Source organism: Calidris pugnax, unplaced genomic scaffold (genome assembly GCF_001431845.1).
Source record: "Calidris pugnax isolate Ruff unplaced genomic scaffold, ASM143184v1 scaffold21, whole genome shotgun sequence".
NCBI classification, from domain to species: Eukaryota; Metazoa; Chordata; class Aves; order Charadriiformes; family Scolopacidae; genus Calidris; species Calidris pugnax.
Window position 1 is genome coordinate 4056180 of NW_015090770.1, and position 65517 is coordinate 4121696.

Below are 65517 nucleotides of genomic sequence, written 5' to 3' on the forward strand. Positions count from 1 at the left end.
CCCCGGGCCCGCCGCGCTGCGGCCTAGCGCGGCCCGGAGGGCGGCGAGGCCCGGGCCTGGGCCCGGCAGCGCGGTTTGCCTCCCTCCGGGCGGGATCGGGGCGGGGGGCGAAGTGGGGGCGTGAGCGGGGCCTCCATGCCTCTCCTTCGGCTCCTCCTCCGAAACGTCCCCCTCCGGCGTGGGCCTGTCGCCGCCGCGGAGCCGGGCTGGCCCTGCGGCAGGCGTGGAGGGAAACGGTCACGGAGGGAAGCGCTGCAGCCGGGCTTCTCCGGGGGGGTCCGGCCTTCTAAAGGGAGAAGAAAATAGTTTTGTGCTGAGGTGGTCACAAGCCATGGTCCGAATTGGGAGGGAGGGGGGGAAGGAAGGTAGGGTTCAGTTACAGCCTGCACTGAAATGCATTTTAAAATAATTGGGGTGAATATACCATCACGTGGGCTACCCTAAGCTCATTAGAAACTATTATCATTTAAATAGATTGAAGATGGAGCACCTCTTCTATGAGGACAAGCTGAGAGAGCTGGGGTTGTTCAGCCTGGAGAAGAGAAGGCTCCAGGGAGACCTTATAGCGGCCTTTCAATGTCTGAAGGGAGCTACAGGAGAGATGGGGAGGGACTCTTTGTCAGGAAGTGTAGTGATAGGACAAGGGGTAACGGTTTTAAACTGGAAGAGGGGAGATTTAGATTAGATACCGGAAAGAAGTTCTTTACTATGAGGGTGGTGAGACACTGGAACAGGTTGCCCAGGGAAGTTGTGGATGCCCCATCCCCGGAGGTGTTCAAGGCCAGGCTGGATGAGGCTTGGAGCAACCTGGTCTGGTGGGAGGTGTCCCTGCCCATGGCAGGGGGGTTGGAACTCAATGATCTTTAATGTCCCTTCCAAACCAAACCATTCTATGATTCTAAGTATATATTCATTCCATTAGGTTACGTATTTATCTGTATATCTACCATCTGCCCTTGTCGTACAATCAATGGTTCATACACAGCATAATGCTTCATCTTCCCTGCAAGAAAAAAAAATGAGGTGTTTCATTTTGGCTCGCTCAGGCATTCTGTCACAAAGCCTGGAAGTTGGCTTGGTAAATGCCTGTGTGCTTAATTGGGTGAGAGCTGAGCTGCAGGACCCAGGGGGGCTGGTTTTAGACCCTGCACCCATGGTGAAACTGGTGATGTGCTGGGCAGCAGACAGCTGAACTTCACATGTGGTGCCCGTCCCACGGTTTTGCAGCCAAAACCACGCACTCCCATGAAATCTTCACAAAACATACGGGCATTGCATTTTGTTTAGCCCACACAGCTCTGTTTGCTAGACTGAGGTTCAAATTAGAAGTTGGACTGAAGGTGGAAAAAGGAAGTTTATACCAACTGAAATCAGCAGAACTGTGATCGAAAAGAAAATGAGACTTTGTCTAGAAAAGTTCAGGAAATTCCCCCAGAATAAAATAAAATAAAATTCATGCACAATTACAAAAATGGGGAGACATAGGGATGGTAACAAACTAAAATTTAAGCTTGCTGTGTACAACTGTAGGGACAAAAATAAAATACGGTTAAAAATATTGGACAAGATTCAGATTTTATCGTGACCAGTGCATATTCCAGTAGTGCTTTGGGGCTCCAAGTAAGATTAATTCCCTGTTTTACTATGTCTTTTTCCATACATTACCAGCTCAGCATAGTTTAGCTTATGCCAAAATGTTCTTTCAATTTACAATGGCTATGTTACTTCTATAATATAATTGATTTGGTGGCATTGTGCCAAAGACGAAGTGCTGTCATTTGCAGAAGTAAACAAAGTGAAAAAATATTTCTCTCTGTGAACATTTTTCAATTAACTGTAGCAATTGTGTGGGTTTCTTGGTTTTGTGGCAGGAAGCCCATCCAGAGATAAGGCAAGCAGGGCTTTGCAGTGTCCTTTAACTGCGAATCTTGCCTCTTACTACCTGCATAGTAAAATAAAAAACTTGACTATAAGCAGGATAACGCTTTGATAATTTATCCAAGCCACCTCATCTTATGATGGGCTAAAAGATATTTTGTCTTTTGCGTGGGTCAGCAAGAAAGAGAAATTTCTGAGAAACAGCAACAAAAGAAAGGAGCTGTCAACATAGGCTCAGAAAACCCGGGGTTATTTGCTATGACTTAATCATGATTTAAATAATTTATTTTAATTGCTTGATTTGAAATCGCTCCGTCTTTTCATAGCTTCACAACCCATATGCGCATCTTTCAGTCATGGCCTGACCTTTTCTATTCCAGCTATTTAATTAACACACTGTAATATTCTGTGTGAATTATTCTTGTTTGCAGGATATGGTACCATTTAAATTTGTTAATGTAAAGGAGCAGTGCATTGTTGATAAACTGTTGGAAACCAAATTAGCTTTATCTTGCAGCTAGCTGATTGTATTATTTCACTCATGGGTATAATACTTCCCTAAATATGCTAATTTCACTCTTTTCTCCGTGTGGTGACATTTTTACTGTTCTCATTACTGACATTTGTAATATTTGGGGTGGGGAAATCTTTTCTTGCTTTAACCTCATTATAATGTGGCTAAAGAGATTTGAATAATATCAGATGAAGTGCACATACATTCAGCCAAATGGAAAGGTTATTTTGTCTCCTGGCCCAGAACTTTCATGCCTATAGCAGCACTTGCATGGACTTAATGGTGCCTAGAACCAAAATTGTGATACAGAAGCCCATCCAATTACTAATTGCCCAACCATGATAGTATATCTAATGGTAGGTGGCTCCATTTCAATCCTAAAAGCTCTCAAGGTGGTTGCTTCTCCATATCCATGCCTATCTGCCTGTTTCCGGCCTAAAACCTTCTGGAATTCATCTTAGGAGTTGCCGGCCTCGAGCTCTGATAGACTAGAGGTGATGGATAAAAATTACATGGCTGAAGCTGTTCTTGCTGCCAGATGCTCGTCCCATCCCTGAGGCAGGCCTCACTGATCCGCTTATGGGTTGGCACCGAGACTCTGCTGATTTAAGCCTGGCTTATTAAAATAAACTGGGGGCCTTGACAGGTTTGTTACAACCTCGAGGCATCTGGAGAGTCCAATTCAGCTTAAACACACCTATCATGTAATAGCTGAGCTGAGCAGTCCAGGAGACTGTCCCCTTCAATGTGCAGCCCCCGGTTCCTAGTGCATTAGGAAGTGCCATTTGCCCCCTCCAGTCATCAGGGTTTTGACACATTTGCTTTCCATGTGACTTTCTTCAGAGAGATTTGATGAACTTCAGCATCCCCTTGTTTCTGATACCTCTCTCCCAACAACTCCTAACATTGTGTGGACAATCTTGTACTTCTTTGTGTCAACTCGTATGTCACAACCTGTCCAGTAGCAATTGATTGCATACCCTACAAAGGCTACAAGCATTTTGGCACAAAAAGGGCAGGACCCGAAATTCAATCAAAGATTCAAAAGTGGTGTTTACTGGCATTCCTTCCAGCATCCAAAAAGAGGCCTGTTTTCCAGGGATTTCCCTCAACTTCCAGACTTCAGCTGGAGTTGTGACAATGTGGTTTCAGAGCTGCTGTGAACAGCACTAATGCAGCAGGGAACTGTGATGATTTTCTTCTTTACAGCCCCCATCTTGAGCAACACCCTTGAAGTTGGGCCTGTGAGGTGTGAGCAAATCCCATTCTTCCCTCATCAACTTTTGACATTCCTTTCCTTTTAGTTACTTAAAAACTGATTGTTTGGGATCTGCTCAGTTTTGGGCTTGGTTTGGGCACCTTCCAATCTGTGTACTCTGTACCTTTCAGCATCTTTTCTTGCCTTACATTTTTATCAAGATAGGTAGACTTCCAGCTGCAACGTCATACAATGATTTCCTTGTCCTTCATGAGAATAAAGGTTTTACAGTGTTTCCTTTTTTCTAGTATCAACAAGAAATGAAAATACAGACACATCTTCAGCTTATGAAAGCTGAACAGTTTTATTAAATTCAAATATCAATGTTATCCAGTGGGCACTTAGTTATGCCTTTTGATTGGAGGCTGTGTATATCCACATTGCAAAGTGATTGCTGTGGTGGAGATGATTCCAAGGTTTGTGGTGAGCCAGAGCCCATTGCAAGGTCCTTCAGGGAGATGGGGTGGCTCCTTTTTCTTGTGGAGTACTATTGTGGTTGGCCAGTGAAAGACATCTCACCAGATTCCCTGTAGACTACACTGTAGGTTCTTTACTATAGCTGTCAAAAGGAATATGCAGAAGGCACGCTTGACTTGAGCTTTGAGTGCATTAATAGTATTTTGTATTCCATTTCTGCGTGTTCTGCCATTCATCATTAACAATGAACGTATAGATGATGATTGTATCTTCTTTGAGGGGAAGATGGAAGCTGCATGATGTCTTTAATCCAAGCTCATTTTGATGGATACTTCCCTGCCTCACTTAGACAGCTCAGGGTCTTAAGTATTTTAGGGAGGTTATGTTGGAGCTCCAACTTCAGCAGACTGTGGCCCCCGTGTTCTTTCTTTCATTTTATTTAGGGCAACCATATGCAAGTAACTGCAAACATCAACAGAGTATTCTGCATCCCATTATGTTAGGGAGATTCAAAGACTGATGGTTTCCTGTTTTGAAAACCTGAAAATGATGGAAATGAACCAAGTCACACAAGGAAGTTAGGCTTGAGTTGGGAATACAGAATAAAAATCTCCACCTGTCTCCTTGGACTAAGACTGCCTCAGAGTGGATCTCATTGTCTCAGAAGAGCTAGTCATATTGTGCTGGTACTGGACTGTCCATTGTGTCTCTGGTGAATACGTCTCGTTTCTGATCAGACTTTGGCATTGTTCTCCTGCTGTCTTTCATCGAAGCATCAAGCAGTAGCTGTGTTGCTCTGATATAATTAATGATGTAGGCGTTAGGGAGTTTGTCATGGTTGGCTGTCGTATGATAGGTATGCCATCTGCTCACCAAGTGAGTCTTCTGAAGACCTTGTTCTGAAGGTGTTTGGGATCAGATCCGTTTGAAGACAGAATGCTCACAAAATGTTTGTTTGGAAATGGGACTCTATCATGTAATTCTGTATAGAAAGAAGAGGCTAACTGATTATTTCAATGTCTGAGCTTTTCTGAACGGGGGCATATATTATTTAAGATTAAATTAATCCATGCTTTGTGATCACAGGAACAATGAGATTCTTAGGAGCAGATACGGTAGCAAGAGATTTTAATTTCTATTAGAGTATTTCAATAAAAGCGATGGTAAGGCACTTTGGATGCCTTGGTATAAAAGTGCAACTTTAAACTTTTGCAGTTTTATTGTTTTGCTAATGCTCAGGGAGTGATCTTAAATATCTAAATACCATTTACTTTTGAAGACTGGATATAGAAGACATTATTGTTTCTAATACTAATATTGAATTAGTCGATGGTTGACATAGTGACATTACTGTTTAAATGGAATCTGAAAATACTGAAACTCCTCTACTGAAAGGACTTTTCCAGATATACTAATAGGTTAACAAATACTAAGTTTTGGTAAATTTTGCATATCACAAGAAGCTTCCAAAATGCAAAGCAGCAGCACTGTCATGGTTTCTTCTAAAATTAAAGGTCACCTTCAGTCTCCAGAAAAGCAGGTGCAGCTGATTAGAACAAGAGTTCATGCACATCTGAGTGGAGATTTGGGCCTGCAGAGTCCTTGATCTTCGCTGATATTTAGCTCTTGGTGTTTACAGATAAAGAAACTTTGCAGGCAGTTGTTATTTGAAAAAGAAAAGAGAAAGAAAATCTCTGGAGGGAAGATGGTAAAGATATGATGACACCACTATCAGCAGCTTGTTGTATTATAAAGTTGTGAAAAATAAGCTCCTGTGTAACAAGGCTGTGCTTTTTTGGTAAAAGCAGTTTCTTTTATGTTTGATATTTATATTTAAAAAGAGAACTAATACTAATGAAGTGCTAAGTTTGAAAATTAAATTAGAAGAGCTTGGTAGCTCACATTTTGGTGAGCTGTATTAGGTCAAATCTATCTTTAGCTCTACATTATGTCAAAGCAAGATTTTGCATTCTTTATATGAACCCCAAGATTCAAAACATACATTGTTAACAGTTTTTCAGGCAAATTTCATGTTCCATGAGAACCTTTCTAAAGAGAAATAGCAACTTGAAATAAAGGTTAAGCTCACTTCTGCTTGTTTTACCCTTGCTGAAAGAAATGGAACGATGTAAACAGATGGAATAATAGCCATGCTTTTTGTTTAGTGTTCCAATAGTAATGATATTCCTGAATCTAACACCCTGATTGTGCACATTGTGGTTATTGTGCACTTCAGAAACTGTTCTTGAGGTTCACATGGTGGGTCTCTCAGGTTTCTTTCAGTTCAATAATTTATGTAATTCAAAAACACTTCTTTTACTCTTTTAAAGTATAATTTCATTCCGACAATAAGGCCTGTAATTGACTCAGTCATTAATCACAATTTGTATCCTCTGTAGTATAATAGTGAACAAAGTCATGTATACTTCCATCATAACCCCTTTGTGGATCAAATTCAAAATGCTCAGTTGTTTTATTGACTATTTATTACAATGTCTTATGGGGAAAACATATTTTTTAGAATACTGTTGACTATTATTGACTATTTACTGCAATATCTTATGGGAAAAGGGTGTATTTTAGAAGATTTAGATACTCTTGTTGCTGTCATTGTAAAGTTCTTGTCAGTCAAGTTTGCAGGACAGGACAACAATAAAGTCATAAATGGTTACAGTTTCTGACAGCAAATTTTATATAGTGCATTCATCAGTTTTAGGACTAGAAATAGAAATAAACTTTACTTACAACATGAATAAATTATTTTTTTCTTAGAAATATAGATGCTAGTTCCCCGATGTGCCAGTTCCCTTACTTGCAATCATAATGTTATGTTAGCATTAAGTTTGTATTAAATTTCCCATCTATTAGGAAATGTTGTGAGAAATGTGTATCAGTGCCAGTGGGGTGTTGGGAAGGAATGGCTTTGCTACTGAATTTCCTTGGCAGCAGGTGGGTGTAATTTACACCCAAACCAGACAGAAAGGTGGAATTGTAGCAGCCTAACTTAAGGAAGCACAGTCTCTCCTGGTGGGAGGTTTTGGTCAAAGACTTCACAAGAAAGCGAAATGCCATTGATCTGACAAATGCTGCAGTTTGGTTATGTTTCACTTTGCTTTTCGCAATTTTCAGCAGTAAGTTTCCCAAGGTCGTTGGAAAAACGTTTAGTGTGACTTCTGTCAGTTGTGCATATCCTAATTTTCCTGGGTTGGAGGGGCTGAGAGGGAAAGGGGATATTTCAAGTGGCAGAGATGCAGGTAGGAGCTGTAAAGACAATGAGGGAAAGGAAAGCATTTCTTCTACTACAGGAGAGCAGAGGAGCTGGGGTCATTCAACGTTTGGTTAGTCAGCTGGAGATCAACACCACTGCTTTCTAAGAGTGCACTACAGGATGGGAGGGGAAGAGACAACAGGCAGGAGCTGGCCAGGGGTTCAGGAAGAGCTTTCTAGGAAGAGTCCTAGGGAATTTAGGAAGGCAATTCATTGCTGTATGCTTGAGATGATACACTGTCATTTAGCAGTGCTGTATTCTGGGAACAACCTCTTACTCCACCCCTAAGAAGCCCAGTAGCTATTTCCTTTTTTTTATTGGAAGGACAGTTTGAGGTTTGAGGGCATAACCCACACTCTTATCTTACTTCATTATTTTGAGTGGCTCAGACCTACTGTAAGAAAAACCATACAGTGCTCAGCCACAGCAGGACTGGAAAGTGGGCACAAATTCCTGTTTTGCCCTCTTTTCTGTTGTTCCCATCCCTTGGCAGCAGCAGACACGGAGGGCAAGGAAGGGTGTGTTGGCTTCAGGCTCCCAGAATAAGCTTCAGGTACCAGTCTCACCAGTGCAGAGATGCGTTTGACCGGTCTATCCTGAGAGGCTCCGTGCTGCTGCTAACTATCCTTCAGCAGCCAAAATACCTATGGAAATCTAGGTTAGATGCCCCCCAGCTATGCTGCGTCTGCAGTACTGACATACCCGGAGCCAAAAATAATAGTAACAGCAATAACTGGTCAGGAAGTAATACCTAGATGTTCACGCGGTATATCCTGAAAACTACTGGTGTATATTTAGGTGCATTCTGTTTGCCCAGAGCAGGCTGATTACAGTGCATAACGTTGTAATCACATGCAGATGATTTAAAGTTGTTTTTTCATTTACAGAGCTAATGTACTGTGGAATCATTAAGTCTGACCTCCAAGCCAAGTCACTTCTCTTTGGTTTGGGGAATTTCCCCATCCTCCCCCATACCTTCTCTTTTCCTAGTCCTAGTTGTTGGATAGTTAAGATTTGGGAGGTTAGTTGATCTTTTGAGTGACCTGGATGCTTTGTATTAATGTACTGAGAATACCGTTTTTTTCTTTTAACTTTTTGTACATTTTTTTAAAAAAGAAGTAAGAATGATGAAGCATTACAGATTTGCAAGAAAAACAATTTGGTGATGCTTATAACAAATACGTTGTCAGGATTTCCTTCTACTCCCTCGTTTAGAAAATAATTTTAATACCTCTCAATTAAATCTCATATTTAAGCAGCAGGGTGTTTTGGCAGAAGCCAACTACCACGCACTAATGAACTCTTCTAATTTGCTAAATTATTTCAAATGAATGATAGTACATTTAGCTTTTTAATGGCAGTACATTTAACTTCTGAACAACTTTGATCAAGTCCACTTTTTGTCAGACTGCCTGCTATGCTAAACTCTTTGTTCCCAAACCCCGCTCAGTTGCTCGGAAAAATCGTTAATCAGAAACATTAAATTATTTTCTCTCTTAGAAGCACAAAAATCTACTGGAAAGTACTTAGCCAATTCATCGCTTTTATTTTACCTGCCCTCACTACTGAGGTCTGGGTAAGGCTTCATATTTGACAAGACTTCATGTAAAGATGACTGGAGAGCCTTGTTTTATCAGTTGGAAGATCTCTATTTCGCAATGTGTTACCTTTCTAAAGAACACCTACGTTTTTCGCCAATTATATAAGCTGTCACAGTTACAAAACTCGAGCAAAAACTTTGTTTGGTTTTTCAGTTCCTGGCTGGATTCTTTACATGCCTTGTGTAAAGGCAAAACATGAGACAAATTATTCCTGCTTCCTTTTGTACTGTGCAGCCACATCATTTGTTGAGCCTGATGGAAAGAACTAATTTAACAGTATTCCTTTTCTCTTTTGGATCAGAGTACAACTGAGAAAATGAAGACTCCAACAGAGCTTTTCTTTTCAAAGGGAATATGCATTTCTATTCTCTCCTGCTACCAGATCTCCTGTAGGAATTTGATATCTAGTGCCCAGGATTTGCCACAGGCATTTTGTTTCTTTGCAACATGTTTTATTTATACACCTTTTACTTAGAGACGTCTGTGTCCAAATTGTTTTGCCTAGGAAATAATTACCATCAATTTCAGGTTAGGAAATACTAGGAAGCAAGAGCCCAGCTTATGAGGTCTTTGTGAAGTTATGATAACAGTAAGTAAGGAAAAGATTATATTATTTTAAATTACAAATTTTTCTTCAAATCTCTCTTTCAAGGAATACCTTCAGATATATCTTTTAATTACCTTTTACCACCCTTACAGTATATAGTTCCACCAGAAATCTCTGTTGGTCATGAGCAGAGTTGTCCAAATTATCATAATATCTATTTGATGGAGTATATTATATTTACATTTTATTGCGTGCCTTTTCTCTAACAGGCATTTAGATATGCATGACAAATATTATGGGGAAAGAATTATGTTTAGCTGACTGCTGTTCTCACCAAGGAATACATAAAACTGAATCAAGACACTTAAAAAGAGTCTTTGCACAAAATTAGCAAGAATCCCCATTTGTCTTTGCAAGAGGACTAATGTTGATTTATCTAATGCTTTAAATTTTCTAAAGCATTTCAGACTTCACTGCTGATTATATCATATGTATTGTACGTGGTTATTTTATCTATATCAGGAAAAGATACATACTCATTAAAGAATGATTTCAATACTGTTTGAAGAGAGGAATGATTAGCATCTTGTTGAGACACACTGTCCTCTTTCATTGTTTCTAAATATTATAGGGAAATAGGTTTATAACTGAATAAAGCATGGTGACATGAAGAAAACTCCTCCAGTTAATGTTCAGTAGAGGAGAGGCTATTTAGTCTAATTGTGGGGGTTTTTTTGTTTGGCATTGAGACAAAGGATCCCAGTAGCTTGGGCTCTGAGCTTCCCGCTGTATATTCACTGCGGTTAAAACCACACCTTTCAAAAGCACAATGTGCGTGTGGAAATCACATTAGAAAGCCACACAGAATCAACAGTTGGCTTCACTGAGCCTTCCTGCCTCTCCCAGTAAAATTTCTGCTTTTGTAGCACATCCCAACTGTTGGCTGAAGTTACAGGGTAAACAGGAGCTTTTGCAATAAAACTCAGCTTCACAAAATCCTCCAAAAATGTGCCACCAATTTCTTGCAGTTCTTTGGATTTACATCCTCTAAAATAATTAAATGCACTGCCATTAAAACAAAAACAATTCAGCAGTCAAAAAGACAACCATGCGGTGATAAACTTAGCCTGAGCAGGAATAATTTCAGTTTTATGAGTTGGAAAACCTGAAAGGTACCTAAGGCCAGCCAGCTCCCGCATCATGAAAGCCACCTCTTTATGACATTATAATTGCACCAGTTAAAGAGAGAAGAAGTTTTATAAACCCCTCTGGGAGTGTTCAGATCTGGACTGAGTCTCGCCTTTAGCCTTTGAACGACATCACTGAGAGAAAACATGCTGAGCTTTAACCTCTTACCACGCCGACAGCCAGCTCCTGGTGGCTGCACCAGCACACGCCCTTGTGTCTCCATATGGTCTTTTTGCCTTCTCTGGACTCACTCCCTCAAGGTATACGAACCTATTGCTCAGAAACCCCCAGAGCCTCCTTCCGGGGGTAGTGAAGACCATATGGTAAGGCATACGGTCCCTGTGAGACCTCCTTATGTCCTGGTTGTGCAAGTTGCTGGAGCGCGAGACTGAAGGCCAAGTGTCGTAGACATCTCTGTGTCACAGCAACACCATCCTGTCAAGTGTTGCTCTGCGTATGGGAGGAAACATGGAAAACAAACCAAACCCCAAACTCCTTCCTGTCATCTGCCTGAAGAAGGGGAAGCCATTTAAAAATTTTATGTTCCATGAAGATAAAATATTGGAGGTCTTTTGTTTGAAGCTTCAAGCTGGACTTCCCATGAGAAGTGGAAGGAGAGAGCAATTCAGTTTCCCTGGAAATTGGTGTGAGAAGGGACTCCTTCACCGTAGGAGAGCCCAACCCTGCTACCTTCCACCGCTTTTCTGCATGAAGACAGCAGTTTAGTTTAGAAAACTAGAAAGTACAGCTATGCTGGAGCATTACCCCTGCTGAAAGAAGGAGGACTCAAAAAAGTTTCCAAAGAGATTTGGCATATAGCATGCACAGGGCTCCTCTTATTCCTGCCATTCACATTTCAGCATTCATACATTTATTTTAAACTGTTATGTTTGCAACAATCCTGAGGAACCTTCCTTGATAGCTTTGCTCCTGGTGGGTCATCTTCTGCATTTCTCCCAGCTGCCACCTCTGTGCTGTCCTAAGTGGGAGATCCTGGTTCTCCACTACCTGTCCCACCACCCATGCATGGGGAGGAGCGAGCGGCAAAATTAGCACCCAGCAGTAAAGGGAATTTTCTTGTCCTGTGCTTATTTATCCCTTCATGCATGCCAGGCCATAATCTGACCCCTAAATAGAGTGATTGAATTGGTTGGTTTGTTTTAAATGAGCTGCAAAGAGTCATGGGGAACCATATGTATTGATTTGGTGTGTTAAATCTTATACAGATACAAATTCTGGATGAGTTAACTTCAATAGAGGTTAAAACAATGAATGGATTTTATTTTTTTTTTATGATCTGGAGTTGTAGTCCACTGCTTCAGCTCTATGGAGCTGTTACATTATTTTTTTAAAAAGATCAGGTTTTCCTTCTCAATATGTCCCTAAAGAAAAGTTGTTCTGAAAGTGCTGAGATTATTCAAGGTTGCCAGCATTACAGCTTGACAGTTTCAGTGGGGCATATAAATCTCTAAACAGCAAAGGAGTAAGTGGGTATCTCGCGTTAGTTTAGTTCTTGGATTGGCACAATTTCCTTTTTCTAAAATTTTGTAGATGAAAAAGAATTTTAAAACACTTTAAAAATACCTGCTGGTTTGGTTACAGTGTTTTTTCTTGGTTTAAATCAAATGCGTAGGAACCTGGTTTACCATCTCTGACAATGCTCTACACTTCTTGGAAAGAATCCCATGCAGAAAGAGTGTTACTCATAAAATTTATGTGCTCTAAACTCTGGACATTATTCATAAGGGGTTTTTTTATTGTTAGCCTAATTCTAAACAGTTTGGCTACAGTGCTTTATTGCCTAAGCTACAAGTGAAAACTCTAAGCACATGTCTTTTTTAATAAGTTCTTTTTTTTTTGCATTTTGTGTGCTAATACACCGCTTTAAACTTTAATTTAGTGTATGAATCTTCTTTCAGTGTTTGCAGTAGAAATTTGACTTCACAAAAATCTAGAATATCAACCAAAAAAATCAACCATAAACAAAAGAGGTGTTAGTTCTTAATGTTTCTTATGCTGTGGGATATAATAGGTAACACTTCATGTATCCTAAATCATCTCTCTACAGCTGGTTGTTTGGGGTTTTTTGTTGGTTTTTTTTTACATAGGTGAAGATGTCAAACCATTTACTCCTGGGAAGGCCAAGGAAATTGTGATGTCTCTGCAGCAACCTGCAGTCTTCTGTAACATGGTTGGCGACTGGCCAGCCCTACGCTGGAATACGAAATACCTTTCTGCGGTGTTGGATGGGAAGACAATCCAGTTCAGGCTAGGTCTGAAGACCATGGATTTAGGTGAGACTGAGGTGGACCGGTGTTACATGTCATAACTCTCTTTTCTAAGGTTCTGCAATCCTCTGTCTCTCCGTTATCACTGTCCACTCGCTAGTGTACTACTTTTCACCACTGGCTTGGCTTTTAGGGCACCGGGTTTGGCCAACAGTGCAAACTCTCCTTTCTCTTTTTTGTGTGTTTATTCTTAGTAGGAAGCCTGGTGAGTAACACTAACATAAGAGAATCCAGCATCTCCGTTTTCTTTCCTGACTTTGTAGTATGTGTGCTTGGTCCTGGTCTTTTACATGATTCAGATGTTTATGTGAGCTGAGCTTCCATATCCACAAACCTCAGTGCATTAAAAAATTAGCCAATTAACTATTTTCTCTTGGTTTTTTGTTTTTTTTTTTAATCTGGGTAAGGGTGATAATTTTCACCTTCCTTTCGGAGGTTTTATAAGACTGTGGTTATTTTCAATACTTTAAAGTCCTGGGATGGAAGATGCTATAGAAGTATAAAGCAATGATTAAGAAAATCATTTGACACCAGCACAATAATTTCACCTCTACCCCTCCAGCTTCTTTCAGACATCTAGGAACACGCCATAGGAGAAAGACAATTTTTGCACTTGATTTTAAATATTACATTTCTGTCTGTAGCCACACAATACTAGTCACAGTCTCTCCAGGGTGAGAGTTTAATAGCAGGGAGGGAAGACACAGGAAGCATGCTCCAAGGCGGCAATCTGCTGGCCACTTTAGAGTTTACACATTGCTTTATTCCTGCCCTGTACATCCTTTTCCCTCTCAGCCACATACCAAATATATTTTGCCATATACTTTCTCCCTTTTGCCTAAAGTACCTTGTCTACATTCAATCTTTTTTTTTGCTAGGCCAGACAAATCCAGTTTTTAAAGAATGTTAAATGTAAGCCGTGTTTTTTTAGATCCCACCTAGCTATTCTTTCTGCACTCCTCTAACCTTCTTCAGTTGAACCACCTCTTTCTTGGAATGTAGGGTCTGCACAAAGGCTACAGATGAGGGTCTGCCAGTTCCTGTAGAAGTTGTAGGATTACATCACATTATCTTACTTAACAACACTGTGTGAAATTTTCTTTCTTCACAGCATCATGACCATATTATTTCATGTTCAATTTTTGCAAGAGAAGTGATGAAACAGAAAGAAGTGTTAAGGGGAAAATGCTTGGCATTTTAGGATTTCAGAGCATTTTACCAACATGGATTAATGATTCCTGTGCCATTCTTGGGAAAGCAGATGTTATTTTTCACTTCCTACAGATGGGTTAACTGAGGTGTAGAATTAATACATTGGTACACATCTTCACAGCAATATCTCTGGAGTTTGATGAGGGATCAGCCAGTTCTTGCACTACAAGTAAAAGGCATCCCATTGCCAACAGGAAAGAAATTGCATGTATATGACATTTCCCTTGATACCTTGTTAATATATCTTAGTTGTAATATGCAAGGCTTACCAGGTATAAGGATGATTTTGGTCCTAGTCTCCTTAATTAGTAGACACTTTATGAGAGCCAAATGGGTATTCCAACTGGGGAAGCTTCTAATGGGATTGACAGAGTGTTATGTAGCTAAGTGATGGATTGATACTACCAACTAAGCAGATAAGAGTCACCTTTTAACAGTAACTTGTAGTTACTAGGAATATAGAGTGAATTTAAATTGGAATTTGTATCTTGAAGTTGCATCTCTCTGTATTTAGGTTTTTCCTAAAGGCATCGATCCCTAGGCAGCAATTGGTTTGTCTCCAGGAACTTCCATTATATGCTAATGTGAGCTAGAAATGTCTTCAAGAAAATGGGTAGAGTCTTCAGGGATTGTAACCGAATGAGATTTGCATTGTAAGGATGTATTAGTGAAGCCATTAGCCAAGCCACCTCAGAATCTGAAATAATGTAATGCATTTCATGTGCCACTGTCATTTTGAAGATGGTTAGTCTCACTCTTGTGTGCTTAACATTGTTTTTCAGCAAGGACCTCTCTTCCTTATAATTGTTCACACTAACTTTCCCAGATGAAACAGAGGCAGTGATGTGGTTAGAAAAAGCAACAGGAGAATACAACTAAAATTGTCTCTGAATATTCCTCATTTTTACAGTAGATTAATTTCCTTAAGACTAGATGGGACCATTCCTGCCACGGAGTCTGAAACTTGTGAAAGAAAGAAACTGTTCTCCTGCTGTAGGTATATTTTGTTGTCACTCTGAAATGGCTGCTTTGAGGTTTCTGAGATTATTTAAGCCACGAGGTTCATCCGGAAGAACTCTTACTTTGACAACTTCTCATATTTCTTTAGTGCCACATCTGCAGCCTGGGTGAGGATTCCCAAACTGAAGATTCCTTAGTGTAAAATAGTGAGAACTGCAGATGGGGCAACTTGGCGGTAATTGCTTGGATTTTATATTTGCTTTTCTTGCTAGTTTGGAACTTCCTGAGGCATAAGGATGTAGAAGGCACATTTGAAACGTGGGAGCTAGCAGTATTGTTTGTGTGTATTATTTGTACCTACCTACGTTTGTGTGTTTGATAGTGTTCTGTGTGATTACACAAGTTAAACTATGTGTCCATAAGAGGGAAAAAGTACAGTCAGAGGATTAAGCATTGACAGAGATAAGATACCTCCAGAGAGAGTACCAGCGTTCATTACAAGAACAATGAAGGTACTGTTAATCAGGAAATCCCTATTCATCTTGTTCCAGCTGTGCTAAAGGATTTATTTTTCTGAGGTGGGATAAAAGGTGTGGAGCAACTACAGAAGTTGAGTTTCTGGCAGAGAAAATGTAGTATCATAACTCATGTACCTGGAGCACACCAGCAATTACGGGGGAAGAAGAAAGCTTACACATAACTGACGTCTGTACACAGGCGTTTCTTATTTTGACCATTTTCTCGGGTTGTGTAGCAAAATGAATAAACAATGAGTTTACTGTGAAGAAGCTGGAGAGAGCAAGAGTTTGTCATGCTGATCAGTTATGAGTCACAAGATCTCTGGAGGAAATTACTCTTAGAGATGTTGGAGAGAACTGGTGTTGTCAGATGTACAGTTGGATAGAAAAGGGCTGCAACGTCTGCCCAAGAGGTTTTACCACTGAGGATGGCAAAAGAATTCAAGCCTCTGAGGTTTAATATAGAGAGGGGCTGCAGTCGCTGAATAGGAGACTGAAAATATATTATGAATACCGTAGGTTAAATAAATGTTGCATAAAGCTGAGATTTGAGGTGGTTATTGAAGTTGGATGTGGACAGTCAGTTTTTTGGTTTGTGAGTGTGCCTGTGCTTTTTTTTATAGTATTAAATGGTTATTCCTTGCTTGGGTTGTTCATTTAAATAATTTTATTTCCCCAGCAGCTGAGAAAAGACATTTGGTTTTCTTTTACATTTAAAGAAATGGAGGAGGCATTTCATTTAATTCATTTCTGGAACTTTAGGGTATTTTCTAAGGCTGTTATTTTTTCTACATTTCCCTTAGCATACATTACTAACACTGTCTTTAGAGTAGAGCAATATTTGGCGTCTGTCAGGACCAGAACTTAACTAAGGAGGAGAGCTGTTTTCCCCAAAAAGCACTTCTTCCCTCTCTCCCTCCCTCCAGCTTCAACCTGTGGCATTAGGTGGGATATCGAAGGACTATTGGGATATCATGCCTCCAGATACTGGGTCATCAGACAGCACTGGTAGCTTACTTTAAACTTATGTGGCTAAATCTACAATTTATCAATTACAAAACACCTTCAGCTTTTAGTCATTAAGCAAATTGGTTAATAATAATCTTGCTTTCAGCTGCCCATTGCTAACACTTTCACCTTAGTTGCAGTCTACAAATCCATCTAAGCAATCTAGGTTACCCAAATACATTTCTTATTACTATTTATTTTTCCATAAGCACCCACACCTTGGTACTGAACGAGTTATAAATTAAACCAAGAACCGTGCCCTGAGGAGACTGTATCCTAGAAGATAGTTTTGCTTTTCACAGTTGGGATTTTTCAAATCAAACTCAGAGCGAAATACGCTGTGTGGTAGAAAGAGCATATTTCTTGCCTTTGAAACACTTGCTCCCGAGTTGTCTTGAAAAATAGGCAGTGTCCTGAGCGCTCTTTGTTCTCATCAAAATAATAGAGATATTGAGCCACCTTCAGTGGTGCTTGAATCTTTTATCTAATTTTTCCATCAGACCATCTTTTAGTAAAATGGTGTGCATTGCACTAATGATTGGGTATCAGGAGGGAGCACTGGACCGCAACGTAGGCAGGGAATCACATATAGGGGGTTTTGGTTATTGAAGGTGATTTATATGTCTTATGTGCAGTTCTGGGGTAGGAAGCCCTTCTACTGCACAAACCCGGGTTACAGATTGCTGAATAGTGGGGCTTATCGGACATTTTTAGTTAATGAATTTGATAGTGAGGGGAAGGAGAACCACTACCTAGGCTACTACAATGCAAAACAGCAAAATGATAGCGATAAAGGTTTCTAAAAGCTGTTCTCCCGCCCAAAGGGAGTAGGAACAAATGTATGAGACTCTATGGGGATTGCTGAGATAACAAAATGAGAGCAGTAAAGAACGAGGAGCTGCTGCTGCACAACAGTGAAAGGGTCCCATTTCTGAGCAGCTCTCTGCAAGTTACACAAGGTTAAATTGCAGCTCTGTCATTGTCATTCATGCAGGCTGCAGTAATTTTTCCCAGTAGTAGTTATAGTAAAGTGAGTGATTATGTATTTTTTTTTAACATTGGATAAGTCTCTTTGAAGCTGGCACAATTAGCGGCTGTGAGAAATGAAGGTTTCTGATTGACCAGAAGGAAAGTATGCTGTGATGTGGGCTATCTTGTGGGCCTTCCAAGTGACCTGACCTTGAGCTGAAAGGCTGCATCAGTCAGCCTGACCAAAGCATGACGGGAGCAAAACACTGCTGGTAAATACTTTTATGTCTGCCAAGGAACGCCGCAATATGCTTTTGTCAGTCCCAAATGAAAAATAAGGACACACAGCATTTGAGATGGATCATTGGCACCGTGTGTAGCTCCATAATTTGCTTCTTACGCATTACTGTGCTGATTTGGTTATTGCTTTAGGTGGGAAAGATGAACATGTCCATCTGCATAAATCCATGGAGACAAAATGAAGGGTACACAAATACTTGTGGGCACATTTGCAGCTCACACGTAAGAAGGGAGATGAAGTGAAGGACAGGCTCTCAGTTGTTTAGGGGACTGGGGGGTATTATTGAGTTACTGTGCTTAAGGGTGCCTTGCGCATGAACAATACGGACTATAGGTGTGCTTTTACCTCACAGCAAATTCAAAGTAACAGCCATTCACTTAAAGCGTAATGAAAAAGCAATAGTCTCAGACTTAAATTGTAAGCCGGGTGATTATTGACCAGAGTCAAGCCACCTAGTCTCACTTCATATCTCTGGTTGTGTTTAACCAGAGCTGAGAGAGAAACTATGTATTATTTGTACTGTTTCTGTGCTTATGTAATATTTAGCTTTTGTTTTGTTGCTCTAGTTCCCCAGTTTGAAACCAGGTGTAGCTATGTGGAGGCTACACTTGAAGAGTTCTTGGCTTGGAGTTGTGGGGAGCCTTCTTGCCCCTCTGGACCATTCAGCTGTTACGAGTTCTCCAAATATTGGGCTTACGCTGACTACAAATACATTGCCAGGATATTTGAAGACAAGCCAGAAATTTTCCAGGTAAAGCAATAATATTATCTCATTCTAGTTTAATCATTGCACATTATCTACTGTAGCTTCTGCAACCCCTACGGTACATCCTCTCTGCTCCTTTGGCCATTTAAAATTTTGAAATAAAAGCTCTGGGCTCTCAGGCTAATGCAGAACTAGTACCAAGTGGCAGCCATCTAAAATTCTGGATCTCCATATGTACTTAAAAAAACCCCACAAGTAAGGAAAATGCCAGGTTGGCAGCTCTCCCCTTCCCATTTAGCCCAGCATCATCCCGTGACTGGGCAGGCTCGGGGAGCACCCAGCCCTGTGTGTGACCTCTGCAGCTCTGCCAAAGGTATGGAAGTGAGGTGGGAATAGGATCTGGAGATGACAAACAGCCAGCAGGCCTGGGGTGTTGCAGACTCCAGACCCTGCTGTCCCCGATCCAGCTTGTACCCCAATGGTACCCCAATTAACAGCTCCACGCAGGAGAGAGGATTTGATGACTTGGATTCACTTGTGGCAACACGGCTGTAACACGGTTTCGCTCCATGTTTTGCTTTGTGGCTCATTTTCTCCAGTAGCACAGTCCCTTCCCTTCATATATTCAGGTTAACTGTTTGCAAGGTGGAGAGATTCTGAGTCTGAGAAACTATTATACCTTGATTGCCTGTGAAGGCAGTAAAACACATGAAGTAACCTCTCCACGGAAGTACATAATCTATAGCAATTCCCAAATGCAGGTATTAGACACATATCTGGGGGATTCTCTTTTCTTCATGTCTGTCTGCTATTTCAATGTATTGGTTCATCTGCCTTCTTGCTACTTCTCCTTGCAAATTGTAAGAGGGCAAAATTAAGGATAGCTGTACAAAAGGTGTGTTTTTTCAAAAGATACAAAGAAAGAATAGTAAATGAAGCCTTATTCATTTCTCCAGTTTGAAATGTGAAGGTGGAATCATAATTCCCTGCAAACACTATATCAGCAGGATGACAGGGAATATGAACTGATAAGCCCCTTCAAATTAATTATTTCCTCAGAAACCATTTCCTGTGCTCCTTATATGTATTTTATTCTTTTATAGCAGTATTTCAATGCTCAGTCTTTTTTTTCAGACTGTCTCCTTTGCTGTGGTTAATGGGAAGGTAAGGTTTGGGCATGGAGAGGCTCTTGCCTTTCTCCCCTCCCTTCCTTGGCAGGCTGAAACACAGCCAGGGGCACATAACTTGGGCTGCACAACTAGGATGAGTTGTTTGAACTAAGGTGGGAGCTCCAGGGGTGTTTCAGGCTTCCCCGTATCTTTGTGTGACTTCCTCTCTCTGTGGTCATGCCTCGGTCTTCTTTCTTTCTGCCTCAAGAGACATCATTTTCCTGTGTTTCATGGCACAAGATAATAGCAGCTCAGAAGACCTGAATAGCCTGCTGCTTCGTTTGGTCAGTAGAAACACGCTTGAAGGAAACAACTGTTTTCCCACCTCCTTCTCCCCCCCTCGCCCCCATTCAAGAACAAAATTGAGGCTTCAGGAATCGCACTGGTGTCACACCACAGCCTCGTCACCTGACCTGTAACAAGCAACAGATTGTACTGCAATTTTAGAATAGACACACGTAATGGTTATGCCGGGGATTTTTTTAAAAGCAGAATCTGGGAAGGAAAAAAAAATCGATGGTGTTATGCAAGCAAATATGGTGTGTGTCATCTGCCAGTTTCACAGGCCTGGGAGTGAAATGCATCCGTCAGTTCCAGACTCGTATGGCTTTTGAAACACTGCTACACAATTGATACCAGCCAAAAGAGTTCTTCATAGAAATTATCTCCCATTCTTGTGTGAATTTAATGATAACACCTTTTTTCTTTTTAGATTTTATTTAGATTTACGTAAGGTGACTTGAAGGGGAAAAGAAGGCCAACTGCACTGTTATTTATAGTGATTAATAGGGCCATTTAGAAGTTGTTTGAAATTTAGATTGCACTGTTTATCATTTACAGTTGTGTGGGCTAAGGTAATGATTCCATTATTCTAATCTATGAGCAGTATCTAGCATCTTACATTTTTTGTTCAGTTGATATTTCATTACAGAATTTGAGATATAAATCAGAAGCAAGATATATGCGTGAAGTTTAAATAGAAATGAGACCTTTTAAAGTGACATACGGGTACAGATTAACTTCATTATAAGAAGCAAATGAAATAAATATAATTCACAAGTAATGTGCCATCTGTTATGGTTGGAACACCTTTTACTGCATTTCATCTTGCTGTGGCTTTTTATTGTAGAAAAGGAACCCACTGTGACAAGATTTCAGTAATCCTACCAGTTCCTTTTCAGTTCATTGGTTAAAAACTATTTTACCCATAATCGCTTCAACTATTTACTACAGCTGCAGCATTTTCAAAAAGTTCTTTTAAATCTAATATTGATTATGTGTGCTTTCTTTCCACTTAAATTGTAACAAAATACAAAAACTATTTAGGTGTGAGATTAAAGTGTAGAGATGGTGTTACGTTTAACTTTATCACTGAGATAGTTGTATTGGATTTTAAATTTTATGGCTGCTGAAATCTATAGGAGCAACTTTTTCTTTTTGATTTTTTTGCTGCCTTTGACAAATGTTTATATTAAACGTCTGCATTTTTTTTTCCAAATGATATCCTTAAAATCAATAACGCTGCAATTCAAAATCTTCAGCAACACCTAATTTTTGGGAAGGCTATCGCTCATTTTGAGGGTTTCCTGATAGAGAGTCATGGTGAAGTCATCCTTACAATAATGTCTAGCTGTAGTTTTGCTCACCCATAGATCTTAAAAAGGGATAGTCATCCACCTGTCTGCAAGCAGCTAGCTTACATACTTAAATTAGGAGGCTAGACTCCTATTTGCTCTTTATAGACAGTGGGAAGAGAGAGGCTTTTCCGAGGGGTGATTGAGAGCGCTCTGACAAGAGCTGGAGCCAGGCTTAAATTAGGTTCCTGAAGTCAGGTGATGTGAATAACCGAAAGTGCTTTACTGAAATGGAACAAATACTGTTATCTTTCTTTTCAAGATGGGAAAAATAAAGCTCAGCGATGAAGTGATTTGCCCGAGACCATCAGGAAGCCAGGAATTGGATCTCTGTTTCCTAAGGCTCAGTCTGGGGCTCCAGCCAGAAGGCACCAGTAGCTCTGGCCAGTAGACTTCAAACGCTTTCCAATAAACAAATGATCAGGCCCTGCAGGTGGCAGGGTCGGCTATAGAAAGATGGGAAAGCTTTATCCAAGCTCTACTGAGCCATCCTGCAAAACCCTTGAACTATGTGAAAAATACCTCACTGTCCCTTGTTCCAGCTGTCATCCCCAAGGGATTACTTGTGGGAGGATCAATGGACTAGGAAGCTCCAGGATCATGTTCATAGCAGATGCATGCCTGGGCTGCCCTTTCTTGACCTATAATTGAGTTGGTTTAAGTTCACTCTCTCCTCAGTTGCAAAGGCAGGAGGGGAATGTGTCTGTTAAATAATAAGGAACATAGAAAACCCAGCATACCAGGGGGGTAAAGTCTGTATTTCCATAATACATGGAGAACCCTGAGACGGGAGCAAAGAGACAACAAACGTGCCACATGGATTATCAAATTGGTTTGAAAAGAGAATAGGGGATTTTTCCTTCCTTCCAGTCTTCTTTTTTTAAATGCCATATATCAGAATTTTTCAAAAAGCAATCCTGTGCTGAGGTGGGTGGTGGGTGGTGCTGTGGCCACAAGCAGCTGGGCAGTCCTACTTGAGTAATATGAACGACTGGGATGAGAACTGGAGACAGAGACCATGGGGGCTGTGTAGTTGGACAGAAAAAGAAGGAAGTCAGCAGAAGAAACACTACTAGAGAGGAGAGTTTTGGAGGAAGGAGCACAGGCCATGCATGCAGGAACCCCACCAAGGAGTAAGAGCTGCAGTGGATAAAGAGTGACTGAGCGATGGAGGGAGAAGGCAAGAAACTCAGAGAACTGAAGATGGGATGTGAATCAGGTCAGATGCTTACTTAAATAACTTTTCATTGCTGCAGGATGTAAGATGGTCTGACTTTGGTTTTCCTGGAAGAAGTGGGAAAGAGAGCACGCTGTGGATTGGTTCTGAAGGAGCAAACACCCCCTGTCACTTGGACTCCTACGGCTGCAACCTAGTGTTGCAAGTACAAGGAAGGTAACAAGTGCATATACGTACAACAAATACAGGGGAAAGTTATACTGTGCTAGAAAGTTAGTTTTGGACTCTTAAGTATTAATTCTAGGTCGAGATTGTTTTAGTTTTCTAAGCTTCCAATGACTGAAGAGCATCGGAACTGTTCTAGAAGAAATGACAGAACTTCAGGCAGGCTGGAGTTTGACTCAGTCACAGAGAGAACACAATTTTATTTTCTTCTGTTTGAGGAAGATCTTTTCTGATCTGTGTGCTATGTGATCTAATAATAAACATTTAAATGTTACTAGTAGTTATGAATTCAGGAATTTGGAAATAGGAGGTAAAGAGTTAAAAATAAAAAGCCCAGAAACAAAACAGAAATAAACTACTTTAGACTTTTACAATATTCTCTGTGCAAGAGCCTCTAATAGCCTGCTAGAATTAATTTAAAGGGGGAACATCAGAATGGGAGCAGCCAGCTGTGAGCAAAGTTGAAAGGGACACTTGAGGGTCCAAACTAATTTTGGAGCCTGTGGCTTTGTTGCTGTTCTTTCTGCCTGTTTGCATACTGTCTTGTCTTTTTTTTTTTCCCCTCATTTTTTTTCTCTCTTTTCCTTGTGTATTGGCTTCAGGCGTTTTTTTTGTTTTCTATTATTGCTAAAGTAATGCTAGAGTAACAAAACAAGTTACATGTATTTTTTTGGTTTGATAGTGTAGAGCGGTAGGAATAATTTGCCAGTGGGATTTTAATACGATTAATTATTCTGACTTTTTATGCAACAGTAAAATCTTGGCGGTCTTGTGATTGGGAATCAGGCACGCTGGCGTCTATGCTGGGCAGTGCCACAGCTTGACTGGCTTTAAGGCCTGAGGCAAGTGAGTTTGTCATCATTTTACCTGTAAGAAGGGTAACTCTGTTTAGCTCTCAGACAGACTTTCATTCATGATTATAAACAGCTTTGGGATCCTTGGGAGAACGTGCAGCAGAGACACTCTGGAAGCCCCCCCCCCTAGCACCACGCTTTGCTGCAGCCGCTCCTGTAGACTTCAGATCGCATCAGTAAGCAGCATACGTTGAAGTCCAGACTCTTAAGTGTGTTTAGGAGCCAGACATCTCACTGAAAACCATGAGACTTACATGCCTAAATATCCTCTAAAGGATCCACCAAAATGCTGGCAGACCTGATACCTGCCCTGCCTCTTTGATCTCTACCTCCAGGTGTTGAACTCGAGCCAGAGTTCCAGCATCACGGAGCAATTTTGCCTGCCTTCCCAAGGTACTTCCTTCCCCCCAGGTAGAACAAAATCCTTGTTCCTCTCAGGGAAAAAAGCCTTTGCATGGCCTGCAAAAACAAAGTTGTTTTCAGAGCAAAGCCTATAAATAGATTGCAAACTTCCACAAGCTTGTGAATCCTGTATTTCTTCAGAGCAGAAAGATTCCCTTTTGAGACTCACAAACAAGACAGGCTTTGTAACAGAATATAAGCTTATGCTAAACTTAAATAGATTTGCCTTTGCAGGAAAGCCAGGGACGACTCCTTAGCCCTTTATTGCTATCTTGAATTTCCTCCTTGCATCCCTCGGGCTTCTTAATTTTTTGCTTGGTGATACTGTTTTGTCATGAGCCTGCAGGATTAACCCATGAGCCTCCTAAACCTGGTTATTCTTTGCCCCTTCAGAGGATCTAGCTTGGAGGGCAAAATAAAGTTGCAGTAGGGCTTGGGTTTCAGGAGAACTATTTTTTGTACTTGCACCCAGCAGTAGCTTTGGTAATTACCAAGAAATGTCAGCGGCCTATGGCACTTCCATCTGTGCCGATCTCTGCAGCTCTGGCTATCCTGCTATTCCTGTCTCTTCTGGTTTTCTGCCATTTGGCTGCTTTTCTCCCATTTTCAGATCTGTGACTTAGAACTGACAACCAGAAGCAGTAGGCAAAAAAGCAAGTAGTGAGTACCAAGGAAAGGGACAAAAAGATCTCGCTGGAGTCTGAAACAAAGAGGCGAGCTGTGCAAATTGCCCAACTGTGCTGTAAAGTGCTGCCTTTGCTTTTCCGTTGCTTAGTGCATGGGTCACTGGAGTACTGATTGTCTGGCACCTTTTAATGTAATAAATTCTCCCTTTGTGTATTCCTTTCTGGTTATTTCCATCACCTAAAGTACCGCCATATAAAACTCTTATTTCTAAATAACATATGTACCTGCTAAGATATTTCATTTATAGTACCCATAAAACAGGCACCACCAGTTCTGGCATATTCTTTTTTTCTGACTTTGATCTAGTCTATGTAAGGGAAATGGAGACATTAGCTCCTGAGGACAAGGTCTGTGTCTCGGTGCTGCACTGCGGTGTGTTGACCCACTTCTTTGGATGCATAGAGAGCAACCTGGAACACAAGCCCCTCTCATGAGCAGAACGATCCTGTCCTGCTCCATCTGAGCATTTAGTCACGCCAGAGAGTTCTTCAACCCAGGGGCCCACACAAGCCACATTTTCATCATGTGGTACTCATAACACCAGAAAATAAGGATGTTTCAGGATGTTTGCTTCTGTGGATGTCTCTAGTTTTTATTTATGCCATCGCCCTGTCTGTGACGTAGGAGCATCAGTGTGGTTTTTACTAAGAATGAGAGTTTTGTGACTAACAAAGTACTGTAGGTGCTGATAGAGAACAGAAGGTCGCATCCATACCCTTTTACTGTTACTGTTCTAAACACACAATCTCTCCTTTTAAAACAAATATGAGTACAGCAGCTATGCATTCAGTGAATGAAAGTACGTTGTCTCCAACAAAACTGTTTCCCCTGGTTTATAGAGCAATTTTTAATGTTCTGAGCATCTGTAAATGCTGCGTGTTGCTCTGTAAAAAGGAGGAAGGAGGAACCAGATGGGAGAGCTTTTTTTTTTTTAATTTTATTTTATCTGCCTTTTAAAAATAATTGGTGAGAAGCTGTAAATCTTTTCAGTTAAAAATTAAGAAGTGGAATATTTTAAAAACACTTTTAGGAGACAGCCTGTAAGCACTGCCTGTGTTCTCACTGCGTAGGAGATTCACACAGTGAGGCAGATTTATGTTTTATTGAAAACCTTGCTACTGCCTTTAGTTCTTTGCTGTAACTGACATGCACTGAATACATTTTTATCTTCTCTCTATTTTCAGGAAGAGATGGCACCTCTTCCCACCTGGTGACACCAGTTTCCTTTATCCCACCAGGATCCCTTATGAGGAATCCAGCATATTCAGCAAAGTCAATGTTACCAACCCTGATCTGAGATGCTTTCCTGAGTTTAGGAACACAACAGCCCATGTGGTTACACTCAGCCCGGGACAGGTACCCTTCGCATGCGAGCTTTGCGTTAGTTTGAAAATTCTAGTAAATTATTTAACTGGCTAATTAAGGGCTAGGAAATCTTAACAAACCGACTGTGGTACTTCACTCCCTTTACACTCTGCACTCAGGCTTGAAATATTTCTCTCAGCACGGGAACTTTCTTTGCTCACAGTTACTTTACTAGCCCTTTTTGTACAAGAACTGCAAACATTTGGAGAGTTAGTTCAATCGGCTCTTCTTGCAATTCCATCACAGTCCTTGCAATCACCTCCAATTTGTCTGCTTTAACACTTTCTTGAACGGTACTCCAACCTGTCTGCTCTGAAACCAGTATGTTCCATAAAATGTATTTGATTAATGAGCGTGCAGAGCCAGCAAAGGAACTCATATTTTCATAGAGAATAACCTTCACCGGGGAACATTGGCCCAACTTGTTGCTTTAATAGCAGAGAATTGTAACGATGATACATGCATTTAGAGCACGCGCTATCCAGCGGTTTCGATATTATTAACCCTCTTTTACTGAGAAAGTGCGCGCTATCCAGCGGTTTCACGGTGCTTTATGAGGATGTGAGGATATTATTAACCCTCTTTTACTGAGAAAGTTGTGTTATAAGTGCCTGCCTTGCACACAGGCAGTCGGCAGCAGTATGGGAGTAGGGCTCAGGACTCTTTAATTCCTAGTCTGCTGCCGTAAATAATGTCCTTCTTTATTTAATCAACACGCTCTGTATTTGGAGTCTGAATTACCCTTTTTCATTTGTTCAGCAGCGCATGTCCTTGTAAAGCACTTCTGTGCATCTCAAACTGTCAGGCCTTTTCAAAGGAGTTTTGCAATGTCCATTGCTCCGACTGCTTCAGACAGTGCAGATGCCCCTTCTAGAGCCTTCTCACCATTGTCCTGCCAGACGTGGTCACCTCTTGACCTGCCAGCTCAGCGGCTCCTGTGAGTGCTCCCTTGGCCCTAGCTGGCAAACCCAGCTGCCTTCAACAATTTAAAAAATGGATTTTTGCTAATCGAGGTAATGCTGAGGAGGTAGAGCAAGGAGCACTCCCACGAGCTGGAGAGATGGCAGGCTGAGGCAGGATGGTAGTTTCCAACAAGAGGATGGTGTCTGTCAGCTGGGAAGAGCATGCTCTTCTGCTGGTACAGTTGCAAATGGAGAATATCTGTCACCAGCCTTGGTTGTTTGCAGTACATTAGCTCTAGCTGTACTCCTAAAGCAGATGATTAGTTTCGCACTCTGCACTTTGTAAGGTGCAGTGTTCAATAATTTAAAGGACAAAGAACAAATTTTACTATTGATAAAAATGCCACACTCATTCAGCATTTCATTATCCATGATCCCCAACACTATTTCAATTTATAATCTCGTTTGGAATGATCAAGTATGGTAGTGAACCTTTAATATGATCTTAATTTTAATTAGGCTTAAAGCAATTACAAATTAATCTTGCTAGGAATAAAGATCTTGAGCCAGCTGTTAATACAAATTGCCTGCATTGCCATGAAGGAGATACTATTTGGATTTCTGGGGAGAAAGGAGCGTAGAGGCAGTGACAGAGCAGTGAGGTATTGCCTTCATCCATTTTATCAGCGCCTTTCAGGTGGTGCTTCCCTGCGACTCCTCCAGAAGCTTATGGGGCAGGTGGCTGGGACGGCTGCCCTTTGGTAGAGGAGAGAAAAGGAGTGACCTAGAAGGACTCCTTCGTTAACATGGAGAGGATCCCGAAATAATAACAATCTTAATACGTGTTCAGCAGTGGTTTTCATGTAGAATTCATACAATAACTACAGAATTTGCAGCCGGCTTTTTTTTGGTGACAATACCTAGCATCTCCACTCCTTCCCAGAGGGTATGCAGAACATTTTGGATTGGATACTGTAGCAATAAAGGGATGAAAAATAACGACAAAGGTGTTCTTAGGTATGCAGGAGAGCAACTGCATGTAGGGTGAGTGCAGCTTTGAATATCAAAAACTAATGTCTAATGCCACCTTCTGGTCGCTGTTTGCTACAGGTCATTTTTCTACACCCATTTAAGGCTTTCAAGCAGAATTCCTTCTTACAAACAGTGTGTACTTTGATTGCATCCTTTGTGCCCTTTCACTGTATTGTCCAGTGAATAGGTTTTATAAGGTTTCATCCTGCACTTGACCAGGGGCTGTGGGCTGAGTTTCCACAGAGGTCCTAATTCAGCTTCTGGTTACACGTTAGTCATCTGTTCTTGATACAAATTATGATCAAATTTAGATATCTAACTTATTTAAATAGGCAGCTGAGTGGTTTGGGGGTTTGCAGATGTACATTTTTGTATCCATAAAGTTACAAGCTCAGGTTGTATCACACAAATATAGAGATTCCTTATAAATATTTGGACCTGGTCTCCTACATCATGGTTGCAAGGCTGTGTGGTAAGTATGGAGCAGGACTTGTGTCCACTGAACTAGGGAGTTTTCACCCAAAGCATTAGTATTTTGGTTTATTTGTTTGTAAATTCTGCAACGTTTCTAGTAATACCTTGATTCTTTTAACAAACACACAAATACTGCTTCAAAGACTGCAAACGGCGCAAAAAATGTCTGTTTTGGTATTTTCCACCCCACACTCTGGGACAAGTGTTGAGAGAGGGAGGGTAAGATCTGCTACCCTCAACCTGGCTGCCATCAGTGGGAAGAATCTGCCACCTCTGCAAGACGGTTCATCCTCCCTGTCTTACACAATTACAGTCCTGCAGGAACATTCACCCCATCTTGTCCTCCAGCACAGGCCATAAAAGGAGCCTACACACATAGACGCTTAACTTCTTTGATGATTAAAAATAGAAGACATGAATCCCACCTGAAAAAGGCTACAAAAAACTGAGATGCTGGAGAAATACAAAATCATTGATCATTCTCTCCTCATTCTGCCCTACTTCTCCCCAGCTTCTTGCTTCCTTCCTGCTCACTGTTGTAATTGCTCTTAATCCATCTTCCTCTTAATCCATAGCCATAGAACTAGAGAATGGCAAACAGCCTGGAACGCACATCTCAGTTTGTCTGAAGGCAGACACTCGAGGCCCCACACACCCACCCTCCTAATGGAGAGCAAGCACCGTGTGCTGGGCTCCCACCAGCCGTGCCGTTCCCTCTCACACCGCCCTGGGCAGCAGGGGCAGTGGACACCAGGACCAGTGCTGGTACAGGCAGCACACAGTGGGTCCTGTCTCCTGGCCCCGTGTCCCAGGTGCAGCCTGGAGCCAGAGGAGCTGCAGGGCAGTTCTAGACAGCAGAGATGCCAGGAAAGGCCTCACCGCGCTAATCTCAGAAGCACATCAAATCTGAGAAGGATGCTCCCTTCTAGCCTTGAAAAATATTGCCACAGTATGGGAAGAGTGATTTAAAAATGAGCAACATTATTCTGTCTCTCACTGTTGTCTGCTGCTCAGAATTTCTCCTCCCCTGCTTTTCTTGCCTGCCTTCTGAAAGTCTAATCAAACGCATCTCAAACTCAGTCTGTGTCCACAAGTAGAGTTATCACGAAGTTCCTATGGATGACTGCAAGATTTTCTCTTTCTGTTCTCCTGCTGCAGTGTCTAACACACCATGGGATCCTGCTGGGCAGCCACGAGAGCACAGGCAGATCTCTGACTTCTGACCCAACCCTGAGCAAGCAGAAACCTTCACAAAGTCAGGGAGGGATTTCCCTATGTGCCACCTTTAAAGAGCAGGGATGAAAACTTCAGACTGGGCTTGGAGCAGAACAGACAGCGTCAGACAATGTCATCGTTAAGTCAGGAAATGCAGTCATTGAAACTTTTTAAACGGCAATAAAATGTTCCAGCTCAAAGCATATAAAATACTTCTTAAAAGGGGTTGCAGTGAAAAAAAATGCTTTTGTTGGAGAAGAGTTGTAGTGATTTTAGTAAAGGAGAATTCAGAGTTGCCTGCAACATTATGCATAGTACGTGGTTGATAATTCTGTTTTGGGGAAGGGAGGAAGAATTTTCAGGTGGGAGACCACAGAGTTGGACCCAGGTCACCCCACAGAGAAGGCAAACAGCCCAGCTCAACTTCTAGTCACCACAACTACCGTCTCCATCACAGAAGATGCAGAAAATTCCAGGAGCTAGATTTACACTAGAATCAGTAATGAAAACACCATTTAGCCTGCAGGACACATGGAGAACCACACAAGTGCCCAAAAAGTTGAGCAAACCAAAGGTGAAAGACATCAGTTCCTGACTCTACTTTTCCACCTCTTCCCCGAGCTTCCCTCAGTCCCTTGCCTGGGTCCCCAGGGACACGGGATGGTGACAGCCCCATTCCCTTCCCATTCACAGAGCTTCTCCCCAGGCCATGTCTGTGTTTCTGCTGTCAGTTTCCCTGGGGACTCTGTTCCAGCAGGTGGGAAGACACCAGCTCAGGAGGGAAGCAGGGTCAGAAGCACCTTCCTATCACCAGGGCAGCCAGGAACCACCAGGACAGGGCACAGGCTGGGGTGGCAGCGCTCTCAGACAGTGCTCCCACAGAGTTGACTGTGCATTTATTTATTTTATTTTATTTTATTTTTCACTGCCAGGGTTGCAAGCAGCTCTGGGATTTGCTTGGCTCCCCACGCAGCCCCCCATCTTTTTATTCCCATCACACTGGTGTTCTTTGGTGCTTCCTTTTCTTGCGCATTTACCCAGGTATCTTTTTCTAATGAGCAGGAAATTCTTGGTATAATATTTCACTTCAGGGTATGCTCTCTTTTTGAAGCAATTCCACCTTTGCCCTACCTTTGCACTGTATCAAGTTAATCACGTCCATTGAGAATTTAAACCTGTTCTGTTCTCTGTGCTGTACAAGTCTTCAGCATTGCTCCACTTGCTCTCCCAACTGTTCTCTTGGTTTCTTTCCTCCCGTTACAGACCAGAAATTCATTTTATCTTTTCTGGGATTTCTGTCCTACTTTGACTTCATCTGCTCTATTTGCCTATCAGTAGCCTCAATATTAAAATTATCTGATTGGTTGCTGTTTAGATCAGTATCTTCCCAGCCCGCAAAGCTAGATATATTCTGTATAAAGCAGGCTAATACAAAATCATCTCTTAGCTTGGAGTAGTTCTGTCTTGCTTGGGAACTTTAAGTTTTCTCTGTAAAATGTTTGCTGCATTTGTGTGTATGTGTTATTTCACTGTGGTTTCCTTTCACATTTCCTATTGAAATATATTTTCAAATGTAGCTAAATTTGTGTCCCATACTCATAAATATATGGTAGTCTGATTTATTTTATTGTGGAATTGATAGTTGGGGGTAGTAGTTGTGGGGTTTTGTTGGTATTTTTTTTTGCTTCTAGTTTGCAAACTTAGAAGAATACTGGTTTGTAAAGGTGGAAGAATCCTACTGCTCTTTGCTGGATTATTTTTCTTGGTCTGCTCCTTTGACAGCTGTATTTTTTGTTTTTAATTACCTTTTTTTTCATATTTCTTCATAAAAGTTTAGTCCTTTTGCTTTTTGGTCATTTCAGTGTTCTTGCTGCCATAAATCCCTACTTTAACAAGCATAAGCTTGCCCAGAAATGAAGAGGGAGAGTGGGTATCTTTTTGATACCTGTTTTGCCTCTGAGTCACTCCTCTATAAATTGCATCAGCAAATGGTGCCAGCTGCAGAAATACCCAACTTTGCAGTTATTACTCTTACCCTGCTGGCAAGTACAATCTGATTTGTCTCTCTGAAGACCAAGTTCGTCCTTTTTGGTTTGAAAAGACTGAACTAGTTGAGGGGATTTGTATTTTCCTCCTAGCTCTACCTCCTCTTTCCAAAGCCATTCTCTCCTCACTTCACACATGAATCACGTTGAGCCAGCACTTCCCATTCCTAATTCCCTTCTTGGTTTTCCCAGGCAGCCTCTCTTACTGAAGCATTTACACACTGCTCTTAATTTGCTTCTCCCCTTTGTTCCCTTGCTGCACGCTCCCTCTGCACCATACCCCACATCCCAAGTGTCTTCCTCCACTTCTCCAGCACGTTGCAAGCTGACTCCTGCTACCCAAGTCTCACAGTAAGGACCCCATTATTGGAAATGGCTACTTACTCCAGAAACTATGCCTTCTTCTGCTGTACACTAAAGTTTTCCAGGCTTCATCATTGTACCCCTTCATTTGGATGGCACCCAGATTCTTTAACAGAGTGCAACGTAAGATCCCCCATAGAGCAGATGAGTGGGTTTTTGTATGAGTCCTCTGTCAATGAAACACTTGCTCACAGATAAACCCATTGCAGCTAATGCAACTGTCCTTTTCATTTAATTTTCAGTTATTTTTCAAAGTGCAGGTATCTATGATAAAAGCACCGCTCTGAAATTTGTTCCGTGTAGAAAAATGTTTTGGCTTCAGTTCGTGTAGGGTTTCGTACACTTTTAGATGTCAGGAACAACTAATTGGTGATATTTTTTAAATAATGGCCCTGCACAGACTGACTTCCTTCTGGTTCGTGTGCTGTACTGGATTAAAGTACAATTTCCAAATGGTTTTGATCCCTAGAGAGCTAATGCTTTTTTTTTTGTTTGATTTAAATTGTAACCTGTGGAGAACATTTTGTCCTGTGGCCCAAAAATGACTCCACTCTGACTGTCGTCTAAGTGTTTGCAGGACTAGGGCCTCAGTCATTGTTTCCTACACAGACACTTTCTCATTATCCGTGTTTTGATATAATGAAGCACAGGGCTATCTAGGTAGCAGAACATTCTTTTAAGTAATTTGTGTCTACCTAGAAAAAGAATTGTCTGCAATTCAGATACAGATCGTTGCTTCACTTTCTCCATTCTGAAGTGTATATTTTTATCCATTTCTGACCATTTTTATTCCCTGTCAAAACCCATCTTTTATGCTTTTCTTGATAGCTCTATGTTAATCTAACGTTCAGTAATCTGTAAAGCTTGTACTATATCATCAAAACAACATTAATGTCTTTGTACCATAAAAGCTATGGATTAGAATCAATTTTATGTCACAGCTATCATCCTGATATAGTTGGAAAGCTCTGATCTAAACTAGATTGTCATGATTGCTGGGACACCTTCTTTTAAAAGCCTATCTACTAAAAGTGACAAGTTTAATACTGGTGAGTGTTGACCAGAATTAAAGCTATGTATTGTTAATCACCTCGATGAGCATTAGGGGATGCTTTTTGGGGAAGCCAGCTGGCAGTCCTTCTAAAAGGACTGAGAAGTCTGCTCAGTTGGAGAGTCTACAAAAGAGTCCTTGCTTGGTTGAGGCTTTCTCCACAGCCCTGCCCTACCCCTACCCCAGCTGCACCAGCTTCATGCAGCCAGACCTTGCTTATCTAGAACATCTCTGTGGTTACAATCCTGCTTCACACCTGGAGGAGTTTGGATGAGAGGTAGTTCTGGGTCATGTCTACTTCTTCTATGATACTATTGACACAACGGGAGGAGAGAGTGAGCATTTAAGCCTTGAGAAAAGGCTTTCTACAAGAAAGAGAGAAAGATCACCACCCGCCTCTGTTCCTTGCCTCGTTCTGTCTCTGCACCCCACATCACCTTAGTTAAAACATCTTATCTTCCCTCAAGCCTCTGCTATTTTCCTAATGCCATGTCTCTGATTCCAGGTCCTGCTTGTTCCAAGGCACTGGTGGCACTATGTGGAATCCATTGACCCCATCACTGTCAGCATAAACTCTTGGATTGAGCTGGTATTTTCTTCCTTTCCATGTCACGGTGACGTAGCACTTCCATGCTTGCATATACTATAAAGAGTAGGAAAGCTGACCCAAATAATCCTGTCCTAGGTTATGACCTCATGAGACACTTTTGAGCAGTTTCAATGGTGCTTACATTTATACAGTACCTTTTATCCTGATGATCCCAGGAAACTTTGCAGAGCTGTGTGTTCTACCAGCATCGTTTGTCAGCCACCACTGAATGGCAGCTGGGCTTTGCCAGTAGCACAACATCCAATTCAAGGTTTTTGCTAGAGAAAGCTGGGGGAGAAAAAAGAAGCATCTCTATCAAGAAAACAATGAAAAGAATGTGACCTGAGCAGAGAAATGATGCCACTCAAGCTGTGTTTCCTACTTAGCTGCATTGAGCAGGAGCTTTTGTAAGATCAAGCTGAAGCATTTTGTCCCTTGCCTGCCAGGTTCAGCCCTATTGGGTGTGCTGTGTTCAGGGGCTGGCCAGGGAAGAGCCCCTGTGGATACAGTTTTTCTTGAAGAACCTGCCAAGGTTCCAGATCTGAAGCCCCAATTCAGCAGAAATGACATGCAAACGTACCTCAATCAGTAAACAATTCAACACAAGCTAAACTTTTTGTGTCCGATTTCTTCTGGACTGTAGCTGGCTTTGTGTTGAATAGGGCACAATAAAACAGCAGCTTCACCTCAAGCACATGCTTACACGCAAAGCTAAATTAGAATTTAAATCAGATTAATGTGATAGGGAGGGGGTGGCAGAGGATTTTTGAACTTTCATTTCTCTGTGATAGTTTTGATTTGCCTGGAGTTGGATTTTCTCAAGTACTTAATTAATTTTCTTTTCCCCGGGCTTTGATTTTTCTTGCTCATGTTAACCAGCATGGATGGGATGGTTCCAGGGATATCATCTCAATGCTTCAGAAGGTTTTCTGATTCAAATTACTTTATCGTTAATCCTAGCTTAATATAGAAAAGACCCTTTGAAATGGCCTGTGAGAGCTGCCTCACTAAAATACTTATTGCTTTTTTTATTTTATTTTTTAAACCTTTATTAGACTGGAAGTCTGCAGGGGAATGAACACATGCGTTCAACTGCTGTTGAAAGACTACACCATACATTTCTTATACCAACATCAAACCAAGCGCTTGCAGAGCAGAGGAACTCACTTGGGTGTTTTCCTCATGGAGAAATTTTCCAGATGAGACTATGTATTTAGAAAGGACAACAGGCCAACAGCCCATACCAAGTTCTTATGTAGCCCAAAGTATGGTCAGGCTGCGTCCAGTGCCAGAGAAAGCACCGTTTAAGCCTGCCCTACATTTGAGCAGCCTTTGAGGTAATTCAGAGGAACTGACTGCATGCTCCATGCCTAGAAACACCATGATGTCAATGCACACATGCACTTGTACCCTAAGCTACGCCTCACAAATCGTCCCCCTCTGGAGGACAGGTCAGGACTGGACCAGTTGTTCTGGGCTGGTAACTCCCAGGTGGCTGGGTGGTGTGTTAGTTATAGCATTTCTAGCTGTTCTTATGTGCTGCAAGAAAAAAAGGAAGAAAAAAAAAAAAAAAGAATAGTGGAGCTAAACTTCAGGGTCTTTCTGGTCATAAAGGTCTTGCAGAAGTCACCAAGATCCTGTTTGGTGGCAGTGAGAGCGGGTAGCGGCATATGGCATCATGAGCAGAGGAGTGTTTGCTGGATCTTGCCGATGAATGGCACACACACTCTGTCTCCCCACATACCAAAAGCTGCCATAAACAAGTGTAGCTGTTGCAACCCACGTGAAAGTTCCTTACAGAAATTATCCCTGCCATCAGGGAAAATATTCCCTGACAGCAGCACTGGTAGGTGTTGGGCAATCCATCTATAAACATAAATTCTGACATGGGTGCTCAAAGACAATACTGAGAATATTTCCATTACCAAACCAAGCAGTTCTTGCTTGCAGCTGTTACCAGCTGCTTTCATATTGACAGATGTGAATCATGCCAACATTTATAGTCCTCGTGAAACCATTAATTATATTGGCAAGACTTTAGAGTAGAAGTTTAATTTGTTTTCAGCTGGATGTGAGCTACTCAAAGCATTCCTTCCGTCCTAACATACTCTCATGCGACCAGTACAACCCTGTTATTCAGCAGGCCAGGATGAACACCAAGAGTGCGACATGTAGATACCAAACTCTGCATTTTGGGGGCTTGTTGTATGAGGCCACTGGTAAGCCAAGCATCCAAGGGCACAAAATGCTAAGAGCACTTCCCCCTGCTTCTATCCCAAATTCTGCTCAGAGTTCCAGGATGATTTACTGCCTTCAACGCTTATGGCTTGCTTGAGATGTTCCCCAAAGCCACAATTAGGCAGTTGAGGGCTGTGGGTTGAAAAGGTCACATCTTTCTTGCAAAGCTTGTATGTTTAAGCATCTCAATGAAAGTAGATTTATGTGTCCACTCTTAGGTGCTTGCAGTTGAAATAACTGTACCACCCATCTTGGTTGGAGTCGTATTGTCTCCTTCCACATACAAGAAATTCCGTTAGGTAGGAAAGTAAAAAGATCCTAGAAAGTTTTGTTGTTATCCTAAACTAGCAAGTACCCAGCTGCGCGAGGGGATGATGCAGAAAGCAAAGGCCCAAAACAAAGAACCAGTTACTAACTTAGTGTTTAATTTTGCAGGAAAGCTTTCAGAGGAAACATGTTTTTCCTTCTGCCGATGTTTAAAACTGCAGCAGTACATCAGCTACTGTTACATGATAGGGAGCTGGGAGCTGGGATTGATCAGCCTGGAGAAGAGAAGGCTCCGGGGAGACCTTATAGCGGCCTTTCAATACCTGAAGGGTGCCTATAGAAGAGCTGGGGGGGGACTCTTTGCCAGGAGGTGTAATGATAGGACAAGGGGAAACGGTTTTAAATTGGAAGAAAAAAGATTCAGATTAGATCTCAGGAAGAAATTTTTTACTATGAGGGTGGTGAGACACTGGAACAGGTTGCCCAGGGAAGCTGTGGATGCCCCATCCCTGGAAGTGTTCAAGGCCAGGCTGGATGGGGCCTTGACCAACCTGCTCTAGTAGGAGGTGTCCCTGCCCATGGCAGGGGGGTTGGAACTTGATCTTTGAGGTCCCTTCCAACCCAAACCATTCTATGATTCTATGATAAAATATTTCCTGAGTTTCCTTAAGACTTACTTTCGTGCCTCTGTAGCCCCCAGACAGTTGCTCCTTGCTGTAACATCCTGTGTGTTTTACTTAAATTAGACATAATACGTAGATAGATAGAATTTGCTATGTACTTTCATGGTCCTTCAGGTCCTAAAGAGCTATAAAAATGCATATATTAATTAAATGCTAACATTGCATTGTCATTTCAAGCACCAGATTTAATTAACAGAACACTAGTAAGGAAAAAGATTATATCCGCACACTAGAGTCTATTTTTTGCAAATCCTTATTCACCAAAGCCTGTGCTGTCACCCATGTGGGGGCTGTACACACGTGTAGGAGCATCAGAAGTCTGAAGCCTTTCACTGACTTCAAATACATGAGTATGGCTTTCAAGCAAAGGCCGTCCCTTTAGTTCCTCCCAAGAACTTCCACGTTTCTGCAGAGACCAAGTGCTGACCTGTCTCCAACCACTTTCTGTTCCCTCGAGGCAGGATGCAGATCATGAAGCCCGTGTGGAAGAAGCAATAACTCGAATGCTGGTGTGTGCCATAAAATCAGCAGAAAACCCCGCTGATGGAGATCTCTGGCTAAATCCCACCGAGGTGAGCCCTCTCTTGCTCCCATTATAGCAGTGATAACAGAGAATTACTGACATTTTGTTTAGCTCCCCCTGAGCCTTTCTGCTGCCTGAGAAAAAGAATTTTTAATTCCTTCCCTTCGCGTAGCAAAAGTGATTCACGGGAGATGATCATGCAACACTGAACTCAAACGTATCTCCTTTTAACTGAGTGTGTCCTGGGTGTTTTCTTAGGTTGAGGCAACGTCCCATGAAACCAATCTTCAGTACCTGAACGAAGCGGTGTCCATGTACCTCAGGAGTCAGAAGGCCAGCCTCTCAGAGCAGGCACGTCCCAGCAGCACGCCTGCAGAGCCAAGGACAAGCACCTCATGCAAGAGGAAGAGAAGGGAAGCTGCCTGCCAACCAGAGGGCTGCAGGCTACTGACCCACGGGTCGGGCTTTGCAGCATTTAAAGCAGAAAAGCCACAGGAAATACCTTTTGGGCCTCATCTCATTCAAGTTTTACCACAGTCCCAAGAAACAAGGTTGATGGGTGGGGCTGCAGTGGAAAGTGACAGTGGAGATCTTCTCCATGAAAATGAAGGAGGACATTTGGGAAAATTACACTGCACCAGGAAGCAATTGGTAACGAGTAATGACCATGAAACACCCGCACATCAAATGGATGCGGACGGCAGCCCAAACGCCTCACAAACAGCCCTTTCTACCAACGATTTGCTGGACTGTTTGGTTAATCCCCGTGTCATCAGTTTGGTGGCTCAGCTGCTGTTGGAGAGAACAAGAGTTTAGTGCCAGACTGCTTTATCTTTTCTGAAATAAAGAAATCAAATGGCAGCCTTGTTCTGGGTGTTTAAGCTCAGTAATAATTGAATGTTTCATTTCAGATAATTTTTAGGTACAGACAACAGCTAATGGAAGTGGCAGGTTGAAGTTGAGCTGAAAGAAGAATAACTGGTTACTGATGGCTGGGAAGAGAAAGGTGTGTTTATTCGGAGAGCTCCTGGGTGTTAGGAATGGAACAGAGCTCACACAGTTATGATCCCACGTCATTGTGGATGGGATCTTTAAAATGTTCTACAGCTCTGAGCATGGGCTGGGGACAGCTGTGCAGAAACAAGCAGGCTCTGCACTTGAGGGGGTGACAGCACAGGCTGTGATTCCTCCTGCTAGACCTAAACTAGTCTGCTAGACCTAAACTGCCAGGAAGGGGTTTCTTGGTTTTGTTTGTTGTTTTTTTTTTAATTTCATTTATTTTAAACTGGAGCTGCCTAACTGTAGTGACTGACAGCTTCAGCCTGAGCGCCCTCACTGCCCCAGGAACCAGTAAACCAGCTCTGGTCTCAAGGTATCCCTTGACCCAACAGTAAATCCCACAAGCATCTGTCACTAGGAATGAATGTGGATTGGCCATATTGAGGAGATGCTGCAGGACTGGATGCTTCACAGCTGGGGTCAGAATTGGGAAGCAGACTTATAGACAGGTTTGATCTGTTTCTACATTCAAGCAACAGACTTGCACACAGGAGGTTGCACAGGCACACAGGAGGTTGCAGTTTGCACCTTCCCAAGAAGTCCTGGCTCATCCCAGCAGAAAAATTCATAGAATCATAGAATGCTTCCAGTTAGAAGGGACCTTAAAGATCAAGTTCCAACCCCCCTGCCCTGGGCAGGGACACCTCCCACTAGACTGGGTTGCTCAAAGCCCCATCCAGCCTGGTCTTGAACACCTCAAGGATTGTGGCACCCACAACCTCCCTGGGCAACCTGTTCCAGCGTCTCACCACCCTCACAGTAAAGGATTTCTTCCTAATATCTAATCTAAATCTCCCCTCTTTCAGTTTAAAACTCTTCCCCTTCATCCTATCGCTCCACTCCCTCAGGGTGGGCCATTTAAGTCCCTAAGAGGCATTCAGAGGCCCTGAACCTCACACTTGCTCCCTCCCCTCCACTGCCAAAGCTGCTCAGTGGCTGGAGGGCTGAAAAAGCACTTCTCTGCTGTCCTTCATCACTGCCCTCCCAGGGCTGGGAAGGTGCAGGGTAGCATCACTAGCAAAACAAGGATGGCTTGACGACAGGCTCAGGAGGTGGTTACCTCCTGAGGGGGGCTAAGAGTAAGTCAGGTAAACTGACTTACTGTGGGCTGCAGCCCTTGACCACATTTAAAGTAAAATGGTCAATAAGCGATCAGCAGACCACTTTAGAGATGGTAAGTTCAAATAAATCTCAGCCAAGAGGTACAGCACTCACTGCTGCATCTACTTCTTTCCACAAAATAGCATTAAGTTTTGTCACAAAGCTCTAGGAGGGGGCGAGACAAAAGCCCTTAGCAAGAGAGCAGCCTTCAGCTGGTTCAGAGACACTCAAAGCTGGGAGACAAAAGGCCATCGGGAAGTTACTGTTATTATTTAAAGCCAGATGAGCACAGTTCCCTATCTCTAAGGAACAAAACAAAGCAGTTACGACTTTCTAGCCTCTGTCCAACTCTTTACCATAACAATAAAAATTTAATGACTTTTTTTTTCCTTCTGGTTGTAAGTGGTTGCTGTACAAGACCATCCTTTCTTCGAAGTATAGTAGTCCTTGGATTTGTTTTTGAAGGCTGGGTTGTCCTTTGATTAAAAGGTTACAGAACTTGGAAATATAGAGAAGAGGGTGAGTTAACACTGAAGCTGTTCACAGAGGCTTGAAAGAAAAAAACTGGAAAGAGAGCTGCTGAGATCTTCTGGGGATGCTCTCGCCTCCTACCATTTCTGTCAGCAGTGGCAACAGAGGCATTTGCCATAGCCTTAGCAGGGTTCTTCTGGGACAACTCCTGTGAAGCCTTCGCCTTCAAAACTTATCTTTGCTCATGCCTACTAGCACCTACAAACCAGTTTCTCTCATTAACCTGTTTCCACGTTCATAACCCTGCACCACCAGCCATTTCCTGATATTTCTTTTCCCTGGTGCATATTCCTTGCTAAATACATGACGCTGGTGCTGTTTTCACAAATACCATTTTCCACGCAATTTATAATTGAAAAATCATGATGGCCAAGTTGCTTTCTCTCTGCTTTTATACAGGTTGTGGGTTGGCAGGGCCCTGGTGTGTATCTAGACCACTTACTGCCCCACCAACAGGTTAGAAATCCAGGAAACCTTGCCATTTAAAACACCATGGTTACTTTCAAAGCCAAGGTTTCCAGCAAATTACGCCTTTTTGGGTCTTTCCTTCCCTTCCCAGCACCACCAAGTAGCTGAAGTAAAGGCACACAGGGTAAGGTTTCTGTGCTTGTTAAATGTGACCCTTCAAGCCTTTTCGATTTAATCCTTGTCCAAGTGTATTAAGCTGTGGGGCTCATTTTTGGGGGGCAGTGGTGGTGTTTTAAGTTGTGCAGCCATAGTAGGGGCTGTATCAGCTGTCTTTGACCCAGAAGTGAGCAGTTTCAGATGTCCTGCTCTACCCTGGTAATTGGGCTCAGACCCTGATGACACCTAAGTACCATTTTCAGCAGCAACCTGCAGGCAAGGTACGATTCTCAGTGGCATCTAATGAAATCCACTTCTCTTGTTTTATGCTGATACACCAAACCATCTCAACGGGGTTGCACCGCTGTGACAAGACCAGAATTTAATAAACAGTCCCATTGGCACAGGTCATGTTTGTGCCAAATGGATTAAAAATTAGTTGAGAAACGTCTTAATCCCGGCTGCTGCCTTTAGTGGTTCCCCAGGCTCCCAGGGAGCAGGTCTGCAGCCTGTGGCAGCCCCATCTCCACACATGGGCAGGTCTTGGCAGAGCTGGGCTTTAGTGACAGCCCCCTCCCGTCCTGCTGCCACCCTTGTCACCGTCCCCAAGCTGACCAGAGGGGCTGGGACCAGTCAGGGATGGCTGCTGCTCCCTGCACTGGGGAGGAGGAGCTGCAAATTCTTCGTTTTAATTCACTGAGCAAAAATAGTCTTGCAATAAAAAAGCTTTTATGTCTTGAAGGGATACAGGCAGTAAAGCCGAGGAGGAGGAGGAAGAGGATGGCAACGTCGCCTTCCAGTCCCCCAAATGTGAACTTAGCTCAATCTTTCCTCCCGACGCAGAGATGATTTTAACGTGGCCCGCACGATATCTGTGCTGAACGGTTCCTCCCTTCGCATCCAGAAGGACTGTCCTTGAAAAGGCTCCCTGAAGGGTTTTGGAGCTTTTCACAGGACTTGCCCCCCCTCCCCAGGTGATGGCCTTGGTCCCTGTGTTGGAGGAGCCCCCTCAGGCTCGGTGTGGGAGCAGCCTTTCCATCAGGGCTGAGGGACACATGTCGGGAGACACATCGCTCACCCCTCTTGACAAACACCCTGTCAGGGGACAGTCACGGCTCATCCCTGCCCGGGTGCAGCCTGTGATTTAAGGGCCAGGCTGTGGCCAGAAGCCATTAGCAAAGGGGACGGGGAAGAGAGCGAGCAAGGCTGTTTAGGATGCCAGGCAAAAGCACCAGAAGGACTTTGTGTCTCAGAGGCGCGATATAAAAATCTCAGTCGTCCGCTCGGCACACGGGTGGAGGGAGAGAAATGACCACAAATCCAGAAAGTCACGTATGGCAAATGGCTCGCACACCAATAACAGAAATTTATAGCTCTGACCCGTTTCACAGGATACTGAGTGCTGTGATTTCTGACACTGTTTCTAAATTCATGGCCACTGCGTGAAGAAGCTCAGGCAAGTTTCTACATATTCATAGCGTTAAAAATAAATGGTTTCTGACCTCTCCAGTGACAGCCTGGCTCAACGAGAAGCAGCAACCCAGCACCCAGCCCTCTACAATCAGTTGGAGGAAACTTTCTTTCCCTGCTAAGAAAGAGTATTTCCCACTCACTGCCAGCAACGGGCACGGCAACAGTTGAGATTGTGGCCTGCAGCCATCACCAGGGTGGTCACAGTGGCATCAGGCTTGTCATCTCTGCTTTAGCTGACTGTCAGTAAGAGGTTGCCACTGCATAGCTCAGTGGTGAAGTTAAAGCCATTCTCTAGCCCAGGGGCCAGTGTGTTCATCTCCCCACACACACCCAGGGCATTCCACTGGCCTGATGGAAGCCCTGGATCTTCCCTCCCTCAAACCCAGGTTTACAGAGTGGTTCATGGTCCAGCCTGGTTAATTTCTCCTGGACTGTCTGACATCGCAATTCTCCATCCTTGAGCACAGCCCTCACCTAAAGGGACTTGCACTTTGCTTGTCCACAAAGAAAACCATACCCAAAGGAAGAAGTCCTAGTTCTCAAGAGAACAGGAAGAGAAAAACCCCAAACAGTTAGATTTTCCAGAGTCACAGTCTTCCACCGAAAACCTCCCCACTGCATTTCACTGGGTACCATTTTATTTCACAGCAATATTTCCTCCCATCACATTCGGATCTTTTGGGACTTCTGCTCTGGCACTGTTTGCTTGATGCCACAGAGCAACTCGGTCGCAGAGCTGTGACATATGTTATGATATAGCGTTAACCATAAACTGAAGTTGTAACTAACACATGTGGCATATAGAAGAGAAAGAGAATCCTTCCACAGTGCTAATTGCCCTTTAAAAATCAAGGCAATGCTACATATTAGTCCTTTTGCCAACTAGTAAGCTCCTTACTGTGCTTCTTGGCTACAAATATGAACTATTTAGGTGCACGGCATGGGCAGGCTTCCTCTCTGGGGGAGTTTCCTGACATTTCTGTTGTTACTACAACAGTGGCTGATGGGGAAAGACCTTTGCAAATGATTGGACGGGTTTTACCACTTAGTTCATCTGAAAGGGTGAGGAAAAGCAGCATAGCTCTTCTGCACCATGCTTTTCTGTCTCTTGGGAGGAGGAGTTCTGATCCCACAGCTTTTTGTGAAAGCCTCCCAGGGGCCCTGGGAACACAAGCAGAAACCCATGAGCGCTCTCACTTTCCAGGATCCCTGTGTTGAGGGACCTGGGGAGCCCTGCAGCTTGTAAAAGCATGTCCCACAAGCCAGGAGCATTGCCTGGCAACCAAATCTCACATGCATTACAGCTGCCCTGGTCCCTGTGTTATTGCTAACCTGTTTGCAGGGGCAGCGTGATGGAAAAAAGACACGTCTAGGTTCCCACTCGGCACGTGGTACAGTTTCTCAGTAAAACACAGCTCTAGGTTCTGAGGGCACAAACTTTGCCCCTTCCAAAGCTCTGGTGAGATTGTCTCGGCAACAAGTTCTGATTCCTTGTGATGACCCATGAAAACCACTTCATGAAGGTCTGAAACTGACACTTCAAGCACCAAAGAACTTTTAAACCCAACTTTCCAGTGAAATACATGGGCCTGCATCTTTCCAGGTCAGAAAGGCTGCTCACAAAAAGAGTTTTCATCTCCCTGGGGGTTATTTGAGTCATGTGGAGCCACTCTCTGCCCCATCACTGTCACAGGGAGGATACCTCTGAGCTTCCATAGCAGCCAAAGGGTTAAACTTGTTTCTAAATTTCTCTCTCATCCCCTCCCTGCCCCTGCAATGCCCCATTCTCCTGCTCCCCAAAGTCTGGACATTGCCCATTCAAAGCACCAGGCAGCAAAACTCACCCTTCTTATTTAACAAGCACCAGCCTTAGCCTGTGCCCTGGTACAACACCTGAATCAAATCCAATTAGCAGCTACCAGAGCCAGCTGAAAAACCACCATTACAATGAAAAATGGCGTTGCACAAAAAGAAGGCAGAGCAAGTGGGGCCATAACACAACTTATTGCCACCCCCAGACAAACAGCCTCATAACTTACGGGGAGCTCAATGCCTCGCCTGAGTTTTAGTCTCTTTTTCCCCGGGGAGGTAACACACTCCCTCCACCCCGTGCCCTGCATTCGCTCAGAGCTTTGGGTTTGTGTCCGAAGGGATTATGGTCTCTGCCATGGTTAAAAGTGGAGCTTTCTGCTACATGGCAATAGTGGTTTAATTCCTTGTTTGCTGCTACCTTGATTGAAAGCTAAAGAATTGCAAAGATTGACGCCACACACTGCACATAGATCATCACCGCTTTAGCCACAGCTCTTTCCTTCTGATAGCCCACCAGCTCCATCTTCCACCTGTTGATAGTCCCCTGGGGACAACCCAGCCTGGGCAAGCCATTTGCAGCTGGGGACACCATGGGATCACAGGCCTCCAAAACACCAACGTACTTGGCTCTAAACATGTGAACAGACCCTATTGCCACCAGGTTACATCCCTGAGGTGAAGCCCTACGGGCAGATCAAGGCCAGAGAGCAACAAGACCAACACCAGGGTGCAACACATGCCATTAGAAGCCTTCCCAGCCCCATGGCTGCCAGCCACGCTGTTGCTGTTTTTAACTTCAACATAATGTTTACAATTCTAATAGGAGAAACACCAGAGCACAGACTAGTAGTAAACAAGCCTACCCTGGCTGGGGCAAGAGAGAAAGGAAGAGATGGCCAAGCAGGTCTTTCCCATCTCTTCCTCTTTGGAGAGTTAATTAGCCAGGCAAGGTAATGGTATTTGTGCATTTACTGCATGCACTGATTACAATAAATTTTGTCCTGCATGTTAAAGTCAAAAACATCTCGCATCTGCCAAAAAGCAATCAGGACCAATTAATGAAGATGTAATTTCCCCAGATGCTGCTATTAACATAATTCACAGTGTTCCTAGCAACATGAATATAATTAACCCAGTTAACCACCACTCTCATCAGCGCTGCACTGAGCTGCCTGTACCAGCAGCGGAGCCTCACCGAGCCCCATGCCTGGGTGGCAGGTCCACAGGGCTGCAGGTCAGAGCTGGTCCCCACTCCCCTCCTCTGGGGGTGGGTTTGGGAGTCACAGATGTGGCCCACAGCACAGCAGAGGCACAGGCTCTTCTCAGAAGCAGGACAACACAACAGCCCTTACCCCACACAGTTCATATGACTCAAAAGCATCTCTGCAACAGGAGGGGTCACACCACAACAAGTCCACCCCAGTCCTGGAAAAGGCATGCATGTGGGTCAGTCAAACACACAGCAAAAATTAAGACAGTCCCTTAACCCACAGTACCTTCCAGCTCTTCTTTCCACACTCATGTCTCACATAACAATGTGGTTAAGCACACAGCTTCAACTTCACCTTCGCCGCCATCCAAAGAACAACAACTTACCATTGGGAAGCAGCAGGACAAGCTGGGAGCCAAGGTCTACAGGGGCCATCAACACCTCCACAAAGTGAATCATAAGCCAGGTCTGAAGTCCCACCAGAGTCCAGCAGCCAGGAGCAAAAAGAAACAGGGGCTGGAGAGATGTGGCTCAAATCAGCACTTGTGGACCAGGGCTGAGCTGCAATGGGGTTTGAGAGCCCCTGAGTGGGTGTGGGTCCCAGGTGAGGCTGAGCAGGGCCATTAGGGCCTTCAGGTGTTTCTCCTCTAATGATAACAGAGCTGTGAGCCACCACCAAACCTTTTACATGCCACAGCATTTGTGGTTTTTTTTACATGCCACTTGCTGTAGGCTGGGGACACGTGATGCTGCCAGTGTTGATGGGGAAGGGCAGCAGTGGTGGCATTTTCTCCCTAGTCTGTCCTAATTCAGCTCCTCTCCTGCTTCTCAGCTTCTCAGGCAGGAGGAAGAGGAGGAGATGAAGGTTCAGGTATTCAGATCACAGTTCAGGGTTTTCCCAGCGCTTCGCAAAAGTCTCATCTCACATCTACATCTTGCTCTCACCTCATCACTCTCCAAATCCAGGAGGCAGGAGTTGCCCTTTGGAAGAGGAGAACTGAGCCTCTTGCAGCCCCCCAGTCCATGTTTTAGCAGTGAAGTGGGATCACTGCTGGCCTTCAGGGCTGAGGGGTGGGTGCAGGCAAAATGCTTTAGCTAGTCCTACTATCTTACAAAAAATTATTTCAATTTTCCCTGGTTTGAGAGAAGAACTGACATTTTCAAGTCGTCAAAATTGGTCAGAAGCAGCAATTTCACCATGTACCCTGAAAGGATTTTTGGGCTGGTTTTTTTTGTTGTTTTGTTTGTTGTTTTTTTTTATGTCCCCCTCCTCCTCTCCATTTTCAATGAAATTTCACATCAAAAATATATGGGCAGCATTTCTAAAAACTTGGAAGGCCTTTTCTCTCCTGAGGGAAGAGCCCCTGATTTCTCTCCTAACCTTTTTTTCTGGCTAGAGAGGAAGCAAGAAAGGGGATGTGAAAAATTAATGAACGCTTCTTTTCCCCCCAGAAGTGCGGAAAGTTTTCAGATGAATTTAAACAATTCAGTTCTTTCTTTTGATACCTTTGGTCAATAGGGAGTTGATTTTTCCAGCCAGGTCTGGGAGCACCTTGGAGCTCCTAAAATTTGGAGAAACATTGACCAAACCCCATTTCCTAGCTTGAGACCATCAGCGCTTTAAATAATTCATCTGGTTTCTTGCAGACTGATTTAACTGAAATCACCTGAAAATACTAGGCTTAAAAATATAGGTAATCTGCCCGCTCAGAACAAGCAGGACATTTTAATGAAAGTCCAGACCTCTCTAAAGGAGTGAGTAGTTTAACAATTACGTGATATAATAACATGTAAAAAGATGCTGTGGACAAAGGTGAGATCATTCATGTTAATTAAAATGTCTGAATCATAACGCTCCTGCCTTAATAGTGGATTTAAGCTGCGGCGTTGTAAAGGGATGATAGAACGGTCGTTGCTTTTGCATAATTAAGGAAGGAATAGAGAATTAACAAGTGTCTTCGCAGAGAGCTGGGGAAATGCTGCCAGGTCCTCGCTGTCACTGGGTGGGTGGTTTCTTGGGGGCGGTTCCTGGGCACTGGTGGGAAAGCAAAGTGCCAGGGAGGGGGGTGTCAGGGTGAGAGGCTGCCGCCAGCGTGGGCAGCTGCTCACCCTGGGGTTTGCCCAAATCCTGCATTGAGAAAGGTCAGGATGCCTGCTGATCCCAAAAGTGACCCCCATTTGCTTTTCTCACTGGCCACAGCCCTCCTACCTTTTGCCCCTTCTCTGAGAGACGCGGCCATCAACCCAGACCAGCTGGGGGATGACTTGGTGACACATTTTGAGGCATTTTCTGTGTTCTGTGCTGCCCTTTCCCATCCTCTCCCTACAGGTGGTGGGTGCCCCCCTAAATCCCAACAAGCCTCAGCCAGGCAGGCTGCCCTGGCTGCGCTGCTGCCCCGGGGAGGTATGAAATATTCATCAGGAAAAGTGAGCGAGAAAGCGAGCAATTGACTCCGTGGCCGGGCGATTAGGGCACGGGCGAAGGGGAGCTCAATTATTCATACCCAGCAAAGCAGCTTCACCAGCAAGGAGAGCAAAGCCTCCCAGCAACTCGCTGCCAGAGGCTGGGAACTCCTTGAGGACAGGAGAAACCCCTGCTCACTGCTTCCCCATCCTCATCCCACTGGTGCTTGTACCGCTTTTGCAGGGATGGTACCCAAAGCCCAGAGCGGGGCCGAGACTCTGCACCTCCAAAAAGGAGGGACCCCATATGGTCCACTCCATCCTTCGTCTGCAAGATGGAGATAACAACCCTGGTGGGGCACGTGTGGGGTGGGGGATTAAAATCTGAGGCATCATAGAAAAGCCAGCAAGGAAATCTGGTTCTTCCTGGAGAGCAGAGGTAATTCCTCCCCCCTGCAGAGCTGCAGCCGGGTGTGATGCCCAAAATCCCCCCACCTGCCTGGGGGTCTCCCAGTGACATGGGGGGAGCACGGCTGCTCCCCCGGCATTGCCCTGCATCCCTCTGGGTTGTTGGGCTCTGCCTGCTCCTGCTGCAGGGCACCCAAACCCCAACCCAGGCTGGGGCTGCGGGAGGATCCTCTGCAGCTCCCAGGAGCACCAGCCCCACTAATGCAAAGCACGTGCCAAGGGGGGGCTTTTTGAACAGAGTTTTCTTCTTTTTCTTTTTTTTTTTTCTTTTTTTTTGCACCACGGTAATTCTTTTATTCCATCAGCTACAGAAAATCGATGCATCTTTTTCGGTTAAAAGTCCTGGCTTGAAGCTTTCAGTCCCTTAAATCATCTTCCCATGATTTAAGGGGAGACGCAAACCCTCTCTGGTGCCAGATGCCGTGAATGCCTTCCCAGGAGATGCCCCACCACAGAAAGGTGCCCCACTGGGATGACAGGAGGTGCAAGAGGGGCTGAGACCCCTGCCCCATCACCTTTCTGCCCCCCCAGACCCTTCTAGCCACCCAGCAGAGCACCTTCTCCCCCGAGTCACGATGGTGGCTCTGCCAGGGTCAGCTCCTCCATGGATGGGTGGTGGGGCAATTAGTGCCAGCAGGACCCCCACCTCCCACAGGGTGGGTGCCTGCAGGAACAGCCCTGTACCACCACCCAAACCCTGCAACGTCCTTTTTACTGGCCTGTGGTGCCAGCTCAGTGGGGAAATCACTCAAGCCCAGCGAGCGTGGCACACAGGGAGGCCGTTCCCAGCCCCGCTCCCAGGAGCGCAGCGGCACCCGCATACTAATCCAGCCAGACGTTATTAAAGCCTTGATCAAATTAAACATAGAGAGCTTTTAAGTTCTCCCTTTGGATTTAGCTGGAATAAATTCTTCTGAGAGGATCAGCTAATTGACAGGTTACTTTTTAAAAAAAATTTGGCAGCCTGCTGTGTTGGAGCATCAGCGAGAGGGAGGCTGCTGCCCCTGTGTCTGGCTGGGACGGCTGGTGGGATGCTTAGAGAGTCCATGTGTTTCCCTAATGCTTTCTGGACTTGGCTGAAAAATCAGGAAGATGTGGAGAGCCCCGGTAGTAATTTTTAAAAATTCTGTACTGAAGGCTTCTCCCTCCTTCCCACTTTCAGATTCATTTATTTAATTTCCCCCCTTGAAATAAAGACTAATGTTGCTGAAGCTGAAAGCACAGCTCTTTTGTCTCGCCTCACAAGGAAAGAAAATAGCCTTGCTCCCCTTTTAATGCTAATGCATGACAAATCTCCCGGCAAAATCTCCATTTATCAAGCCCGATTGAAGGGCAGACAACGGAGGGGCTTATTGCCCTGTCGCCTTTTACCTTGTACCTCTGTTTGTGTTATCAAGTGGTGTGATTAAGAAGATTGCTTTTTCTTTTAGGCGTCACGGGACAGAAAATTTACAGCAAGGGGAAGCAAGAAAGGACATGGGTGCAGCTTTACGTCAAAATCGGAGCGTTTCCTAACAATTAAGAGAGAAACACGAAGTTTGAGGCAGAAGGTGATTTTCAGCAGCAGTGTGCCACGTGTCCTACATCACCAAGGGCTGGTGGGAAGCCCCTGGGGATGGAGGGCTCAGGCTGGGTCTGTGGTGGTGCCAACAGGTCAGCCACCACCTCTGCCACGTTCATCAACCAATAACGGAGTAATATTGATGACTTTCACTGACCCAAACACAATCTTTTAAACAATTATTTATACAATTAATAGAGAAGTCAAATAACCCAAATGAATGATAACATTTTAAAGTAATTATTTGCTACAAATGAACACAAATGGTTTCAATATATAATGCATTAACTCCAGCAGTGGGGAAATTCATCCTAATTAGAGATGTGCTCGGGCTGCAGCACTTTCATCAGGGTGCTCAGCTCCAGGGCCCTGCCTGAAACCCTTTTTCAGCTGTAAATTCTTTTTTCCTACCCTCCCATATAAACTCCTCATGGCTTTTACTTTCAAGTAACACATGTCCGCAATGAACTTTTCCTTTTTGTCCCCTCACTGCTCCACTTTGTCCCATTTAATCCCACAGGAGGTATGGTAGTGGAAGGACACAGCCCAGCCACAAGGCTCATCTTCTCTAAACTCTTTTTTTCTTGCACAGAAAATTTGTAGTAGACAACAAGAGCATTTTAATGCTGGCCTCCCTCTGCCAGCAGCCAAATTCACCAAGAAAAGTAGGGATGGGCCCAGGTATCCACAACAATCCCAATGATGCCAGGCGGGAGCTGCTCCCCAGCCCTCCCAGGCAAACCCCATCACTTGGCCAAACAGGGACCATGCCTTGAATCAATCATCAGAGCAGATATTTTGTGGGCATAAAGCAGTTTCTTGCACTTAATTCAATCACTGCATAATTAGATTACCTTCTCTGGCACCTATTTGTTTGTACCAAAGGCACACGCTTTCCAGCTTTTATTTTTATCCTTCCAGGCAGCTGATATTGGACAATGCAATCAGTGGTGACAGAAAGTTTCTGTTTCGATTAATGAGAGAGCAAAGTTCTGGGGAGAAGGAGTGGCAGAAAAGCAGGGATGGAGGAGGACACCTGATAATTCAGGATGATTAGGGCTAATTGCCCTGTTTTACTGCCAGTTGCAGTTTCCCAGGCAAAAACTGTCGGGCCGTGAAGATCTGGAGATGCCCCTAAGGTGCTTGCGGTGATGGTGAGGTGGGCCACCTGGTGTAGACTGCCCATGGCACCACGTGGGCAGACAAACAGCAAATCCAGACATGTTTTTTCCCAGCGTGTTTCCTCATGGGAAAACCAGAAAGTACCTGTCTGCCTGGAGCATCTCCCCTCCTCTTCTCCCTCCATCGTGGCTGGCTTGCCCCCTGAAGTGTGGAGGATAATGTCCCTCATTAAACAGTGCTGGCTGCACGTATTATCCACATAGCACCTCATCCTTTCATGGACGTGCTGGCTCTTCATTCCAATGGGACCTCATGGCAAATGATTCCAGGTAAATACTTCCTTTAGCTGCATTAATGTTGTCACAGTGTAAACATCTGGCTTTTCCTCTTGTGCCTGTCTCATGGCTGCCAACTGGTGTGGACACGTTGCTCCCCTCAAATGCTCCTCTCTCACCCTCTCTGTTGACCTCACATCCATCACTCCACTTCAATCAGTACCTCGTTGGAGACCAAGGTAGTGAAATCTCATCTTGACAGACCTCAGTAGGAGCAGTGTTGCACGCAGACGGTCTGTATTTTTATTAAGCAACAAGTCAAATCTACTTCTCCAGCTCACATGGGTCACCATAGTCCTGGAGCTACACAAACCAGGAGCGTCTGGATTGATGGGCTGTCTCGAATGCTTTTTTTGCTAGTGGATGTGTGTGGCGTCCCCACACTCACATTGGCCTATTTTTCAAGGCATCTGATTTGCTTTTGGAAACTCCCAAGCCCTAGGAAAGCAAAATGAGGAGAGGCTTGGCTCCTTCCCCAAAAAAAGCGCAGTTGATATATAAGATGTTCCTCGAGTGCTATGAGTTTGCCTTGCCCTTGCACAGCTTAAATATTGCATGAGGGTCAGGGAAATGGGGAGAAACGTTTTTATTATGACTAATTTTGCCTGGTTCTCTTTACATTTTGCCATCTCCATGGCCTCTGGCCAGGTTGGATCCTGCTGGCTTGGGTTAAGGTCCCAGGTACCCTCTGGGCTGGCTGGGAGCCCCTGGGGCACCTCCTCCTGCTCATCCCTTTCCAGCTACTGGCATGGAAAAACACCGGGATGCTGGGCACTGGGAAGTGGCTGCACAGGGGGAACAAGCCCAGCCCGTGGCCACTCTCCAACACCTGCACCAGCTGCAGCAGCCCCAGGAAATCAACCCACCAGATCAAAGCACATCTTTGTATGTCAGGAAACCCGATGAGCCCCTCCTGCAGAGCCTGAATCGGGACGGGAGGCATCTCTTGGGATACAGGATATTCGTGCACGGCAAAACCTTTCACCGGGAGAGAGCTGCCCTCCCTGGTGGCCCCATCAGATGTGATTTCAAAGAGTTTCCCCCAGCCGGTTGCCCTAACTGCAGTGTCCCCAGCACCACCACACAGGCAGGGCTCAGGGGGCACAAAGGGGATCTGTGGGGACATTTATGGGGGGCTGGCCTGTGCGGGGATGGGTCAGGTGTGGAGGCAGATGATAGTGACAGGAATAACACGGGAAAATGCAGAGTTCCCAATCCCAGGCGTTTGTGTACATTTGGACACCTGCAGAGTGATGTCTGCACTACTGAAAATGATGGTGGTGTGGAAGGAGCCCTTTCCAACAGAAATATATTCTTATTTATTTCTGGGAGCTAAAACTTTACCCGTGCCCCACGGCCCGTGGGAGCTGCGGGAGCAGACCCGCCAAAGTCATCTTTGTGAAGAACAGAAGTTTGGAAATAACAGGAAGCTTTTATCCAGAGCAAAACCTTTGTCATAAAACTTCAGAAAACAAATTTCTTTTTCAATGGGTCCCCTAGGGCCGAAAAAATAAATATCTGAGGATTCATGTAGTAGTAAAAGTCGATAAAAATCTTTGAAGCAAATGGGCTATTGAGGAATTATGCGTGGAAATGAATGGATGGATTCTTCTGCAAATCTCTTCATAGAGGTGCCCTGACATAATGAAGACACAGTAGGTGCATTAGTAAAAATCCTCTTTTTAATAACTGCTATACCTTATGGTTTTCCTAAAGCGACGGTTTACCAGATGGAAAATCCACTTAAAGATTTTTATCTAGGAAGGAGGCTGCAGTTGTTCAGCGGGAAGGAGTCAGCTTCATTCTCCAGCTCCTCCCTGGGGTCGGGGATGCCGTACCTGTCTGTGTAATACTCCAGAGCAGTAAAAGCCTTCCTTTCCCCTGGCAAGAGGTGATCAAAAGATGATCCAGGGTCAACAGCCAACTTTATGGTAGCAAAATGCAAGGAGAATTTGTCTTGGAGAATTGTCCAGTTCTGGGCTCCCCAGTTCAAGAAGGACAGGGAACTGGTAGAGAGGGTACAGCAGAGGACTACAAAGATTATTAGGGGCCTGGAGCATCTCTCTCGTGAGGAAAGGCTGAGGGACTTGGGTCTTTTTAGTCTGGAGAAGAGAAGAGAAAACTGAGGGGGGATCTGATCAACACCTATAAATACTTAAAGGGTGGGTGTCAAGAGACTGGATGGGGCCAGTCTTTTTTCAGTGGTGTCCAGTGACAGGACAAGAGGAAATGGGCACAAACTTGATCATAAGAAGTTCCATCTAAACATGAGGAGGAACTTCTTTACTTTGAGGGTGGCAGAGCACTGGAACAGGCTGCCCAGAGAGGTGGTGGAGTCTCCTTCTCTGGAGACATTCCAAACCCACCTGTGCAACCTGCTCTGGGTGGACCTGCTCTGGCAGTGGGGTTGGACTAGGTAATCTCCAGAGGTCCCTTCCAACCCCATATCACTCTGTGATTCTGTGAAAAGAAAAACACAACGTATGGAAATATGGTTGTTCCTGACAGGGGAAACACCAGCCACGTTCCCCCCAGAGCACCCGACAGCCAGCAGCTTGTAATGGTGTTTATCAGCCCTCACAGGGAATTTTTCTCGCACCCCGTGAAGAACATGGGCCAAATTAGTTTTACATAAGAGCCGAGCTTTGGTGTGGAAACATTGCTCCCTGCTTTAATTATTATCGATTTTCTTTTTTTTCCAAGGAAATGTTGGGCCTCTCTAAGCGCCCCGCTGCTGACACCAGAGATCTGGGAAGCGTTTTGGCTGAGCAAGCATTTCTCTTGCAAATCTAAATATTTATGCTACAGCTGTGTAAACAGCCAAAACTCGAAGGGGGTTTATTTTTAGTGTTCATGAATTGCAGCGAGGGATTAAGACGGACACGTCGTGCAAACTCTGACGTCTTCTTTTGCCATTTATCGCACGTTGTTGCTGATATAGGCTCAGCCTCCTTTCCAAAGGTGTTTTGCTCAAATTATTTATACGGCAAATCCAGATGGAGGGGAATTAGATGATCGTTACTGTTTGTTGCATCGTCTATCCAGATGCCAAATGTACATCTGCTTGAATGCAGCCGTTTAAAATTATACATTAAAGAAAAAAAAAAAGAAAAAAAGCAGGCCGTTGTTAAAACATGATATTCAGGAGGGAGAAAAGTTATTCCTTAGTGTGCATCCCAAGAATACATTACCAATCTTAGCATGACCCTTCGCAGACTGTTCTCACGGAGAAATGGTTATAGAGTCTTTACTCAGTACTGAACACGCAGGAGTTTTGTTTACAGGAGCTGACCCTCACCTCCTCGCTATCTTGCTGCTCAAAAGTCAGGTGGGAGCAGGAACATGCCCAACAAGGCATCAAAGGAATTGCAAACCCCCTCCCTGATTTTGGCCGAGGTCTCCCTGCGAGGTAAATAAGGGTTTTAAATGCATACATGCGTAGCATCTCTGCGGAGTCACTCTCAGCTGTGCCCAGCTGCCTGCAGACATCGCTGATGCTGGAGGAAACGTGGGGAGATGGGAATTGCTGGGGATGAGCAGCCTGAGTTAAACACAGTTCAAAATAGATAATGGAAATGAAAGAAGGTTTTTTTCTCGGGTTGCAGTGAGAAAAGCTGCAGTTTTCCCTTTGCCCCCAGGCACACACAAGGTGCTTCAGGGATGGTTGCAGTGCCCAGGACAGTCCACAGCCTCAGGCTTGGCTTTGGCCGGGTTTTAACTCTATTTAGGGCTTCATCTGAGTGGTAAAAATGGCTCGGTCCCCCTCCTGGGGGACAAGCGGGGCATCCCCAAACCAGCCTTGGCCCCCTCACAGAGTTTATGGGGAGATCACCAGGGGAGCAGGAGGGAAGGCTCCCCAGGACTGTGTCCCAGACCCCCACACCACTGCTGTGCCTCCCAGGGCAAGGGCTTGGCAACACCTGATGTGAGCAGCTCAACGGGGAAAGGGGATGCAAAGGCCCAGCAATGGGTTTCCCTAAATAAACACTTCACTCCTGAGCGATGCCGCTGCTGCTGGCGCCTTGCCAGGGTGACAAACTGATTCTCCTAATTAACAGCCCCATGGGTTCGTGGTGTGTCCAGGAGGCACCTGGTGTGGGAGCCCTGGGAGTGCAACATCTCCGTGGGGTCCCAGCTTGAAAGCCAGCACCATCCTCTGGGGAGCACCAGGAGCTTCAGCCAGGGAAGGACCCAACGCAATGAAACAAGGGGCAGATCCCTCGAAACCTTCACTAGAAGAAAAGCAATGGAAAACCTCCCAGAAAAACAGCTATTTAGGAAGCGTAGCAGCCACCCAGGTGGAAAGCCATGAAGATCAAACTCCAGGGTGGGCTGGAGGCTCAGGTGTGAGTCCTCAAAAGTAGATTGTGCTCAGCTTTCAGCGTTTGGGGGCCTCAGTCACCATGAACAGGAGCAGATCATCAGGGCACTCCAGCACCAGCTCAGCCCTACACATGTGCTCAAGCCTTTTGACAAAAGTTGATTAAAACAAGAGACGTGCTCCCAGCACAGCACAGGAATGGAGCTCAGATTTCAAGCCAGGGAGGTCTTGTACCATCAGGGATTTATCTGACAAGGCCAATATTAGGCAAACAATTTCTAACAGGGTAATGTTCACAAAAAGACAGGATTTAAATTTTCAGGTGCAAAAGAAAAGCTGGCGACCAGGGTCTCAATTTTCTCCCGGTTATCAGGGTTTGCAAAGTGCTGCCGGGGAAAGGAGGACTCAAACCAGCTCCTTTATGCCCTGCCACTTAATTAATTTCAAGCACTTTGCAGTAAAACACAGTTTGGCCCAACTTCTACAAATGAGAAGACAGAGCGGTGAAAATGCTCGGCTCGCCCGGCTGCCCGGAACGCACTGCAGCCACACGTGGGAGCTTTTCCCCCGGAATATTAAACAAGGAACGGAAGGTATTTCAAGCCTCCTAAAAAAGCCTCCTAAAATTAAGGGTCTAGATCCATTTACAAATTCACAAACTCTGTAATTAAATAATAAACCAAAATATTACAGCTTGCGTTCTAAATGTGAATTCATTTTCTAAAGCGCGTATATCTAAAATTACATTACAGCCACTTATTTGTTTCGCCTGCTGCAGTCCCTGCTGGCAGGGAAGGAAAAACTACACAGAGAGAAAGGAATGAAATCCCCAAGTCCCAGAGCCACAGCGGGTCCCTTCTGCTTTTGTCTGGGCAGGCTCGGCCAGGCTTTTGAGGTGCCTGCGGCAGTGTGAGCATCTTCCTTCCCCGAGGGCAGACGAGCTGGTACCCGACCTCATCCCTGTCGATGCCCTCTGCCAGAGCCTGTCCCTGCTGTGTGACCTGCCCTGAGGTGACTGCTCAGAGGAACTCGCTCTGCCCCATCACAGGGGCTTCTCAGGTACCAAAACATGACAAAGATCTGGGTGTTCATCCCTCCTCCGTGCCCCCCCATCACAGCAGCTCCTCTCTGTGGGGCCATGCTGGGGCTCCAGGCATCTCGACTGCTCCTGGTGGCCTCTGCCCTCCTGCCTTTGAGCACAGTGACAGTGGCACCACCACTCATCTGCTCTTTCATTTGCAGTCTCAGCAAAGAAATAAAGGGAGGGAGACAGGGAATAAAAGCAGTAAGTAACGCACAGCTGCTGTGCTTTACATTTCCCATAGCGACACAAACAAATCACAGCCTGTGTGCCAGCACGGCCACCTCTGGGGAGAGAGAGGGGCTGGGGGAGGTTGTTCTGTTGTGGGTGGCTGTTTGGGTTTTTTTCAGTGGACCATTTGCTTTATTTCCTCTTGGTGTGTCCACTGTCTGCTTGGCCAAAACCACAGCCCCGTGCCGGCACCACCAAGGGTCCTACCAGTGGCGTAGTGAGAGCTTGCAGCAGGGCCAGCCTGCAGATGGCTTCAGGAACCTTCCCAGTTTGGAGTCCCTCTCGTCCGTCACCTCAACATCAGTTACTGCTTTGTAAATATTTAAAGTCCTCGTGTACACGTGCACGGTCTGCTGCAGCAAAGTTTCCCCTCAGCACAGCGAGGAGGGGACACCGCTTCATCCCAGTGACATGCTGGGAGGTGGCTGTCACCCACCCTGTCTCCTCCTCTCCATCTCTAAGGGAAAGGTAACCTGCTCAAGACCCTTACCTCCCTGTGTCAGGGTCACGTAAACTCATCTGTCACTCCTTCCCCTTTTTCTTTTCTGTTTTACCCCGCCGGGCTGCTGTTCTGAGCCTCTCCTTCAGCTCTCTCCTCGTTTCAAGCTCTGCCAGGCAGAGAGCCCAGCGCCTTTAAAACCACCTACATCAATAATCGCCGCAGGGTTTTCATCCCGTGCAAGGACACAGCAATGCAAATAGCACAAATAAAGTGTTTGATATTTAATGATCCCATGCTGGATGGGGAAGATGAGCTCTTGAACAGGAGTTGCTTTCTCCAGCCAGTGCAACACAGGAGGACCTCTGTCTTTCATGACTAATTGAGCCCTAATGATTTTCCTTTATCATCCGAAATAAAAACAAAGGATTTAAGGGATGTTTCATTGCAGCACTGTGGGTCCCTCTGTGCATTTATTATTCCCTGTTTTTAAAGCTGGGCTTTGACCCGTCCTTCTGAACCCACATCTCTCTGCTGCTGCTGCTGTTTTTGTGGCTCTGTCCCTTTGCCTCTGAGAGCCTGAAAAGAGCCTCCACGGCCCGGGCAGTCTCTGCCAGGAGTGAAGGCACCTGGACTGTCCCCATTAACCACACTGTCCTCCAAAAACTTGTGGATTTGGGCATTTCAAACTGAGTGTGAGATCCCAGGGTGACACAGGCAGGCTCTGTGCTGGGAGGGAGGCATGGGTGCAGGGCTGACCCTGAGGCACGGGGGGGACAAGCTCCCCCCCAGCTTTTATGAGGACAATGGAAATGCCAGGAAGGACCAGTACAGAGCAGATCTTGAAGCAATGATGCTTCATTCCCTACAGCTTGTGGGGGGGAAGGTTTGGGATGAGCTGCTTGCTTGGCCTGGCTCCCCAGGGGTGAAGATCACCACCTCCCTCCCTGCACACTCACATGCCAGAAAAAGGGTGCGTATTTAACAGGAGTAAGAAAAGGAAGAACTGTTTTTGCCAGGTAAGTGGCCAGGTGGTGCACCATGTGCCCACTCCTGTGCTAAGCCCCATGTTGAGGCAGGGGGACCAGTGTAAGGGAAAGATGGCACAACAGGAGCGGGACTGGGGGTAATCTTGCAGCCAGATCATTCTGCAAATGGCAATGGCTTAAATAATTTTACAGCTCTTTCTGGCCATTTGCTGTAATTAAGGCTGGGCTCCGAGGTGCCATCACAGCCCCACGACACATTTGCGAACTGCTGCTCATCTGTGAAGCCACCTCCGGAGCTGTCCTTGAGATGTCAGCCCTAGGGTTAATTAGAATTGACAAGAAAATTGGCCTCCAGAAGGAGAAATATGGACATTGGGTGAGTTTGAGCTGGTGAGGACGAAGTCATGGTACCACCAGGGCCCTGATGTCCCCCCCCCATGTCATCCATGGGTGCTGGCACCCATGAGAGTGGTGGATCTACGCTTTACCCTGCCTTCATCCCAGCAGCCAGATGCAGCCTGGACACCATGGGAACCCCAAGGGCATCAGTGTAACCAAGCGCACGCAGTTACCCTGTGCCCATGGGAATGGCTGAGGATGGATTTGGTCCTTCCAGTTGCCACACTCTCTGACAGGGTTCTCAGCACCAGGGTGCTGGTGGGATCTCAAGGGAGATAAAAGCAGCACCGGGCTCTACTCAGAGGGTACTGGAAGACAAAGGCTGGGTGTTGCAGGGAGCACGGCTGCCCTCCACCTCCCTCACCCCCGAGTGATGCACCAGCCATGGCAGACTCCTGTCATTTTTCTAAGTATTCCTCATCTCCTTCCATGCCATTAATCACACTATTTCAATTAACGGACCTGATGTTGAACAGACCTGTTCTGCACTAATATGTTATTAATTGGGTCAGGTTGGAAGGCAGAAATATTGAGTGCCATGCGGCTCTGAGCTTTCATTGTCTGGTCCAGGCTGGTTTCATTTATCTAATCGCCTCCCCAACGTCACAGGGGCCCCATTCGCTTTTTCCCTCTCCGCCCACCTTTGAGGTAATCTGATACATTTTCTGCATTGTCTAGTATCAACTACACACTGAAGAGAGTCATATCTAATTTACAGTACTCTACTTTCCCAAGAAAAATCAATGATTGTTTACATTGCTATCCTACAATGCCTATTTTAAAGTAATTCATGGCTGGGCCAATGCTATTAATTTTATTAAGCCATTATTAGTGGGCAGATATTATTCTGCTCCATTGATCCTAAGTTGATGCAATTACCACTTACGAAGCTAGCACTGAATGCCTGAAAATTTCAATTCTGTTTGCAACCTGAAGCTGTATGTTAAAATCGTGCTAAGCCAGATGCTGGTGGTAGAAATCAGGGAAAGCTGATTCAAAACAAACAAAGAACTGCCCAAATTTTGTAACTTAAATCCTTTGAAAGCGGAGGTACTCATATCAGCCTGAGCCCCAGCGATTCCCAAACGCCCCATGCCAAAGGGAGAAACATATTCAGATACTCTCTTCAAGCCTCCCGGGTCCTATAGTTGACAGAAAACTCACCATTGTGGATTACCAGTTAACTGAAACATCCTCCAACGTGAATGGGAAATTTTACAGATGAAACTAAGTTTATCTCTATCTGCACAGAAAATACACCAAAAGCCAGGACAGGCCCGTCTCCAGCTGAGTGTGTTTTTCACTCTGTTTGCAGAAGATGAATTTCACCCAGAGGCCTCAGATCTCTTTTTCCTCTGCTCTATGTAAAAAAATTAATAGCAGAGTAGTGTGGGAAAACTACCGTGAGACAAAATGGTGCAAATCACTGGGGTCTCAAACAACTCCAGGAAATGCAACAGCATGGAGTGACCATCTGGTCATTAGAGGTGTGAGGGGTCCTGCAGGGCAGGAGGGTACAGGAATCTCCATCAGTTATTTCCACCCCGTTGAGAGGCCAGGCGGGTGCCCGGTGCTGCTCACAAGGCACAAAAAGCTTATTTTAGCCAGCAGAAATTAAAAACTGCAGTTTAAAATGAAAATAAGGGCTTACCCTTGAGCAGCTCGGGAAAATATTAGCTCAGCCACATCATTTTGGTCATGGGCAGAAATGAGCTCTGTGCATTTGCAAGTTGACAAAAACCTGCTACTTAAGGAACTGGATAAAACAGAGGAAACAAAGACAGTTCTTGCCCCAGGATCTTGCCCTCTAAATAAAAAATGATGGATGGATGGAGATAGTGGAGAAGAGTGAACCAAGGAGAAGATAGGAGCCATCCCAACAGGCTGCAGCACTGGCAACCTCACCATTCTTAAGCTGATGATAGAGAAAGGGGTTTGAAGAAGAACCATGATGTCGACTGAGAGTCTTGGCAATGTAAGCAGGAGGAAATTGAGCCCTTAGGAGGCCTGGCTAAATAGGACCAGTAGCCTCTGGAGTATGTACTACTGGAGAGGGACCTCCTTTCTGCTAATGCTTTGGCCTAGAGTTATTTCAGAGTGACAGATGCACTTGTTTGGGACCTACAGTTTGACCTGAGGCAAATAAGTGCTCTGTAGAACACATTTCAAAATATCATGAACCCTTCAGTAAAAATTAGGCCAAATAAGGTGTTTAAACCATTAGTATGAGAATACTTGCAGTAGCTCACAGCAGCATCAGGTAGCTAATGTAAATCACCAAGTTACACCAGCCAAGTTACACCAGCTGAGACTCTGGCCCCAGAGTCCTCCCAGAATAACACGAGAAGTTATCATAAAACCACTGGTTCCTGGCGGCTGGTTAATGCTCTGGAGAGGGTGATGGATTTATGGGACTTACTGCACTCAGCTAAAAGGGTTGTTCAACGTTATAAACCAGCAGCCTCATCTCCCATGCAAAACAAATAAACGAAGAAATAAATTACACGCTTCCCTCCCTACCTGAGAGATGTTCTGGCAGCTGGGAAGCTCCACCGGGCGGCTGCGTGGTGCTGCAGGAGGGCCTTGGTGAGCCACCCCATGGCTGGGATGCAGGAGCAGAGGCCATGCTGTTCCAGTGGGATGCTCCTTACTGTCCACATCCTGGTGCCAGCTCCTGGCAGGCTCAGCTGCTGAGATTGGCTGTGGGGGGCAGTGCTGGGAGCACCCCTGAGTCCTCCTGGCCCCCCTGACTGGGGTACAGTGGGACATGCACCTCCTCAGTGGGGTGTTTGGGGGACAGAGGAGCAGTTCTTATTCTGGCCATGAACAAAGGCAGTGCTGAAATAGAAGTTCAGATTCATGAGCATTTTTGCTATTGAAAGGGTGGCTTTTAGCATTGCCCGGTACTTTTAAAGCCATTTGAAGTATCCTTAGGTGGTTTTTTTAACCCTTTGGAGAGCGGAGGACTGGGTTAAATCTTCCCCTCCCTGTGGGAAAGGGGCCGTCAGTGGCAGGAGCAGTGTGACCTGTTTGCTGTAGAGGTTTTGGGAACCCAGAGCACGGACCGAGCCTGCAAACAGCTCTCTCCAGGCAGGCCAGAGGCACATCACCCCAGTGCCTGTCCCTGATGCTTGACACCCTTCACCAGGGGATATATTGTAAATGAGAGCCCTCCCCTGCTTCTCCATCCAGGCAGCTCAGAATCCCTTGTTGGAAACTTCGATAGGGTTTGGCTCATCAGCGTATCGGGATCTGTTTTATCAGCCCACACAAGCCTGCATGCTGGGATTGATCAGATTAACATGGCTGATGAAAAACATCCTCCTCTTTATCCCCTCTGACAGCAGCAACCCTTTATCAACAGTCTGAAGTCAAAGTTTTCTCAGCCATAAGTTTTTTTTGCCTTGGGGGTTCGTTTCTTCTTCCAGAAGTTTTCTATTTTTTCTTTGAGAAAAATCAAAACATTTTGATGGAAGATTTTTCAGCCATCCTTATGCATTAGACATGGTGGCAGACAGGACTGGCACATCAACATCTGCTCCTTTTCACTGGATTAAATTTAATATCTGAGCACTAACCCTCCCTCGGAGATCCGCTGGGGTCGGCTCAATGAGACACACCTGCCTCGGAGAGAAGAAAATAGCTCATTTTCCGAGGGCTTCCAAATGCTTTTCCAGAGTGACCCTCTCATCATTTTATCCCCTCTTACAAAGCTAACTTCATAATGCCCTCCAATGAGGCTTTGGGGAGGACAGTGTCATAAATTGCAGCTCAGTGAATCTGCCACTCACAGCTGCTAATATACTGCATTTATCCCGGCCGCCGCAGAGGCTGTGGCACTGAGAGGAGGAGAGAAGGAGAAAAGTAATTACTTCCCGCTCAGCTTGTCACCGAATGCCTTCATCAGCCCCCTCACATCTTTCTCGGCTGCATTAGTGACTCGTCACGCTCCGCCGTGCCGGGGCTGGATCCAGAGGTGCTGGTGTTAATGGGGCATGAGGACGGGGAAGGGGTTGGATACTGCAGGTGCTGGGAGCCCCCTCGGTGTCCAACACACCTCTGTGTTGGGTGTCCTGCTTTCTTGCACCTAGTCCCACCAGCCCAAACAGCCACTGCTTGAACCCCATTAGGATCCTGTAATGAAGACATGGGTTTATTTCAGCCAGGAAGTCCTATCCCAAAAGCATCCCCAGTGTGGAGTGAGGGAGAAGAGGAGGTGTCTTCTCTGGGTGTTTTTTTAAAAATATCCTTCACAGGTTACAGATGTGAGAGCCCAATGGTAAAGTCTCTCTCTCCCGGAAAGTACTCAAGCTCCACATCCTCATGCAGTGATATGGATCCGCCAGACATTGAGTTAAAAGCAAAGCTATTAAGTCACAAAACAAGCCCCAAAATGAGAGCAATTTGCTGGTTGGTGCTGAGATTCCCAGGAGCAGCAGCATCTTCCTGAGACCTGAAATTAAGTGGGGTATCGGAAGACCTTACCTAGGACATGTATTAAATTGAAGACAAATATCTTGACCAGCACCTGATGGGCCATTTTACAGTTTTTCTTTAAGTCCTTCGAGGCCGAATAAAAGATCAACAGCAAGGGCCGCTTTCCTCTGGGGAGCTGGTGGACATGGAGACCAGTAGTGATGCAGTAAAGGTATCCCACTTAACCGCCCTGGCACTGCCATCGCTGGGGTGTCACGCACTGAAACCAATGTGCCATGTGATAAATTTGATGCACTTCACACTGAAATTGATGCATCACCTTTGGAATAAAATTTATCACCTCTTCCGTCACACTCCATATACTGAATCAGAGTCACCACCTACTGAATTAAAAACTTCACATGCAGTTCACATCACATCATAAATCAGGCCAAAATGGAATTAAATGCATTGTATGCTAAGAACTCATTCATCACCCCATAAATTAAACATGGGACAAGCCTCTTAGGCTGGATGTGCCCAGATATAGCCCACAGAGTACACTGGGGAAAACATGACACTGCTGAAGTCACTGTGGGCTTGGCCATTAATTTCAGTTAATTTTTTCAGTGCCAGGATCTACTGTGTAGCAGGTCCAGCTCTGTCCTGGACCAATCTGAAACTTGAAAACAGTAGCTTCTGCTATTAGTGACTCTCCTATTGAACCATCCACACTCCCCACGTGGAGGTTTAGGCAGGAGCCTGGAGGAGAGAAGTACATCAGATCCCAGCCCCGCTCCTGCATGGGGCAACACCAACAAGAGTGTGAGAAGGCTTTGCACCCCTTGCTGGCAGCTGGCACACAGTGACACACACACATGCAGCACCTTCTGTTTTCAAAGGACCATGCACCAAGAGGGGCCAGGCTCAAAGTCCCAACACCTTCATTACTGGAGGGGAGCACCTTTCCCCAAAGCCCTCAGCAGGGCTGCATGGGGCTGGGCTTGGCTGCAGAGGCTGCTGGGCACCTGACACCCCTTCTGCAGTCTTTGGACTTCAAGGCAACAGGAGGGGAAAAAACCTCCAGGCTCAGGGATTCATGTGGTGCCAGAGCATCCCAGAGAGTTCAGTCCTCAGCAGCAAGCATTGTTTGTCCTGCACGATGGACGGTACCGGCTGCTCGAGGCCAGAGCTAAAGACTAGGGTGAAGATAAGACTTTAGAAATTCTTATCTAAAACCAGGATACTATTTTCTCCTTTTTGTTATCTACATTAATTTTGGCTTTCCTGACAGCATCTCCCCACGTATTCTTGCGGCACAGGAACTCCCTGACCTGTCCCCATTCCCCAGGGAGAGGTAGGACAAACTTCCAGCTCCTCTGAAGCACAATGCAGTCAGTTACACCCTTGGATCCAATCCACGGTCTTTCCTTTTATTTTCCTATTCATCTGGTCCTCTCAAAATCTGCTCAGGAGCAATTAGAGCCTGTCAGCTAGAAGCTGATGCAACTTCTATTTAATTAGCCCAGCAGCCAATAAAGATCTCATTCATCAATTTCTCATGGAAGGTGTGGTTGGGGGGGGAGCGGAGGGGAGATATTTGTCATTTCTTCTCCACATCCAGATGGCTGCAGAGTATCTATCAGTGATCCCATCACACGCATGGACTCATGTGCACATCTGAGGAGACTGATGTGCACTCCCACCAGCTGGGAGACATCTGTCTGGAAAGCAGTTACAGGAGAAAATACTGCAAAGGGGTCCCAGATACTCCGTTAACAAGTCCTGTTGGTGACTTAGTCTCCAGACCATGGCCAACCTGGGCAGCAAGTGACCCTGGGGGGATGAGCAACTTTGGAGGGCTTTTCCTCTTCCAGCCCATTTTGCTGCCCTTCCCAGCAGCAGGAAAGGGCAGAGATGTGTAAAGAGGGCCAAATGCCAGCAGGATGAATTGAGGGAGGCCTGAAGAAGTACGGAGTTTGCCCCATACTTGCTGTCTTTGCCCTGGGAAGGGGATAAAAGCCCCTCTCATTGCGCTGTCACACTGAGAAAAAACACATTAGAGATGGCAAAGCAGGAGAGGAGAAAGTAGTACCCAGACCGATGGATCCCAGCAAAGTTTTGGGATGTTCAACACGCCAGAGAAAGTTTCTGGAGTGACACCCTCTGTGCTTCTAAGCTTCTCCTTAAATTGACTGTCAAGGTATAAAATAAATTCCTAACTTTCTCCTGCCAGACCATCTAAGTAGGACACATTTGGGTTAGGCTTTTCCCAGAGGTTGGGCAGGGTGGCCAGGAGGATGAGGGAACATAAATTCGTACCCATGAGGTCACTGTGCTGGCCCCATATCACGAAAAGGGGTTTTACCAACTCAGACCTGCAGGAGTGGGTCTCTCTAAGAATCACTTGCCAACACTGTTTGCAGCCTCACCATCACAACTCATCAAGCTAAAAAAAAAAAAAAAAAAAAAAA

At 44.7% G+C, this 65517-nt stretch overlaps 1 protein-coding gene across 1 annotated transcript; it reads left to right on the top strand.

Moving 5' to 3' along the window:
* The first annotated feature begins 8932 nt into the window (after positions 1-8932).
* Positions 8933-38389, top strand: HSPBAP1 (HSPB (heat shock 27kDa) associated protein 1). The gene is made up of 7 exons (XM_014938800.1): positions 8933-12965; positions 18494-18678; positions 22693-22829; positions 25966-26137; positions 33734-33817; positions 37467-37577; positions 37787-38389. The coding sequence occupies exons 1-7, from the start codon at positions 12827-12829 to the stop codon at positions 38342-38344; spliced, it is 1386 nt and encodes a 461-aa protein (XP_014794286.1). The 5' UTR covers positions 8933-12826; the 3' UTR covers positions 38345-38389.
* Positions 38390-65517: the final 27128 nt, after the last annotated feature.

Coding starts and splice junctions, on each gene's coding strand:
- HSPBAP1 (XM_014938800.1), top strand. CDS start 12,827: ATGTCTCTGCAGCAACCTGCAGTCTTCTGTAACATGGTTGGCGACTGG. Junction 12,966..18,493: donor TCTGAAGACCATGGATTTAG/GTGAGACTGAGG, acceptor TTGTTGCTCTAG/TTCCCCAGTTTGAAACCAGG. Junction 37,578..37,786: donor TCTGGCTAAATCCCACCGAG/GTGAGCCCTCTC, acceptor GTGTTTTCTTAG/GTTGAGGCAACGTCCCATGA.